Raw genomic sequence first — 72089 nt, 5'->3', positions numbered from 1 at the left:
AAACTATTTTAAATCCTGAGACTTCCAGAACCCTGAGGCCCCTTCTGGGAAGTGATTTATTTGGGAGGCAATGCGGGGGCGGGGAGGAAGAGGGCTGTCCACGGCTAATGACAAACCTTTGGAGTAGAGGTAAATTCCCATTTGCATGGGTTACAAATCAAGGATAAGTTAAGATCAGGACAGAACCACCCAGGGGTTAATTGTGTAGAGGGATGTGTTTAGTCCTGGGTGGGCTTCTACATTCTTTGGAGCAATGCAGTCCACAGTGGTTAAGACAGGAGGCAGGACCCTCCCACTCCTCCAATAAGGTCACATTTAGAGGTGCCAGGTGTTAGGACTTCAACATGTTTGGGGGGAACCCAATTCAACTTACAACACCCCCATGGGACTCCTATACAGGAAAAGCCTTTCTTCCATAGTTACTGAGGACAGGGATCCCTGAGTGAGAGACTTGGGGCCCCATCTAGGACTGGATCCTGAAGTCCTTGATATCCTGGGGGGAAAAGTGACCCCCAAATTCCAAAGCTTCAGTGGTTCTCCATTGTGCTGACTCCCTGCTAGAGGTTAGAAGCCATCTTTGGAGGCAGATGATTCTTTTGCTTTGGGAAAAATACACTGATTGTTTGTGGAAAGTAGAGCAAATATCCTGTTCTGAAATAGGGTAGCTCAAGATAAAAGGACCTCTAGGTAATATAAAAATCTGTCCTCACTAATCTGCAGCTTGTTTCTGGGGGAAGCAGTTGAGCCTGGATTCTGGGTAGGGCCAAGATGGTTTCAAGCGCATTCCTTTGCCTGGGGTGGAGGTGGGAGACGTGGAAGGGGTGGGTGGTGGGAATTCTAGGCCATGCAAAATGGAGCCAGGCTGAAGGCTAAGGAGGACGTCACCTTGAAGAAGCAGTAGTGTGTGTGCCGGAGCCGGCTGTGTGGACTTGCAGTAGATGATTGTAAGCTTCCCAGGAATTCTGCAAGCTAAGTGATACACGTGACCTTCATTAAAAATTAAATTATGTAACTGTGTAACTAAATAAATTATATTAAAAACAAAGTTAAATACTCGAGCTCATCACTTCATACTTATTTTACTACTTTTTCTATTATCTATATTCTCGAAGTCTAATGTGTCAGTTGGTGGAAATAATGTATCAGGTTATATAGGGTGTGCTACCATACGTCTCCTCCCAACTTCCATCCAATGACATCACAGTTGGCAGCTTGACATTGGCCATGGTGGGATGTACACCATGGGAAGTGCAAAGATGAGAAATCAGCCCCCTCCATCCAGTTGTTAAATATCTACCAGCGCTCCACTGATGAGGAGCACCGTGCAGGCGATTGAACTGCCGGCTCTGGGAGTTGCTTGGTTTCCAAGGCTGACTGTCTTTTCTGTGCTGGGAAAGGGGAAGAAAGGAGCAGGCTATTGTCTACACACAGGACAAATCAATATGGCAGAGCCCAGCTGCCTGAGCAAGCAGGTGACAAGGTGGAAAGAGGTGACATGGAGGTGGAGACGGCCCAGCCCAGAGAGCCGACACCTCTAAGGACTTATAGACCGTGTAAGCTCGGTGTTAGCAACTGAGTACTGCTGACTCACCTCCATGCTGAGGCCCCCAAAATAAAAAGGTATATGTACACATATTCCTTGCAGATTCTCAGAAACACTCTCAGAGGGGAACCTGAGGAAGGACTGGGTTTCCAGTCATCCCACAGGCAGGGGCTCCAACTGTTGTCTTCGGAGAGACTGAGAAGCTCTCAGCTTCAGCAAGTTAACAGCAGTCTTTCCTATCGGATTTCTCAGGACCTTCAATGATCTAATGTGCCCCAGGACTCTCCCAGGGGGTCCCGTAGGTGGCATTTCCCAAAGTTATTTTTCCACAAAATCACTCATGGGCTAGGACTCCACAAAAACGAACTTTGCAAAGCTCTAAACTAGGCACGTGGGGATCATGGAAATCCAGCCCAGCGTTTTCCAGCCCGATCACAGTTCTGTGATCCTTAAAGAGGGAAACGCTTGTTATTTTCACACATGTGATGGAGCTCTCCTTTACAGCCCAGCCTTCTCACTCCACCACCCAAAAGACACAACGGGAAAAAACGTGTTTGCAGTGAAGAGTGACCTGCAGACTACTGGCATCTCCATTATGGCCCGAAAGCATCAGTGAGGGTCAGGGTAGCTCTATTTAGCAAATAGAAATGGAGGATGCCTAGTTACATTTGCATTTCGGATAAACACGGAATTATTTTTAGAATCTTCATGGTTCATGCAATATTTGGGACATCCAAATACTGAAAATGTATTTGTTGTTTATCTGAAAAGTTAACTGGGCATCCTGCGTATTCCTGGGACACCAAGGGAAGGCAGGTTTTTGAAGGGATGCTGTCCGGTCTTCGAGGAGGCAGTTGTGGGGTGGCGGGAAACGAACAAGTTCTAGAGTCGGATTTGGTGGGACTGAGTTTTGTCACTTAATTAGCAACATGAGCAAGTTAACTCACCTCGCTGAGACTCGATTTCTCCAGCTATTTGTAGTTATGGGAGATAACACTTCCCTCGTGAGTGGTTGATAGAATTAAAATTGAAAATTCATGAAACAGACTCTAGCACAAATTAGCACATAGTAGTTGCTTAATCAACGTTAGTTCCAACCTCTCCTCGCATCTCCCTCTCTTATTTGGGATCCATCACTGAGGAAACAATTTTGCTGGAATTCTGAGGGATACGGTGAGCGCTCTAGCCACTTGTGAAACTTCCATCTTCTCCCTTTCAGCTTCTGTGGGGCTTCAGTAGTTCAGAGGCAGAACCTGACTGACAATTCGCAGGTCAGCCCTTCAGGCCTGAAGATAACGGGCCCATCTGGAGGCCTTTCTAGCGAGACTAAACCAGGAGCCCCTTGCCTACCTAGTAATTCAAACACTCAACAATTCTACCAGTGACAATTAGTTAAAATCATCACAGAAGCTTCCATGTTTTATTTGTAAAGTGCTGATTTTACAAATAATGTTCGCTTGGCTTGTGAATTGCTGCCAAGGGGGAAGGGAGAGTCCTACCCAGGTGGCTCTCCACGTGCTGCCCTGTCACCCTGTGGCCGACACAATGTCACATTACTCTCTTTCCCTGGGTAACCAAGAACTGCCCAATCCATGCTCCAAAGATGGTGACTACTTCAAGCTGTGAGTCTCTGTCTTAATATTGGTTTACATAATTATTTTGATTACAAAGTGTTGATTCTCTAATTATGTTCCCTTTGCACTAATGCTGATTATTTAAAATTTGTAGCATGCCTGGATTGACTAGGAAAAGATCAGTTGGGCAATGAGGGGAATTAGAGGCAAATTGGGGACAACTCAGGATGTATCCTAAATTGGTTGTACAGAATTCTGGAAGCAGACAATCCACATGTATCATATAGACAGCTAGCTTAAAAAAAAAAAGCCATTTCCTACAAGAGACATGAGAACAGTCCCAGGTTACCATTGCTCTTATTATGGTTTCAGTTTTCCCCAGAGCACAGGAATCTTCACATGCGTCTCAAAACAGCATTAAGGAAGTTGAAAGCTTCCTTTTAATGAAAGTATAACCTCATTTGAATGTTTAAAAATACCCCTTGGACACAGGATCAATTGCTAGACTACTGACTGCATGGCTATCAGGGATGTTGGTTGTAAAAGTTTTAATTACATCATAAGAGGGAAAAAGCCATAATTTAAGAGTGCAATGACCCAGAATAATGTACCTCATTATTAACTTCTTCAGATAGATCTAAAGTCCTCAGAAGCCTTGCTTTTAGGAAACAAAACAATACAAAGTCCGCTCATCATTAGTAAATATTTGAAACTGTGTTTAGAGCCAGGTTGTGGACAATACCAAGTGCTGGCGAGGAGGGAGGGTGGGTAATTGACCCTCATACATTGCCATATTGCAAACACACTCTTACCAGAGAGTCCAACAATCCCACTCCTAGGTATTTACTCACGAGAAATGAAAACTATATCCACACAAAATCCTGGATGTGAAGATTTAGAGCAGCTTTATTCACAATTACCCCAAACTGAAAATAACCCAAATGTCACTCAACTGGTGAATGGATAAACAAACCATATCCAGGCAAAAGAATACTACTCAGCAACAAAAAGGAACAAACTATGGATACATGCAAAAACGAACACTGTGCTAAGTGAAAGAGGCCAGACTCAAATAGCTGCACACTGTATGGTTCCATCCATGGTGGAAAAGGCAAAGCTCTAGGGACACAGAATGGATCTGCAGGTGGCAGGGGCTGGTGGGAGGTGGGCAGTTTTCTACAAAGGAGCAAGGGGGGACTTTTGCAAAGATGGAAATGCTGTCTTGATTATGGTGGTGGTTACATGACAACATGCATCTGTTAGAATTCATAGAACTGCAGTCCTAGAAAAGGTGAATTTTACTGCAGGTACTAAATTATACTGACTCAATAAAACTGATTTAAAAACCAGGCATTTTGTGACTTCCTAAGTATCATGCTGATGTTGAATAAGCTTTCATTAACACTCTTGATGCAAACAAGTGTGGGGAAGGTGGGCAGGTCCTTTGTTCTTCAAATAACTAGCCCAGATGTTCCGCTATAGCTGCTTTGCTCCGTCTGAGCAGGAGACAGATGCACAGGTTGACAGGGCCCTGACTGACTAAAGTGCCCTTGGAGAACAGAGGCCACCATCCGCCCCTCCTGGAAGATGTCCTCTATCCCGTGGACATCTGCTCACCATCCACACCGTCCATGGATACTCAGATATGAAGTGTCAGATAACTGCTGAGTTTGAAATGACGTTGCATGTGAGTCTACACTTGCTCTAGGTGCACAAAAAGGAAAACCAACATCATCTTATTCACAGAAAGGAATCCCTTTGGGGACATAGGGCCAACAGACTGTGTGCCTAGGCTATAAAGTGTCTAATGCAAAGTTTTAGGGCTCACTAATGAATTTGGGAAACTAAGTCTGATTATAATAAGAGGGTTTGGGGTTTTAAAAAAATATTCACATCACTGATATATTCCATCCACATCAGTTCTACTCTAGTGTACATAACTTTGCTATAGCCAAAAACAGAACACTTTAGAGGAAGCAAAACAGAGTGGATATAAACATGACCACAATCCACAAAGTCATTATAAAAGTGGGCAGGGGGCTTCCCTGGTGGCGCAGTGGTTGAGAGTCCGCCTGCCGATGCAGGGGACACGGGTTCGTGCCCCGGTCTGGGAAGATCCCACGTGCTGCGGAGCTGCTGGGCCCGTGAGCCATGGCCGCTGAGCCTGCGCGTCCGGAGCCTGTGCTCCGCAACGGGAGAGGCCACAGCAGTGAGAGGCCCGCGTACCACAAAAAAAAAAAAAAAAAAAGTGGGCAGGAACGCAAACCTTGGGGCTTGGGTGCAAAACCCACACACCAGTTTTGTGAGCTTGTGGAAGTTCATTAATTTCACTGACCCTATTCTCTCTACTGTAAAGATAACAAGAGTCACTTTGGATTTGCTGTGATGATTAAATGGGATTATATATATATAATATATATAATTATATATATATATATTCATATCATATATATATATGACATGATTATATATATATGTATGTATGTATATAACTTTGCAGGTGGCTTCAACAAATGGTAGTTATTTGCGCAGATGTTACCTATAACGTTATCCACGTGAGGTGAGGCTCTCTCTTTACCTTGAGTCAAACCCACATTCTTGTCTTCCTGTACGAGGACTGTCAGTGATCACTGCTGTTGCTCTCCCCGGGAGGCCGCCACAAGTGGGTTTATTTACAGCAGGAATTGAAGGTCAAGAGCAGAGTCCGCTGTCAGTGTGAGAGGCCGGGGCTTAGTGACAAATGACAGTTCAGCATTGGGCAAGGATTCTGCTCAGATCTTAGGGCCCCTGGCTCTGCTGTCATACTGCGCCTCAGTCCTGACACGTGAACTCTCGTGGCGCCTAAGGTTTGTTTCTCTTATCACTGGGAATTACTTTTTCCCCAGATGTATCGACTGACATATAACATTGCGTTAAGTTTAACGTATACAACGTGATGATTTGATACACATGTATATTGTGAAATGATTACCACAGTAAACTTAGTTAACACCTCCATCACCTCACATAATTTTCTGTGATGAGAACATTTAAGATCTACTCTCCCAGCAACCTTCAAGTATTTAATACAGTATTGCTAACTAGAGTCACCATGCTGCACATTAGATCTCCAGAAGTTATTCCTCTTATAACTGGGATTTTGTAACTTTCACCAGCATCTCCCCATTGCCCCACCTCCAGCCCCCTGGCAACTACTCTGGTCTCTGTGAGTTTGGCTTTTTTAGATTCCACATGCAAGTGACATCACACAGTATTTGTCTTTCTCTGTCTGACTTATTTCACTTAGCATACTGCCCTCGAGGTCCATCCATGTTGTTGCAAATGGCAGAATTACCTTCTTCTTTTATGGCTGAGTAATATATTGTCAGGAATGACTGCTCTATCCTTACTTTACCTTCAGAAGCATAGCCAGCTCTGGCTTAATAAAAATGCTTATTTTAAAAAGGAAGGCACACAAAGAACTCTTTTCTAAATAGTCCCACTTTCCCACCAACGTCTTCAGAGCAGAACCTTAAATTGTGTCTTCCAACTAGAAAGATGTATCTTTTCTTGAGTCATTATTGATAGAACAGAAACTGGAAGAGAATGAAAGTCTTGTAATGATCTTGTCCTCGCTGTGTTTGCTCATGTTATCAGACCTCAGCAGTCAGGGCTACACATGGCTCAGGGGTCCAGCATCCTCCATCTTCCTCTGGACACACTTCTTCCCACAGGCCTGACTGTCCCATAAAACAAGTGCCTTGTTTTATGTTAGTGGCCCTCCTTGGCCACTGATTGGACTGATCCATGTGATCTATGAATGGTGTTCTGGTTGGAAAGTTGTGTTGAGATACCTAGAGTGTTATCTCATGGAATTTGGAACTGTCTTATGTATAAACTGGGTGTAGTTTATATCTATAAGGTTTATCTATACACATATACACATACACACAAATACATCTGGCCAGTGGGTAGTGGACACTGGAAATGAAAGGATTTGGGTGCTGAAGACTTGGGAAGAGAGCAGCTATTACCTGCACCACGCATAGCAAAGCTACAAGGGAGACAGAGAGAAACTGAGTCTGAGGGGGAACGTGAGGGGGCAAGAACCGAGGGGCTGCCTCTGGAGCTGCCTCCTTCCTGCCCTTCCAACATCTAAGGTTCGTCTTTGAAATCCCTCCCTGAACTGACCTGATTTCACCACAGTGGGTTCCTTTGTGCAAGCTTGACTTTGAGGCAGTCAGAAATAGTTGTTGGTTTCACCTACCATTGAGCAGGCTTTAAGGGTTTAAACAACCATTTAAAACACAATGCTGAGCTTCCCTGGTGGCGCAGCGGTTAAGAATCCGCCTGCCAATACAGGGGACACGGGTTCGAGCCCTGGTCCGGGAAGATCCCACATGCCGCGGAGCAACTAAACCCATGCACCACAACTACCGAGCCTGCGCTCTAGAGCCCGTGAGCCACCACTACTGAGCCCACGTGCCACAACTACTGAAGCCCGTGCACCTAGAGCCCGTGCTCCGCAACAAGAGAAGCCACCGTAATAAGAAGCCTGTGCACCACAACGAAGATTAGCCCCCGCGCGCCCCAACTGGAGAAAGCCCGCACGCAGCAACGAAGACCCAACACAGCCAAAAATAAACTAATTAATTAAAAATAATAATAGAACACAATGCTATGGATCCATACATGCAGCCAGAGGTTGAAATGGTGAGATTCGAGTCCAAACTTTGTGCCTGAGGGGTCCTTTCCTAAGGAAGGTGGGATCTGGACTTTGGCTTGACATGAAAGCAATATGCTCACTGGTGCAAGAGGAATAAACAGGGTAATTTCCAAGAAAAAGTCACATTCTTAGAGAGTGATGGGTAGAAGGTTTAGCTTCAGCAAGAAGACCTCAGCACAGCGCCCTCTGCAGCCCGAGGTCGCGGGGTGGAGGAGGGAAATGGAGGACCTGGCAGAGGGGACCAGAGCAGGGATTGGACACAGGACATGAGGAATCTGGGCAGGGGAGGCTCTGAGGGCCCAGGAGGCAGGGAGGAACAGAAGAGGCGTTGAGGGAACAATAAGGAATGTGGGAGCCACATGGAAGGATGGAAAAGGGGAAGCGGACCAAGTGCCTGGGGGAAGAGTCAGAGAGTCAGAGAATGGCTTGAGCAACAGGAAAAGAGGGAGAAAGCGACACAGAATTAGGGGACAGAGAGGCGGTCAGGGAAGTTGGAAAGGAAGAGTGCAGGAGGATGGGGGGGGCACAGACACACAGAGAGACAAGACTCCCTGGTTCTGACACATTCTCATCAGTGACCCCTGCTCCATGGCATGGCCTCTCCCCATCTAGATTGTCCTTGTTTTCTGATTGGTTAGAAAAAGAGCTACTAATACGATCCCAGTCTATCTCAGAGGGAAGAAGTCAGGACCAGGGGAACACACATCCTATCCCTTCACACATGCTATTTCCTCTGACTGCACCATCCTGCAGCATGTGCACTGGGAGACAAGTGCAGCTGGAATGGAGGAGGGTGGTGTGGGATGAACCTGCAGGGCTGGGGGCCGTGGAGTCCATGTGAAAGGTTTGGATCTCTTTGGGGTAGTTGTGGTCAAATTCATAAAGTCCTGATTCCTCTTTTCCATTATCTGTCCATCTCTGGCATGCCTGCTTCACCAGCTGCAAGTATAAACACAGCTGCACCTCTTTTCTTTTTCCTATTAATTGCTGGAGCCCCCATATGTCAAACAGATCACATGTAAAGCCTCTCCCTCCAGGCATCCAAGAACCCCAAGGTCTTACTTGGTCCAAAGGGGAACTGGTCTCCTTCCAAATACCCCAGAGAAGATGAGAAAAGCTAGTGAGCTCAGTTGTGGTCTGTCACGGCCTCTGGTCACTGTCGAGCACTGTCCCACACATATAGGTACCTGTGTGCTGTTGAGGGGAGGAGAGCCTCCAGGGATAATGTTGGACTTACCTCGCTCATGCTCAGCCACTGTCCCCAGAGCTGAGTGGACGTGGCTGGGCCTGCAGGAGTGTCCACCTGTCAGCCCCAACTGTTCAGCACCAGCCCAGTGCTCCTCAGAACCCTTGGTGTCCTTTCTCCCAGGGGACCCCCCATGGATGCTCCTAACCCTTCACAAAGCTCCTGAGTGTGGTACGTCTCCATGCAGCCCGGCCTTACTGCCTTCCCCTCCACTAGTTCTGCAGACCAAGGGCAACTGTGGAGCATTTTTGTCAGGGCACAACGGATCCCATGACACTCCAGCCGACAGATACCAACTGGCCTTAACTTCGTAAGACCAAACAACCTTTCCCATGATAACAAAGTCTATCCCATGGCTACCAGCTCCCTCTATTTCCAGAATAGGTGACGGTGGCATTTGGAGTTTGTTTTCATGGTTTCCCTCTCCCAGCACCTCATTATTATAATATTATTATTAATATATAAAATAATGAAATCAGAAAATATCAATAGAAAAACATTCCACGTTTCCAACCAAATAGAGACATTTATACCAGCATGTAAAACACAAAACTCACAGTTTCCATGGATGAATGCGCTCCCTAGAAGCGTGACTGATGCATTCCATAAAGCCTTATAGGACAGAGCAGCCCACAGAGCAAGCGACGGCTCTGGGCCCTGACACTGCGAGTCCCACTGTGAAGAGAGGTTTTATTGTAGAAACATTTACTCTGAAAAAAATGTTACTGCTATACATATCCTGAACCTTAATTTTTTAATAAAATGAAAAATTGCGACATCTTCACTTTTTTACTAATGGTATTAAGTATACTTTCAGAATGCTCTAAAAGCTTTAAATGTGTATTTTTCCATGGTTTCTTTGTCATTGAAATAAAAGGCCCTAAAAACCTATATATTCTCATATCCAGAATATATAAAGAACTTTCAAAACACAATAAGAAAATAACCAAACCAATTAAAAAATAGGCAAAAGATTCAAACACACACTTCACCAAATAAGAGATAAAGATGGCCAAATAAACATATGAAAAGATGCTCAGTCATGGGCTGAAAATGTAAATTAAATTAAAGTCACAATGACATCTATCAGAATGGCTAAAATTAAAATAAACCAACAACTGATGCTACCGAGTGCTGGTGAGGATATGGAGCAACTGGAACTCTCCTTCATTGCTGATGAAATGAACGGAATGTAAAATGGTACAGCCACTTTGGAAAATAATTTCACAGTTTCTTATAGAGTTAAATATATATTTACCATATGATCCCACAATTCTACACCTGGGTATTTACCCAAGAGAAATGAAAACACATGTCCACACAAATTATTATAGCAGCTTTATTTGTAATTGCCCCAAGCCGGAAAGAATCCAAGTGTGGGTGAATAAGCGGTGGTACATCCATACAACAGAATACTACTCAGCAATAAAAATGAACTAACTGCTGATGTACCCAATAACTTGGATGGATCTCAAGGGTATTATGCTATAATATTTAAAGAGTCTAAATTATAAATATAGCTATTTCTATACAAAAAGGTTTTTAGAGAAATTTTCACTATAAACAGTGATATCAAGCCATAATGTAGGCTGAAAGGGTTAAGGAATTCTTTTAAATTAAATAAAGTTATGAAGGAAGAAATAACCCATTTCATTATATTAAATCAGCTCCATAGCAGAAGCTGCCATGGGAGCATTGGTCCAGGGTTTCCAGAATCTGTGGCTCCCCTGCACTTCTGAGCTTGGCTTCAGTGATACCACCTTACACGCTTGTGCTCACTGCTGACCCCACCCCTGCCCAACTTCAGGTACCCACCTATTCTTTTTTTAAATAAATTTATTTATTTATTTATTTATGGCTGCATTGGGTCTTTGTTGCTGCACGTGGGCTTTGTCTAGTTGTGGCGAGTGGGGGTACTCTTCGTTGTGGGGCGCGGGCTTCTCACTGCAGTGGCTTCTCTTGTTGCGGAGCACGGGCTCTAGGTGCACGGGCTTCAGTAGTTGTGGCACGCGGGCTCAGTAGTTGTGGCACGCGGGCTCAGTAGTTGTGGCTCGCGAGCTGTAGAGCGCAGCCTCCGTAGTTGTGGCGCAGGGGCTTAGTTGCACCGTGGCATGTGGGATCTTCCCAGACCAGGGCTCAGACCTGTGTCCCCTGCATTGGCAGGCAGATTCTTAACCGCTGTGCTAGGAGGCAAGTCCTACCCACCTATTTTTGGAAAGGTTTTAGTAGTTGCAAAGTAGTCTGTTCACCAGCATAGCCCTGGGGAGTCAGGAATTCCACCGATAACCCCTCCTTGTGCCCTGGAGCACAGCAATGTCCACAGTCTTCCCCAGAAATCTAGGACGTCCCAGACTCCCTGGGACTCTGCAGCTATCTTCATCTCCTTTCTCAGGGATGCTCGGGGCCCAAGCATCAAAAGTGCATTAAATAAAAATGATGACTCACCAACCGAATGTTTAGGCCTTTGAATGATTTATCCTTTCTCACAAAAGGAGGTTATGCAACTCACGCCCAGAGCACCCCAGAGCTCCCCAGGCCAAGGAGAGTCATGTGCCATCAGAGACTGTCAAAGAGCAAACATTTCAAAATGATGCCTCTTCCACCAAAGACAGTACTTCTGCTCAAGCTCACCCTTTTTCCCAGTACCCAACCATAAAGAGTTTGTTTGTTGAATCAGCCTAAAGGGTGAACACGACATCGTTTATCTGTTTATGTAGCAGGTTCTTCTACCCAAAGGATCTCACCAGTTTTCTTGACTTTACAAATCGTCACTTTTCCACGATCTGTGCCAATGGAATGCAGTAGTACCATAGACCCAGTTCCCTCATCATGGATATTTGGCTTTGGAAGGAATCTCAATACTCATTTGTAGGGATTGACTGTACTCTGCATCGAAGGAATCTGGTCACCAGAGAAGGAAGCACTTATTGGGGGCTAGGAAACGTTCCTCTCCTGCTCCCAGCTGCACTCTCCCCAGCACCATTTGATTATGAACAATGTTCCTGTGGTGGAGATGGCAAAAGGGCTCCATTCTCCCCTCCTTGTATCTACCACTCTCTCAGTGTCACCCTGCAACTCTGTGTCCTCACCCCTTCAATCTGGCTACCCTGTGTCTTACTTTGGCCAACAGAATGTGGCAGAAATGACAGCACATCAGTTCAAGCCTAGGTCTCAAAAAGCCTGATATGGTTTTGTTTGCTCTCAGAACCCAGGCACCACCATGAGAAGAAGGCCAGGGCAGCCTGCTGGGAGGATGAGGGACCGCGTGGACAGGGTTCAGTCCAGCCAGCCTTCCCCCAGCCAGTCAGCCTGCAGACTGCACGCAGGTCAGCAAGCCCAGCTGGGCTCCTCCAGGCCTAATGAACCAACCAAGCTGAGCCAACCCACAGGGCTGGGAGCTAAATCAATGGTGGTTGTTTTAAACCACTAAGTTTTGGGGTAGCTTGTTACACAGCAAGAGTCCTCTTTTCCTTTGCCATAGGAAGGTTCCAATACCTCACATTCAAACTACTCTTTGTGCTTGCAGGTAGAGAGAAGAAATTAATTCTTCCTACTTCTGATAGCTGAATTAGGTGTGGGTAGAAGACACTAGACTCCATTTCCATTTCAACTCTTTCACTGCCTAACCAACCTACATTTTAAAGAATTGTACTTATGAGATCAATGGTAGATATATTATTAAAACAAGGCACTTTCTGTCCCAACTCTTGTTGAGGTTTCCACCAATGACACCACATAACCAACATTTGATACCACAGTACATCATAGAGATCAGAAAGAAGTCAGATCATTATTTCACAAAAAGCTTTGTTTAAACAAGCCACTAAAAAAGTTTTTTATCATCAAATATAAGTTTAATAATCTCTTTATCACATTCCCCAGTTTTTCATTATTGTCTTCATTTCATTGTTTACATTTGTCATATACATCTGTATAATACACAGACACAGACCTATATTTGCTATATACCTCCTATCATTTAATTGTCTTTGGATCAATATACAATTAATAGGGATCAGCATGGGAAAGAACACTACCTTTTCTGAAAGTAGATTCTTATGTATTTATTTAGCACCTTTTATTTAAGGAGCTCAAGATACTTTAACATTCACTGTAGCATCCTTATGTTATCTCTAGTTTGGGAAAATGTCAAAAATTAGTGCCTTTTTATAGAAAAAAAAAAGGAAAGTATCAGTGAGATGATGACAGTCACAGTAGAAACTTGGATCTTTAGCTCAGCCTTCTCCTTTGTGAACTATACTTTGTTTAATATGTCAAAAGGTTTAATGGCTTCATCCATTTTTATAACATCTCTCTTTGGATGGATGTGAACTAAAAGGGCAGCACAGACAGTAAATTCCCACCAACGGATCATCCTGGCAACACAGTTATTTCCTGCAGTTTTTCATGTCCGCTAAGAAGCCCCATAAATTATAGAACCACCTCTGCTTCTCCATTAGAAGTCATAATTGATGGGTACTATTCTAGCATTTCCAAGAGACCTGCAACCAACAGGGAGAAACCAGTGATCAACGATTATTCCCTTCAGCTGGGCATTTGTGGCCATTAACGTCTGGACAGTGACTACTATCAGCACTCTTAAAACCAACCAGATCTGCAAAATTAATTTTAATGTGCTTAGATATTTTAACTTTAGTATTTGAGGAGAACAAATGCTCACTGGCCACAACAGATGAAACATTCTAGGTAATTCCTTTCACTCTGACTCACATTGTATGTTTCCTCACAAGAGCACTGATGCTAAGAGAAAAGCAACTCTATGATAAGTTTTCTTAAGTTCACAATATAAGGATTTGGTTTTTAATGTAAACAAACGCATGGAAAATAATAAGAGTGTTTTCCACTTCTACAAGGCTAAATTACAGATACACGATTTTTTAGGAAGAAAATGGTGCCTACTGCCTAAACACATTTATGCTATTCTTGTTTAGAAGGAAAACAAATGCACAACTTTATTCTTCCTTTCTTGAACTTTCCTGGCACCTTCCTTTCACCGTGTGTGCAGGCCATCCCATGTCCTACTCATTTTCCACATCTTTTCCAGGGACACATCAAGAATAAGAATGCCACGTGCAGCAACTTGGATTTTTGAGATTTAGTTTCCCAAGTACCTGACTGCCTCTGCTGGGAAGGGTACTACATTCACCCGGGGGGAATGAACCATTTTGAGATGGAGTAAAGGAGGCAGACACGAATTGCAACTTAGTGCTGCCTAGAAATTGACACAAACTTAAAAAACATTCAGGGTGAAAATGGGGTTTCCCCTTTTCCTTCCTTTAGAAAACTGAGAACTCAGAAAAGTTTTCGAAAGCTAAAAGTCCCTCCTCTTGTTCTCTGAGCCTCCCCCAAGGCTTCACATTTCTAGCCTTCTTCCAAAAGTGCTTAGTAGACTCCTCACCTCTCCCCACCCCCACCATCACCAAAACACAGGCATCTACTTGTGAGAAGGGACCAAAAGAAAACATATAAAGAAGACCATCACCCTTAGGAGACTTTTCAAGAAAATCGTTAAACAGTAAAAAGAAAAAAGGGCGGACAGTATCAAGAGAAACGTTATGAGAGACAGTGACGTACAAATATCAAACATGGAGGACGGGGTGGGGGAAGGGATACAGACCCAAATAGAACAGGACAGCCATAAAAACAGATGTCACAAAGAGACAAACTACTGATGAACTAATAATGGGAAGTGGAAGTGGAAGAAGAAACTATAGAAGGAGGTAAAAAGTGGAGTAACAGAAGAGAGCAACGTGTACCTGTGCAATTAGTAGACACGTGACTGTGGATGGAAGTGAGTAGTAATAACAAATGTCCTTTTGTTTGCTTGTTTGTTTTTAAAGTCCCTGACTCTATTTAGAACAAGATGGATAAAGAACGTCCGGTCATTTGACGCAGGCGTACCGAACGGATGGGCTCAAAGGCACACCTCGGGGGCTACGACCCCGCCCCATCCCAGGACCCGCCCTCAGCCCCGCCCAGGCGCGGGTGCGCGGCGTCGTCAGCTGGGGACGCGGCTGCCGACGTGCGCGGCGCGGAGGGCGGGCTGGAAGGCCCGCAGCTCCGCGCCCGCCCGGCTGCAACCGCAGCGGGTTCTCGGCTGCTCAGCGCCGCGTCTCGGGCGCGCCGGCTTCGGCCTCCCCCTGCTCCTGCACCGGCCGCGAGGCCTTGTCGGGCCCGGGGGCGCCTCGCTCCTGCAGCCCCGGGCCCACCTCGAGGCCGGCGCACGTGTCCGGGAAGCGCGGCCCGAGGCCGGCGAACGAGTCGCAGCACTGCGGGCTCTCCTCCTGCACCGGGCGGCCCACCGGCTCCCCCGCGCCGCCGCCCGGCCCCGCCGGACCCTCCTGCGAGTTCTGACTGACGTAGACCACGATGATGTCACCCTTGAAATTCATCACCTGCCCGCTGGAAATAAACGTGGAGTTACTGTTTCCAGTCACATTTCCTACAAGGGGAGAGGAAGAGAGAACACGCAGAGGGTGAGTCATCAGTTCTGGGCGAGAACTTGGTCTTGTGAGAGGAAAGTTTCCCAATAAATGGAGGGGCGCTGGCGCCCCGGCCCTCTCACGGGCGGCCCTTCCTCACCCACCCGTCCCCTAAAATGCATGGGGCACTCCCCGTGGTTCCTTCCTTTGCCGTCTCACCGGGCCTGACTGAGGTGGAGGAAGAAAAAAGGGAGGGAGAGAGAAAGAAGACGAGGGAAGAGAAGCAAGACAGTGGGCCATCCTCAAGTTTTGTCGTTGGCCACATTGACCTCGGGGACACTGGCAGGAGAGCCCGCCCGCATCGCAGAATCACAGACAGGATTCAGATGTTGCAAAAGGGTGTGCGCACGTGATGGTTACGCAGCAAACACAGCCAATGGTTCAGCAATGGTCAAATGCATCAGGAAGGGAAGCAAAGGCTGGAGCGAAGGTTGCTGCCTGTTAGGACCCTGGAGCCCACCGCAGCCCGGCCTCCTCTCTGACCAGACTCTTCCACATCTTTTCACCCTCCCTGGAGAGGTCCCTAAGCTCGGCCCTGGAGGGCCATGGGGCCACCCGGGCTCAGTATTTAGCAGAAATTAACTTCCTTAACATTTTTTCAAACTCCTAGAAAAAAAAGAGATTCACAAGACTAAAATGGAGAAAAGCCAACCAACCAAACAAAAACAATCTTACAAATCACTCTTTCCTTCTGATCCCTGGGAGGTGTTTTGTCCTCAGGGGGTACTGTCATCACTTTTTGTGGGTGACTGGATTTAGCCAGTCTTTAATTAGTGGGCCTTTTGAAAAACAAATAGAAAGTTCAACAAATGTTAGGAAACCTACTACCTCTTATTCTCCTATGTCAAAGACTGATGCTCTACAAATGACCCAGGTGAAAATAAATGCCACAAACCAAGCAGATGCAGAAATGCCCCAACACTCAGCATCACAAGCAGAATCTTTCAGTCTGACCAGGGAAGGTGAACATAAAAACAGTGCCTATTAACCTCATCTTTTTTTTTTTTTCCTTCTCTGTTGTGACAAAGCTTAATAATAACTACACAAATAAAATCGTTTCTGTCATTACTTTCCATGAAGAGATTTCTCCCAAATGTGGAAGGCATATTTTGGATGGTCTGACTGAAATAACAGCATACAGGAAATACCAGGAGCCTTCCCTCCACCCACAGGGTACCTTCAGAGATCTTGAGACAGGCACAGTGGCCCATTACAGGGATTTCAATGAAAACAGATTTCAAATATGAGCAACAAATTGAAAGTCACAAGGGAGGATTTGTGACTCACGCTCTTTCTCCCGTTGGCAATTGTATCAGGGATGTTCCTAGATGGGTGGTGGCAGGGATTTATTTGCCTATTAATTCCCCCAAGCGACTTGGGCAAGTACAGCTAGTATTCCATTCACTAACTAGTCAGGTTGACCCATGTTCTCCATTCCCTCTAAAATACACAGACATGATCCAGCAATCCCACTCCTGGGCATATATCCAGAGAAAACTATGGTTGGAAAGGATACATGCACCCCAGTGTTCATTGCAGTGCTGTTTACAAGAGCCAAGACATGGAAACAACCTGAATGTCCATCAACAGATGAATGGATAAAGAAAATCCGTTGTGGTACATATATACAATGAAATATTACTCAGCCATTAAAAAGAATGAAATAATGCCATTTGCAGCAACATGGATGGACCTAGAGATTATCATACTAAGTGAAGTTAAGTCAGACAGAGAAAGACAAATATCATATGATATCACTTAAATGTGGAATCTAAAAAAAATGATACAAATGAACTTGTTTACAAAATAGAAACAGACTCACAGACTTAGAAAACAAACTTATGGTTACCAAAGGGGAAAGTGGAGGGGGGATAAATTGGGGGTTTGGGATTGACATATACACACTACTATATTTAAAATAGATAACCAACAGAGACCTACTGTATAGCATACATAACTCTACTCAATGTTCGCAATAACCTAAATTGGGAGGGAATTTGAAAAAGAATAGATATATGTATATGTATAACTGAATCACTTAGCTGTACACCTGAAACTAACACAACATTGTGAATCAACTATCCTCCAATATAAAATAAAAATTTTAAAAAAACATAGGTGTTCATAACATCCAGCGTACTCTATGCTACAGGTCTACTCTCTATTATGTCTATGTCTTTCTGCTCTCACCAGTTACCAAGTTAGTTCTTAAGTCTGTTTTTAACTAGTTGAACCTATTGGGAAATCTAATGAAATACAAATGTACCTCGTCTTCTTGCTCTTGGGTTTACTGTGCTTTGAAAATACTGCGTTTTTTACAAGTTGAAGGTCTGTGGCAACCCTGCATTGTCAGATGATGGTTAGCATTTTTGGCAATAAAGTTTTTTTGTTTGTTTGTCTGGTTTTTTTTTGTGGTACGCGGGCCTCTGACTGTTGTGGCCTCTCCCGTTGCGGAGCACAGGCTCCGGACGTGCAGGCTCAGTGGCCATGGCTCACGGGCCCAGCCGCTCCGTGGCATGTGGGATCCTCCCGGACTGGGGCACGAACCCGTGTCCCCTGCATCGGCAGGTGGACTCTCAACCACTGCGCCACCAGGGAAGCCCGGCAATAAAGTATTTTTAAACTGAGTATGTACATTATTTTTTTAGACATGCCATTGCACACTTAATAGACTACAGTATAGTGTAAACATAATTTTATATGCACTGGGAAACCAAAAAAATTCGTGTGACTCACTTTATTGTGGTGTTTGCTTTATTGCGGTGGTCTGGAACTGAACCTGCAGTATCTCCAAGGTCTGTCTTTATGTAAAGTTGTGAAATGTAAGTAAGTGTGAAAAAAAGGCAAATGTTTCTAAGAAAACTAAAGTGAATGCTTTGCAAGGACCCAAATAAATGTGAGCCACTAAACGCAAAACAAAAGACATCAGCAAGCTGCTGAACTGGTGTGTGGTGGCATGGACAAGGCAGCTGTTAAAAGAAAAAATGAAAAAGAGTCTTTAAAAATGCAGAAGGAGTTTGCATTCAGACTTGTATGCCTGGAAATTAAGATGGTGTGGTTAACGTGAAAAAGGCTCAGGAAACTATATTCAGCCAACACATATGTCCCTATGCTAAAAAATCAATGTGTGAATGCAAGTTATATGTTTTAAGTTTAAAAAGATGTTGAAGAGGTGAACTTGTAAATGACTTTTTCAAGTAACTCGACAACTGCTAACTGAGAGCTGATATAAGGTCTCTACTGTAGCAGCAGCAGCATGAATGAGCATAATAATTAACACAGGAGAAGTCTTCCTAGTTGAGGGATCACTAGTTAACAGAAAAAGTCAAAGTGAGAAATCAAAAATATGTGTATACCATAAACCATATTCCAATTTAAAATGTACTGTTTAAAAATAAAAAAATAGGGCTTCCCTGGTGGCGCAGTGGTTGAGAGTCCGCCTGCCGATGCACAGAACACGGGTTCGTGCCCCGGTCCGGGAGGATCCCACATGCCGCGGAGCAGCTGGGCCCGTGAGCCATGGCCGCTGAGCCTGCGCGTCCGGAGACTGTGCTCCGCAACGGGAGAGGCCACAACAGTGAGAGGCCCGCGTATCGCAGAAAAGATAAAAAATTAAAAAATTAAAAAATAAAAAACCATGATTATTTAATAAGAGCAAATTTAAGTTGCTTTAACGTATGATTTTTTTCTTGGTACAATTCCTTTAGCTTTTTATTATTACAACATTGAAGAACAGCATGGTTCTGTTGTTCTTCAGTATCTTGTAAACCTACACACAGGGCAGTGCTAGCCACTGCGTGATTGATTTATGGTCCTGAATTTAATATCTTTTTTGTCCTCTTCATATGGATTTATCTGTTTATGTCATGGTATATATAATTTCTCCATCATTTAAAATTTTATTTTCCAACAAATCATCATCATGACTCCATTGTTGTTTACCTTCCTCGTCAGAATCTTCAGTTTGTCTAAACTCAGATAAAACCCCTTTTTTTTTTAACCATTATCTTACACATCAAGATTTTGTGTTAAACTTTTCTTCTTAAGAATTTCATTCCAGGGGACTTCCCTGGCGGTCCAGTGGTTAAGACTCCACGCTTCCAACATAAGGGGCATGGGTTTGATCCCTGGTCAGGGAACTAAGATCCCACATGCCGTGCAGCCAAAAAAACAAACAAACAAAAAAATTTCATTCCATGCCTTTACCTCATGGTCATGGTCAACAATATATTTTTGATATATTCTATAGGATCGATATCCTTATTTTCTATTTTTTTTCCAAAATGGAACTCAAACCCTTTTTCCTAAGAAATATATTTAAACATTTCATAATTCTTCGATCCACAGACTGGATCAAGAATATTATTCTTGCGGGGGGCACAGTAGGGAGGGCAGGACCAAAAAAAGGCCTTTAAATTCCTGACGATTAGGATGTAAAGAAAAGCTACCTAGAAAGAGTATGAGATTCTCAATTTTATTCTTCATGTATTTCTTCATCGAAAGCACAATTAATGACAAAAACTACCTTCGATCAAGTCCAAGTCTGTTCCATTCACACTGACTTTTATGAGAGTAGTGAACTGGTACAGACTAAACTTTAAAAAGCTCTACTTATTTGCCAGTAACAGTAAGTGACAGGAGAGCCATCTTCAGGGGCATGTGACTTGTGCAGTCGCTCAGGGCCCTGTGCTCAGAAGGGCCCCGTGCTTGTTTAATGTTCTGTTGTCATCATCTTGAAATCCTTACTAATTTTTGCACAGGGGGCTTTATATATCCACTTTTCACTGGGCTCTGGAAACTCTGTAGCAGATGGCAGACAGCTATAAGGAGTGCTGCTCTGTTTCCCCCTCCCCCCCTCACTGATGCTCTAATGCTACTCTTTTTGGAGGTAACATCTTATAAGTTGGATAAGTTTCAATATTGCAGACACATTTGCCGATCCAATTTTCTCTATTGATAAAGAACTCGGGGCTTCCCTGGTGGCGCAGTGGTTGAGAGTCCGCCTGCCGATGCAGGGGACGCGGGTTCGTGCCCTGGTCCGGGAAGATCCCACATGCCGCGGAGCGGCTGGGCCCGTGAGCCATGGCCGCTGAGCCTGCGCGTCCGGAGCCTGTGCTCCGCAACGGGAGAGGCCACAATGGTGAGAGGCCCGCGTACCAAAAAAAAAAAAAATTCAACGTTCGGTAAAACTCTGAGTTGCAGAGGCGACCCACTGGTGCTCCTAAAATGTGGACTCTGTGATATGTTTCCCTGGTGTTCAAGCCACTTGCCACCTGCTATAAAACTATCAACACCCACTTTCTGATAGAGAACTGAGGCTTGTCCCTTTGAGAAAAGGTCTGCTGACTGTATCCATTCTACCTGTCAGGCTTTGCCTCCGATCTCGTTTTGGTTTATTTAAAGTGAAATGAGAACCAAGCCAGCTGCCAAGCAGTCTAAGTGCAGAATCCGTCTAGAGTTTTATTGCCTCAGGCTTTCATCACCTCACACTCTCAACTTCAACAGCAGAAAGATTTTAGCAGCTCATTCTCTGAATCTTCCTGAAGCACTTAATAGTTTCATAGAAATAATTCTCATGCTTATCAACTTCATTTTTTTTCTTTTTTATCCAGTTAATGCAACAGTTAAAGTTTTAAATTACAACAGGATCAGCTCACACTCTTAAGACTGGGCAGACCTGTGGATTTTAGGAAGCGCGGCCATTCTCTGGGCGGGCGCAGAAGGTCCGGGGTGTCCTAGAGTGACCCATTAGCTGTGAGTAATCAGTGTGCTGTCGGCTTCCGTCAGGTCACTCTACAGAGGTTAGGAGAATGTGGGCTAATCTATGGTTAAGTGAAGCTAGATTAAGATTAAGCTAGATCACTATTATAATACTCATAGTGATGGAACACCTCAAATCCAGAATGTACTGCATGCTCCCTCTGTGCCAGGCTGGCTGCATTACAAACACCAGCTCGCGGTTCCTCCGCATGGGAGCATTCCAGGCTTGCTTCTTTTTCCCCCTCGACTGACTGACATGGCTTCAGGGATGAAAACGGTCTAAGAGCCTTCTTTCTCCAGCCTCATCACAATACAGACTCACCTGCAAGTAATCTACTAACATCCATGGCATCCTAGTCTCACCTGTCTCAACTTCAATAGCAAAGAGGTTTTAGCAGCTTAGAGTGGGGTTTCACTCTCTGAAGAGCATGACAGGTGACTAAAAGGGTGGTGGTTTCAGTGGCTGCCCGAGTACAGGAGGGACAGAAAGGGGGTTGGGACAGAGGAGAGCGCAGGACCCTGACAGCTCTGGTCCTGCCCTGGCTCGGCCTCCACCAGCTGTGGAATTGGGACAAACTGCCTAACAACTCGGTCTGCTCTTTAAGAAATGAGCATCCATTTTCAAGCCCAGCTAGCCTGGCAGCGTGCAGCCGCCCAGAGCAGGCATATGATAAATGAATGAATAAATGAATGTGTGAACAGCCAGCAGGATGGCATAGGGCCAAACGAGACAGTGGATTTGAAAATGCTTGGGAAATAGCACAGAGTTTCTCACAGGTGCAATGCTGGCATTATTACTCCCAGAATGTAATGTTTGTGCTCACGGAACTCCCCAGGAAATGAGATTCGGGAAATGTACTGAGTGGTCATGTTACCTTTCCATCCCTGTCTTGTTGAAGGACTTCAAAATACCCTGAAGACTGAAAGGGCACTTACCTCTAGCAATCTAACCAACTTTTATTTTCTTTGCTGAAATAATCCATCATTCTGACTGTCTCTGGTTTGAACACTCGTCTGTGTAATTCTACACAAATCCCCCACCATCTCACTTCTCATCATGCAAGTCAGCAGCTAGTTGAATGCAGCACTAGAGTAGGTCAAGGTTTTGAATGAGTTGGTGATATCCTTACCCTGTATTACGCCTCGGTCCTGAACTGTCCTTGTTTACAATCGTTCCTTGAAATCAGCTTTCTGCCTCTCAGAGGGTTTTACACGGTTGTGTGAACGGACTTGAGAGGGCAAGGCCCTGGGATGGCGAGTCAAAAGGACCCCATGTCAGCAAGGTGGGTGCTGCGGGCCCCCTCATCAGCATGGTTGCCGGGGTTTCCACAGTTGGTACATGCCCGGAAGGGGTAGCCCTCTCCACTGAGAACCAAGGAAACCCCAGGACGTTCTGATGTCAGGGGAGACCTTCTCCCTTGCTGGTGGCTGGTTAAGGGGGGAATGTGGAAAGGGAGGGATGAGGTGCATGAGGCTTGTCCAAGATGCCTTAAGAAGGCTTAAGGTTTTCATAGGTCCCATTAGTCCACAGACCTCTGGGAATACGAGCAAAGCCAGGCCCGTCACTTCCCTCTTCCCTACTCTCCGAAGCTGTCTTTCCGCCAGCTTTCCCCAGCAAGCTGCCTCTGGCATTTATTTTAATTTTATTTTACTTTCAAAAAAAGATGGGGTTGGAGGCACATGGAAGAAAGAGCTTTCCTTCCAAAAGAACCGTTGACAGTGAAAACAGTAACTTCCTGAGACAACTGGCAGAAGAAATGGGACTCAGAGGTCAAAGTAGCCATCACCTCCTGCACAGACACTAGCGCCCCCTCCCATGGAACCTTCTGGGCCTGGCCTGGCCACTGCCCTGCGCTCAGCCTGAGTAGCCAATGATCCCAGCCCGAGTTTGCCCTTATTCTACAGCACACTGAGGATTCTCCAGCGCACGGTAAACAAATGAAATCAGTAACATTGGCACTGATTTATAGGGAGACAGTGCCATGGTTGAAGGCATAGACTTCAGAATCAGATAGTTGAGTCATGGTTTCATCGCTGACTCGCTGTGTGGTCCTGGGCAAGGAACTTGCCCATAGGATTCCTGTGAGGAAGTGGGAAGGTAATACCTACACGAATCACTTAGCCAGCACCTGGTAACTAATACCTATAATGTCACTGATCAAAATGCAACCTTCGGGATGTTAGAACAGGCTTAATGTGTCTCTGAACACAAGGAGATTGATAGACTTCTATGTGAAGGCTACCCAAAAGGATGATTTGAGAATTAGCATGACATGAGGGTTTTTATTAAATTAGAAAAACTGAAGAGTTTCTAACATTTAAAATGGGTTGGTTGGCTTAACATTAATATTTAATGTGACTTAGCTAGAAGAATTTTCAGGTCACTTGAGAGAGTTAAAAATAGCATTTTAAGTCAACAGAAACAATGAATAAATGAAGTGTCTCATCATGACCAGAAAGATGTTTATAGTTTGCTAAGTCCCTGCTTTGCATAGCAGGCCCCGTGGAATCCCTATTTCTCCGGCAGAGAGATTTAAGCAAGGTAATGCATACTTATCTTCTCAAAGGCTTATTATGTTGTTTAAAATGCATAACGTATGAATATTAAATCACAAGAACTATAGCAAATAATATCACCCAATTGTCATGTAGATTTTCTTCCAAGGAAAAGAACTAAAAATATACACAAATCCACTCAAATTACCCAGGCTATATTGGGTTCTTTTGGAATTTTTTAAAAACTTATTTTATATTTAACCCATATGCTTCTCATGTGATTTTCCTTTTTATGGAAATGCAAGATCTGTTTCAGGCATTTGGAAGAAACTGGGTCTATGATGATATGGGAAGGGAAACAGTATTTAATAGTTCCATTCTGAATCATGCTTGAAAATTACTTAGAATGGCTGACAAATGAAACCCTTCCAAAATTAGAAGAGAAGGAAGGGAAGTAGGGCTAAACTAAAAGATACAGTGAACGAATTGTTCTTATATTTTGAAATAATGCATTGACCTTTAGCATCAATGAATGCTGAATTTTATTACCAAATAACTGAATTAAAAAATATTTTTAATTGGTAGAATCAGCTAGCTAATACCTGCCCTTACGATACTTAGCTAAAAGTCAAACACAAGTTAGTGGATGGCATTGCAACAGGAGAGAGAAGAAAGTTAGAAACAGAGGACTGTCCTTTGCTCAGGGGGAGGGGAGGAAGGGGAAGAAAACTGGGGTAAGAGAACGTTTATCTGTCTTTCAGGATGGAAGTGGATGGTCAAGAATAGTCATTTCAGGACGGGGTGGGGCCCAGGGATGGGAGACCAAGGGTGGGGGATGTGGGAGTCAGGCGTGAACCCTCATCCTCCAGTGCCCTTGGCTCCCAGGCATTAGCCTAGGTATGTCTATGCCACTTGGAGGGACCAGCGCATCCTTTTTTCTGCCATCTCTGCCTCCTCTGCCCAGGACACCTAAGTCTGCCCAGGACAGCTAGCGGCCATCCTTCCATCCCCTGCCTGGCCCCCTGCTCCCCTGAACAGACCGAAGAGTGAGTTAGGGAACAAACAGGAAGCTATGGGCTCTTATTCCTTTAGTTATTCATGACTGGATGGATGGAGGAATGAACAAATGAATGAATGAGCTTATGAACATTTATTCATTTATACTGTGAGCAGGCTGCCATGGGAGAGACTAGAAAGATCGGGAGTGGTGAAGGTCACGGCAATCCCTACCAACTAACTGTTCATGGCTGCCTAGAGATGGCTGTTGATAAAGGTATGAGTGTGCTGGGCTCAGTGAGAAAGAGGCCAAGACGAATTACGAGGGGCTGCCGAGGGCACGGAAGGGGAGAGTGGCCACCCAGGCAGCCAACGTGCATCCCTGGTTTAGGAAGCAGCATTTGAGCTGGGACTTGAAGGTCAGGAGGAGCTGGGTGCTCTGGAAAAGGGGACCGTGCAGGGACAGGGTGGCCACACTAGGGGAGGCCTGTTACAGTGCAGAAGCAGGAAAGTGAGAGATTCCCACTAAAAATGGCTGAGGCTGGCATTGGCCAAACTCAGGTGGGTGAGCAGGTGAAGAGGACCAACAGGCTGCAGGTTAGGGGGGCTGTCCATGGAGGGCCTTGCTTTCTCAAATTATTGATTCTTTTTGTGTTGTCCATTCCCTAGCACCAATCCCTACTTGTTTTCCAAGCTTTTCCAAGTCTCCGTGTCTCGGTGGACCCTCAATAAAGATTTGATAGAGAATCATGTAACTGGTGCTTAATAAGAATCGTTGTGGGCCCTGGGAACAAACACCTCTCTCCAGTTCAGAAGTGTCTGAACCAATTAAGTGATCTCAGGAGCCAGAAGCAAGTCACAGGCCAACTAATGACACATTAATCACAAGTGGTTCTTTCACATGACATCATTTTCTAGACACAGAATTCTCCAAACTCCAGGTGAAAGGGCTTATACCAAGGTAACCACCGTCATGTCATCAGGAAAATTTAAGACGTAAATCAAGACATGGTTACGCGAAACAAAACCACAAGTATGTTTTCCCCTTTCGTTGGTTTTTGCTGATAACCCTCCTCGTGCTTTAAGAGCTGTGACACTGCTAACACAGACTTACCGACGGGTATCAGTTTTGAAAGATAGGCTTGTGAGCTGTTTGAAGAACAATCATCCTCTTCAAAAGGAAGCTGGGTGCAAAGGAGATACTTTTCCCTACTTAGGTGGCACCCAACCCTGTCATTTCTGCAGAAACCACTTGATTTGGTTGTAAGTTTTTTTCTTCTTAAACACTCACATATAAAAATCCAAAAGCCAATAAAAAGGTCACCTCCCTCAAGTCCTGAGAGCACAGTGGCTTTCAGGAGATCATGTAAGATTAACCCCACCCAAGCTCCATCCTCTTTCACACATTTTATAGAAGATAAACTATGACAATTAAAAAAAAAAGCAATAATGAGAAAGTGCTATTTTGAGCAGGAATCAGAAGGCCTGTTTATGTAGAAGTAATTATGGAGAGACCTGCACAGCCTCAAAAATCAGTCTGGCTGCTACTTCTCCTCAGGCGAACATGAATTTGGCCCACTTGCTGGCAACTCTCTACGGATGTTTTACATGGCTGAGCACCAGATTAAGACAGAAAAAGCAGTGTAAGCTTTTTGCAAATTAATACCACTTAGTTGATGACACACTTTTTTTTTTCTTCTTTCCGTTCCTAGATGTTTAGTGCTGGAGAAAAAAAAGATTAAAAAAAGCAGAGATGGGCACTGCTTTAACTCCTTATAGGAGAGCTCGGATCCACCTTTTTGGTCTCACGACACTACGAAAAAATTGACCTCTTTCACTTTGGCCAGTGCTGTTCTTCCAAGAACTGCTGCTGCTTTTTACACAGCAGCAAACATCACCTTCCTGATGTTAGCAACTGAAAAACAGGTCTGTCCCCTGGCAGTGTCACAAGACGTGGCAGCTGCCAAATTGAGGTTCCGCCTCCCTCCTCCCCACACCCCCAAATACTCGTGTTCTCTCTGTGTGTGCAACCAGTGGGAAGAAAATTAACCTGTAGAAAAGAAAGAGAACAATACAAACGAACCATAGAGCCAAACTTTTAGACACGGAAATCACTTAAAATCTTTGAAAAAAACAGTTGAGGTCTTCTGGAGGAAAAACACATCAGTTCTTTGGAAAATATCCCCAAGCCCACCTCCTCCTTTCAGTTCGACTGAGAACTGATAAAGAATTTACACATCAGTGAATCTGTGTAGTTGCAGCAAAACCACAAACCTTGGAGAACAGATTCAAATTCATTGTTCTACCCAATAAGCCAGGAGCCATCATCAGCATGGGGCAAAAGAGTCTCCATTTAGGGCCCGATTGAGCTACCTCATGGTTATAAAATAATTCAAAGACCAGCTGCTAGACCCGGTGGCAGTCTAAATAAAGAGGCAGGAAAGAAAAAGAAAAAGCATCCCAGGATAAAGGTGGTCCATGAACGGGCTTTGTGGTTTTGGAGTTTGGGAGGATTCTGTGAAGCCCCTTAAAAAGTACATATGCATATATTCCTTTTTCTGGAGAGAGGGTCTATAGCTTTCAGAAAATTCTCAGAGATCCCTGACCACCCCCTTCCCATAATACAGCAAATAATCCCCGGAACCAGAGGAAGCCCTCACCATCAGCAGAAAAGTTCCCTGTAACTACATAATAAAACAGAGGATGTTTTACCTTCGCAGAAAAAAGTTATAATATTACAACTGGTGGGCTATTCACGCTCAAGCAGTGGTGCAGCAATAAATCTCTATAATGATTTTAAACTGTAAAACCACCCTCCTGGTTCCATAGATATATCCTATGCAGTGTTTATAAAAGGTGCTTCTCATAAAAAGCATCAAAGGACAGCCACTGCCTCATTAATTTGGCCCAGAATCAACAAGCTACACTCAATAAATATTAATTAATCAACGATTAACTAAACAATTTTGTTTGTCATCCTGAAACTTATAAGAGCTTTTTTAGGGGGCAATTTGAGGCCTAGGTCGCTTTAAAGAAAAAACCCAAACCCAGAAATCTGAGGGAATGCCTTGACTTCAGCCAGTCTTGTGGTCAATGTTGGCATTGTCTTCAGGGGTCAATGCTGGGATTTGAGGTCTAATCCCATTGTGAGAAGCCTGAATGCAAAAGGGCAAGGGGCACGTATAAACCAAGAGAGAGAGCCCCAGGGGTACAATCCACAAAGCCAACATGTGGACTGACTCAAAACCCAGCCTGTAAAGAGGCTTATCAGGAGAAAATGCTCGAGCTGAACTTTTCCCATGTTAGCGTCCCTCTTTCCAGAACGGCATGTGACACTTGTCCCCAGATACTGCACAGAGACCAGGCCTTTTTGCTCAGAAGGGAGAAACCAGCAGAGTCACTTACCTGACGCAGGTGGCTGGTCACTGGAAGGGCCTCCAGAGCCAGGACCTCCCCTCGTGGAGCTGGGAAGCCGTGCGTCAGCCCCATCCATGGGCTGGCCTCCCGCCTCTGCCCCATGAGCTGCTTCGGGAGGAAGGCCCATGCCATAGGCGCTCTGGGGCAAGGGTCCACTTTGGGGGCAACCCATCAGGGGTTCCCGGTCCTCCCCAGCAGGGTTCCTGCAGCCTGCACAGCCATCTGCAGAGCTGGAGCTGGCTGCCCAGTGGGGGCAATTGCCACCTTCCACTTCTCTTTGCAAGTACTTTTCGGAGGACATGGGAATCCAGTCAGTCCTGCACAGAGGCTCAGCGAAGGGGCAGCTTTCGGAATCCACCAAGCTCTCTGTTCCAGTGAAGCACTGGCTTAGACTGTCATTCTCTCCCACCTCCAGGGGTTCAGGGAAAGGCGGTGTGGATGTGCTTCCAGGCTGAGTGAGGAACAATATAGAGTCTGGGGTCCGGGGGGGCCTGTCCACGTATTCGTCTTCCGTGGGAATCTGCCTAAAGGGGTCCCCCTCAGTCTCGCTGACCAGGGTGAGCATCCCGGCATCTTCTCCCGGCACACAGGGACCGCCACCTGCACACGCACCTCCACTGTCAGGACAGCACATATCTTCAGAAAACATCTTCTGTTCCAGAGTCAGCAGTAAGACACCCTCACAGATTTCACGCTGACTAGGGGCTTCCACACGAGTGCAGCTAAGATTGCTGCCTGAGGACTCCTGCTGATTTAAATTCAGAAGGCAGAGCATTAATCCAGCGATGTTAGAACATGGGTCTGCTAAACGCGGCTGAAAATGGTGTTTATAGTAATTATTTCCACCATAACAAGCACAGATGGAATACTCACTGTGTCGCTTTATTTGGGTTATTTAAGATTAGGGGGTGGGGAGAACCCTCAGATAGAGTACAACGAGCATCAGATGAATCTAACTGCATTTCCAGTGGGATAGCATGTTTACACTGAAGCAAGGGGGAGAGCTGGCCCAAATAACTTTAGAACACAGGATTTTGTCTATACCCTCAATCTAAATTTTTTAAAAACCCTGTAAACAAATATTGAACTCTGGTTAGTAGCTTTGCTTTTTGCTGTGGTATGGCTTAGTGACTCTGAAACTACTTTCTGTGTATTCTGGAATTGAGTAAATATACTGAGAATAATAGGAGCTGGGTTTCTTACTGTTGGAGAAGGGAAGATTCAAATACAGCTAAAGAAAGACTACAATAAATCCTGTAGTGTTGGTACCAGAATTGGAGAAATCAGTATGAGCTCAAGGTTTAAAATGTATATGTCTTTAGGGACTTCCCTGGTGGCACAGTGGTTAAGAATCCGCCTGCCAATGCAGTGGACACAGGTTTGAGCCCTGGTCCAGGAAGATCCCACGTGCCACGGAGCAACTAAGCCCATGCGCCACAACTACTGAGGTCGCAAACCACAACTACTGAAGCCCGCGTGCCTAGAGCCCGTGCTCCGCAACAAGAGAAGCCCCCACTCGCCGCAACTAGAGAAAGCTTGCGTGCAGCAACGAAGACCCAACACAGCCAAAAATAAATAAATAAATTTTTAAAAAGTATATATCTTTATACCTAAGAACCTAGACCTAAAGGATATAATGGAATAATTAATGAAATTTTAAGATCAAATGTAAATTATTGATATATAATAGTATTGTACCACTACTAAATTTTTTGATTTTGATAAAGGTACTATGGTTATATAAGAGAATGTCCTTGTTCTTAAGAAATTCACATGAGTATTTAAGGGTAGAGGAACATGATGTCTGCCACACACTCTAAAATGGTTCAAGAGGGCTTCCCTGGTAGCACATTGGTTAAGAATCCACCTGCCAATGCAGGGGACACAGGTTCGAGCCCTGGTCCGGGAAGATCCCACATGCTGGGGAGCAAGTAAGTCCATGCGCCACAGCTTCTGAGACTGTGCTCTAGAGCCCGTGAGCCACAGCTACTGAAGCCCGCACACCTAGAGCCCATGCTCCACAACAAGAGAATCCACCGCAATGAGAAGGCCGCGCACCTCAACGAAGAGTAGCCGCAACTAGAGAAAGCCGCACACAGCAACAAAGACCCAACGCAGCCAAAAAATAAATTAATTAAAAAAAATGGTTCAAGAGAAAAAATATACATATGCATATACAAACGTACAGATAGCAAATAATAAAGCAATGTGAAAATATAAACAATCGGTGGATCTGAGTATAGGGCAGGTGGAAGTTTTTTGTACTATCTCACTGCTTTCCTACAATTTTGAAGTTGTACCAAAATTAAAAGCCACCAAAACAACTACAGAGACCAGGAATGTGACTGCTCTTCCCTCCTAGGAGTCTGTCCTGGGCAATAGAGGTAGGCACTAAAATAATAATATAAATAATACATGGGCAGAGAGATGACAGAAATGGAATGAAATACAAAGAAAACAGCATTTAGGATGAGCACTGACTTGGGCTTTGGGTTACTCTGTGGGGATCAATCCTGGGATTTGAGGTTCCATCTCTCTCAAGGAAGTACCCATTCACAATGTGACTCAATATTTGACTAATAATAGTTATATCAGCCAATTTTTTTTTTTTTTGGCCTCGTGCACTCGGCTTTGTGGGATCTTAGTTCCCCGACCAGGGATGGAACCCAGGCCCTGACAGTGAAAGCGCCGAGTCCTAACCACTGGACCATCAGGGAATTCCCCCAAACTGTTAACAGTACTTAAAGGAGGCACTTAAGGGCTTCCCTGGTGGTTCAGTGGTTGAGAGTCTGCCTGCCGATGCAGGGGACACGGGTTCATGCCCCAGTCCGGGAGGATCCCACATGCTGCGGAGCGGCTGGGCCCGTGAGCCACGGCCACTGAGCCTGTGCGTCCGGAGCCTGTGCTCCGCAACGGGAGAAGCCACAACAGTGAAAGGTCCGCGTACTGCAAAAAAAAAAAAAAAAAAAAAAAAAAAAGGAGGCACTTAAGACTTTTAAATTTACCTTATTTCCACTTAGGCGGCCGCAAGCTTCATTGACCCAGTGCCACAAATTAGCTAGAAAAACAAAGTAAGGATAAGCGCTTCATATTATTATTTCCTATTTCTAATTCAGTATTATTGACCACTATGTCAGATCAATATTGTCTTTAAACAAAATCGTCTGCAAATCTGAGAGTGAAACATTTAAAAGAAAATCAACCAATTCAAAGACTATGAAGGCATCTTCCTCCTCCTATCAAAAACAGAACTTTTTGATCTATGTAAAGCCAAATATGATGCCCTAATGTTCCACTGAATACCTTCAGGCACATTTGAGGGCTGTCAGAGCTGCTGTTTTGACTATAGACATTCTCATGCCCTTAGCAATTTTTCTTTGACTATTAGGGACCCTGTTAGGTATTGGAGGGGAACAAAGGTGACGTGGGTCTAGGGGACTTAGCACATATATATGTATGATAAAAGTAAAGTGCATGCCAGAAGGCTGTGTCAGGCCCCACTGAATTCCAGCGGGCCCCGAATCCTTCTCCCCTACACCCTGCTGCTTCTCAGAAGGAAGAAGAGTATGTTCTGTGGCATGTACAAAGTATATGTTCCTTAACTTTTAAAAATAGAACTGATAAAACTTAAAAGGTCAAATCTATGAATTAAAAAAATCTATGAATGTATGTAATACAAATATAAAATTTTATCCCACCTCCACTGAATATTTGATGTTGAATTCACTATAAAGACTAAAGCTAAGAGGTTGTCCATTTTCCACTGGAAGATAATGACATCATCATAATAGGTAATGATACCTCTTACGTGACCTTGCCTGGTCGATTTAACCTCTCTGAGCCTCAGTTTCCACATCATAAAACGGGGGAAATAATAATGCCTCCCTCTCAGTGCCGTCATGGAGACTTAGGACACGTAAAATATGTAGAGCAGTGTTGGCACATGATAAATATTTAATATGTCAGTTACGACTATCCTCATCATTATTATTTGTGCTTATTTTCTATCACTTTAAAATTAAATAAAAATAAAGATACTCCAAATAAAAGGAAAGTTGCAGCCCTTTCCTTTTAGGGATCAGGAATAGACAATTACAGATGATACTAAAAATAACATTTGTACACAGAGGTGGTAATTACTCAAAACTACTATGACAATCTCTCTCCTGGTTGATTGCAAAAGCCCTCCTTACTGGTGGGTCTGCATCCACGCTTTCTGCACCCCCAAATTTGTTTTAATTACTAAAATAGCCAAATACAAAAACTACAGGGTTGTTCTGCCTCTCTCTGCTCAGGATGGGAGCACACTTCTTAGCAGTTTCATGTCACACTGGTTCTGACTTTCTGCTCCAGCTGCGCTAACCTTCCAATCCCCCCAACTTGCTCCGCTCCCCCCAGTCATGCAATTCTCTTTGCATGGAATGCTTTTGATCCTCCTTAGCTCCCCTTGGGCTAGTTCATTCCAACTTGTCTTTCAGATCTCAGGTCCCCTGCCTCCGCCCTGGGAGGCCCTGGCCGACCCTGAGGCTGGACAGACAACTCTGTCACCCCTGGAGCTCTTGCACCTCCCTTTCCACACTCAGCCTCATTCTATGGGCCAATTCCTGCCTTGCTCACAGAGAAGCTTCTTCCATGAGGGCACTGGCTCTGTGTGTGTTGCTCAGTATTGAGACCCCAGTGTCTGTCCAGTCCCTGGTGGCCAAAAAACATGTGTTGAATGAAGGGATGAAGAGAAAGCTGACAGTCACACATCCCGACTCAGTGATGGGCAGGCCCATTGCCTTTGGCATTGGTAAGATACGGCCAAAAGAGATTATCACAGAGACAAAAACTAAAGAATAAAACACTGGGAGTCTGTTTATCTCATGCAAACATGGCTATATGAGTGAGCAATCCATCAGCATCTCTGAACATGCATTATTCAAATCCCCAGTTCCAATGTTGGGGAGGTGAAGTTGCATTAAATAACAATATTCAATAATGATAGACTTTTTAAACAGTTAATTCCAACTTTTCCTCTTCAAATACTCTCTGCTTAACACTGGCATCGTCAGTCACCATCTTCCCTCTTTAAGCTTTTGATTGCCCAGTGTTACATTAGGCGATGGAACGTTAATGGAAATAGTAAGATATGCAGGATTTCATCAAGTCTATGGGTGTGACTGTGAGAGAACTGATGGAATCACAGCAAAGCAAAGGTGGACAAAACAAGTGAGCAACTGAAAATGCGAAAGGATGGTGAGACCACAGGTGCTTCAAAAGACAATGATGTGGGGCTTCCCTGGAGGCGCAGTGGTTGAGAGTCCGCCTGCCGACACAGGGGACATGGGTTCGTGCCCCGGTCCGGGAAGATCCCACATGCCGCAGAGCGGCTGGGCCCATGAGCCATGGCCGCTGAGCCTGCGTGTCCGGAGCCTGTGCTCCACAACGGGAGAGGCCACAACAGTGAGAGGCCCGCGTACCACAAAAAATAATAATAAAATAAAATAAAATAATAATAAATAAATAAAAGACAATGATGTGCGCTAAGCTTAGGAAATGTAGTGAAGCCTTGAACAGTTTCTTTAAAATTATACTTTGTAGCTTTGTAGTATAAAAGTCAAACAGGATGTGATGTTAAAAGACACTATCAAACAATTTTTTTTGTGTGGAAAAACTATTCCCAATAAACAAGACGACACTTGATTATTCATTCTAAGAATGAGCACCTGCATTTTACTGAATATAAGACCACTTATTTTCAGAATTTTAAATGCACCTATCAGGGGAACACCCCAGTCAAAACTTTCCATCTGTCATATACCTGAACATTTTGTCTCTGTTTTAATTAAGTAATTAATTAAATTTAAGTCATTAAAAATGTTTGTATTCTAGGATAAATGCAACCTCTGTATATCTGACACTATATAATCTATACAACAGTCATTGGTTTCCTGCACCTAGAATATTTTTGTTTGCATATACATAAACAGGCACAATGGATTTTCGTTCGTTTGTTCGTTTGTGTTTGTTTTGCCAGAGAACAATGAATTAGGTATAAAGCGTGTGTCACCTTAGTTTAAACAGATCACCAGAGGCAGTCAGAGGGCAATATACGCCTCTTCAAAGCATACACCTAGAAATGTATCTACTGGCTTTAAGATTCATTTTCAAAACCCCCCATAGACACAGTACCTGTTAGTGCTTTCCCTTTTTTCCTATAGTAAACACCAAAGATGAGAGCAGCAACTAATGCCACAGATATGAAGAGAAGCAGAATAATTAAACTGGGCAAGTATATCTGGGGTTCTGTGTTGGAAGAAAATGAGAAAAACGGCATTAAAGATTGTTTATTTTTACTTTCTCCATTTAAAAACATAACCCTTTCAATCAAACCCCAGAATCAAGGGTGTTGGTGTGGAATAAAAGCAATAGGAAGGTCCCCGGCCCTGACCGTAGGTTTGTCAGGGAGACCTCCCATTCAGAAGGGTGAAATCGACAATGCAGCCCCGTCCTGCCGGCTGCCATAGCTCTGAGGGGCCAGCCCAGGACCATATTTCAATGCTTCTACTTTAGAACAACTCTAATAGGGATGCCCACACCATCCATCATCTTTGTTTACCAACAGAACACTTCATTCTCTCTAGGTGGATGGGCTCTGGAGGCAAAAGGAAGTCCCTTATCAAATCTCTTTCCAAATAACAACATGGCACCAGGGCTTTGCTGGTCATGAGAATGGAACCACAGCCATCCTGCAAAGTGTTTCAGGTACTTCATCTACAACACAATGAGGACTCAACCATTTTTTTCATCCCCCCTTGATCACTTAAATGCTAGTACCTTTATATTATAAGCTCTTGGTTTACATGACCTGGTTTCCAGACTCTTGCTTTTCCTCGCCTTGTCTTTTTTTTTTTTTGGCTGCATTGCTGCTGCACGCGGGCTTTCTCTAGTTGTGGCGAGCAGGGGCTACTCTTCGTTGCGGTGTGTGGGTTTCTCATTGCCGTGGCTTCTCTTGTTGCAGAGCTTGGGCTCTAGGCGCACAGGCTTCAGTAGTTGTGGCACATGGGCTCAGTAGCTGTGGCTCACAGGCTCTAGAGTGCAGGCTCAGTAGTTGTGGCACATGGGCTTAGCTGCTCCGTGGCATGTGGGATCTTCCCGGACCAGGGCTTGAACCCGTGTCCCCTGCACTGGCAGGAGGATTCTCAACCACTGCGCCACCAGGGAAGCCCTCTCCTTCTGTCTTTTTTTAAGACAATGTTTTATTCCCTCAGTTATTTTGAATGTTCTCTTAATGATCTTTTTAAAATGCTGCTCTGACTGTGCAATTCCCTATCCAGAATGCTTTGGTGTTCTCCTGTTTGCCAAAATGTCAAAGCTGAGGCCTTGATTTTCTTAGTCCATGTTCATCAACCCCATCGCTCTGTGGCCTAGGTTCTCTTGCCTCATTAGAAAGGTTTTCTTGCCACGTATGCCTCCTCCTGTGCTGTGATACCTGGACCCACCTTCACAGCATCTCGCTAACCTGGGTAAGCAGCTTCCGCCATTAACTGTCAACTTTCTGTCAATCATTGAAACTGTACTTGAGATTGATTTGATCTACAGGATGTTCCAGAAATAATAACTATCTTCTAACAAGTTGCTAACTCTGGCTGGTGACCAAAATCTCCCATAGGTACCCTACTGTGACCACTGTGACCACCACCATCCTATCACATTTGGGCATTTTAATTTATGTTTGCACCTCAGTTTTCTTTCTTTTTTTGGCACATACGAATAAATTACTAGTTATCCATTCCACAGTAGAAAATTATCAAATAAACAACATATCTGGAATTAAAATACTAATAAAAATGAAATACTGAGCTGACCATGGATAGGACGAGATGAAAAGGGAGAAATGGACGCCTCTGGATATAGCATGTAATTCAGGAGAAATCTAGAAGAGCTGACTAGACTGGGGCACATCTACTCAACCAACCTGCTCTATTCAACATACCATTTGGTGGTTTTGTAGGTGGAAGAGAACTACAAACCACATCTGATTTATCGGTCCCGTGAAGTGCTTCTGTCTCTCCAAGAATGGTACAGCTGTGAGGGGAAAGGTAGGTAAGTGCTTTGGTTTTATATTCTTATTTTTAAAAAAAAAGCTACAAAAGGTTCTATCCCTTTAGATTGCAAGCTCATTCAGGAGAGGAACGAGGTCTTTGTGGATGTTTGAATCGCCTGTGTCTATCCACGCATCATTAAGGTGGAAAGGCAATAGTAGCTACTGCCAGTGTTCTCTAAGAACTACTCTGAGAGCTGGTCCAAAAGAGGAAAGATTGGTGTCTTCAGTGAAGAAGATTCCAAATTCAATTACCATGGCGAAGTGATCAACTTTGGATGAATACCCTTTCGAAGTTGAAAACACAGAAAATCTTTTCAAAATAAAACTTGGATAAGTGGATGAGAAAATAATATTTAACGAGAATTAATTTATTGGGAACTAAAAGAATCATGACATTGATTATGAGTATTCAACAACAAGCATGCCATGAAAGGACTCAGGAATTTCACTCTAGATATACTCACATAAGTGTGAGATAGTATATAGAAAAGATGATTCATTGCAAACTTATTTACTACTCCAAAAGCCTGCAAACCACTTAAATGACTATCAATAGAGAGCTTATTAAATAAATTATGGTACATCTCTAGGATGACATACTATGTAGCTATAAAAAGCCGCAAAGATCTAAGTGAACTAATATGGAATGAGCTTCCTTCAGGATATATTATGCGGAAAAAAAGACCCCAAGTGTGTAAACATTTATTTAAACAGGAGGCTTCTATTTACACATATACCACACACACACACATCTTTGTACAAGTAAACCAGTGATGCCGGGAAGCTGGGAAAAGTGGGACTGGTGAGTGACAATAAGCATCCTAAGTAATTTGCAACTAAATAAGGTTAGAAAAAAGGGAAAAAGCAGCTGCAACTATAAGTCAAAGCTTCAGTCAAACTGAATCTGACAAGCAATACACAACTCCTGTCACACATCCGGGTGAAGACCGGCTGCACTGGTTTATGTCCCTCACGCCCAATTGACAGACTTTTTCTGCTGTGAACCTGGCTTCCAGAGGAAGCCTCACCAAACGGAATCAGTCTGTTTTCAAAACAGATGAGACAGCGGAGGCTGAGTTGGGTTTACAATCAACAAACCCTCTGGGTTCCTTCGTGGTCACTTACTTGGTCCAGGGTTTGCATTTTTCTGTGGAGGAAGAGGCGTCGGAGAAGTAGCCTGCGAGGCAAGGCTCGCACACTGTGTCCTTGTTGAGCTGCACTGTCAAAAAGACCAACGGACAGAAGGACACAAGACAAACGAGGACACTTAGAGATCGGCCAGGAGGATGGTCCCGAGGGACCAGAGATCAGAAGCGCCCCGCCTGCCTCTTGCCTCCCCATTCCTGCCCTCACCACCTGCGGCCGGTGGCTGAAGTCCTCACAGACTTCAGCGGGCCCGAGACCCCACAGCAGGTGACAGCACTGTGTCCAGAGGGGAACTGGCTCACTGTCAGGGCGCCAACGCCAGATCTGAATTAGATCCAGCTCTCTGGTCCGGACCCTCTGCCGGTCAGCGCCACCGTCCTGGTCACCGATCCTTTGTTTCCTGGCCAGGGAGCCTGCTATCTGTTTTGTTTTAATCAAGCACCTGTCTGTTCTCCCCTGTCTCCCCTTTGGGGCTTACACCAGGCTTTGGGTACAGAGAATGGCAGCCCATTTACCGCTTTTAAAGGAAACTTCTTGTCTTGACCCTTTCTGATCAATACTCTCACCAGTCTAAGTATCGGCGTGTTGACAAAGTTTTCAAAACAAAGAAAAAAGAAAAAAAGGAACCAACCTACACTATAGGTCTCCTTCCCTTAAACCAAGGGTTGGTAGTAACAGTTTTCTATAAAGAGCCATGCAATAAATATCTTAGGCTTTGCAGGCCTTCTGGTCTCTGCAAATTACTTGTAGTGTGAAAGAAGTCACAGATAATGTGTTAAAAAAAAAATGGATGGGGCTGTGTTCCAATAACATCCTATTTACACACACACAAGTGGTGGAATGGATTGAAAGCAGGAACTGATCCTGGTTAGTGAGCTGTCTTCACCTCTCTCATATTCCACATGAACTACATTATCAAAATAGGAAATGTCTCAGATTTCCTATGTCTATTACCTTTACTGCAATTGACACATGATGACCCTTTGGTAATTCCAGTAAAGAAGGGCATTGGCTACCATGTGATACCATAATAAGCAACTGGTTTGTGCCAAAACCACAAATTACTCTTGAAATTAGTAGCACTTCTGTGGTTTATTTTCATGAATAAAACCCTAAAATAAGGAATTACATTTTCTTTGTCCAAAGTCAAGTGGGAAGTACATTCTTGATTTCTGCAATTGCCTCAGTAAGTAGGGTACCCACCCCTTACTCTAGCAATTTGATTTGCCTTGAAATGATATCAACAAAGGTGCATTTAACATCTAATCACTCGTATTAATTCAAACAGCTTTTAAAAAGATAAACACCCTCTGGAAGAGTAACCCTTAAAAACAAAGCGACTTCCTAAAGGGGCTGCAAGGCACGAAGAGCTCAAAGGGACACGACTTTCATGTCTGCTCTTTGTAACACTGACCTGCTGGGGGCATCCTGCACATTCTCCTTTCTCTTTTTTTCTTTCACAATCACACTCCCACTTTATAAAAGAAGGCACACTTCATACCTTCTCCAAATCCTACCACAATGCCAAGCTTCTGAGATGCCAAACAAAGCAACAAGTCAAAATAGTGGTGATGGAAAAAAGCTCCTGCATTCAGAGCACCTCATTACAGCTTCTGTCTTTCCCTATCTATTAAGGGCAAGGGTGTGACAACAGATATGGGGTACTTGGGATCAGGTTCAGTTGTTCTGAGTTCAAATATACTGCAAGGCAGGGGTAAGATTTTCAGTCATCCACGTCACCCCCTCTACCCTCCACCTCTTGCTGAAGGATGCACCATTTCCAAAGGAGCAACGCAGAGAGGACACTGACCAGAAAAAAAAAAAAAAAAAAAAAAAGCAGAAAGGGACCAGCACCTTTTTTCATGCAGCTAACAAACTTTTGCAAAGGCTCTGGGTCTTGCCTATATCTCAGAACCAGAATTCAGAAGGGAGCAGGCTGTCATAGGGAGATTTATTTTAGTAATTAAAAAATCATCAGACTTCTTCCCACGAGAAAGCCTGTCTGGTTTAATTGAAGGACTGACTGTGTCAGACTCTGTGATGGACATTTTCCTCCATACGAAATGAAACGAATAATATTTTTAATTCTCCCAACCCTGTGTTTTACTTTGATAATTATAATATAGCAAAATATAATATATTCATCTTTTGGACCAACTGTGTATAATAATAACTGTAGTAACAACTCAGTCCAGAAGAAATGTTTTTATGCTTAGAACCCTGAGTCACAAGAAACTTTTAAAAATTAAAATTTCAGATAGGTGCATTTTTTTTCATGTGAAAGAGTATGAAAAGGTGATTAGCATAACTCCCCCGAGCCTAAAACTACATTAGGATAAAACTCTGTGGGGAAGGTGAAATGGATACAAATCAAAGGAGAGAAAAGAACTATATAAAATTTCCAACAGTTAAAGACGATCAGTGCATTTTTAAATGGATGATGATGGCTATTCAGTTGCTATCCCATGTTTTGATTCCGCTGAATATTTTAGAAAGTGTAACTTACTGCTGTTCCAATTCCGTGGAAACTAAGTCCTTAAGCGACTCTTTCAATTTGTAATAAAAATGTTTAGCTGTCTATTTAAAATTTTGGCAGAAGGTGCACGATTTTCAAAATTCTCCTAAGAGGGTGCACATGTTTTTAAAGGAAGTTTGGGGACCCCTGCATGATCCGGTTCCCCCCTTAGTGGGCATGGGAAGGTTCAAAAGGAGGAGCCTTGAGAAGAGCGCGTGGGCCGAGCTCTCACACTCCCCCGGAGGCGCACAACCTGGGGTCCGATCCCAGGGAACCCTCAGCCTCCTCCAGCGCCCCCTGGTCCCGAAGAGTGGATTGACTAAGGGAAGCCGTCTGAGAGGCCGCTTTGGCCTGGGGGTACTTGCACGGATTTGGGAGCGCTGCCAGACGCGGGACCCCGGCTCGTACCCGGGAGCCGGGCGCCGAAGCCGGGCGCGCACTCGGCGTTGCGGCGGCAGCAGCGGCAGTCCTCGCTCCAGTGGTACCCGGCGGTGCAGGCGCAGCGCCGCGGAGCCGTCCGGTTGCCGGGCTCCACGGCCACCAGGGCCTTGCCTGCGGGAGAGAAAGACAGGGCGGCGAGGCAGCGGGAGCAAGGGCGGATACACACCTTCCACCTCGTGCCACTCGCTCTCCAGCACCACCAGCCCCGAACCACCCAGACCCCCCCGGACGCAGCGCACGGATGAATCACTCAGGACGCCGGGATTCAGGAACTCCCAAGTTCCCCCTCACACTTCCTGTGCTGGCACTAAAACATCCCAGAAGGTTTAGTTTTTTGTTTTTTTTTTCTCTCTCTCTCTCTCAATAATTAAGAGTCTTGTGGTTTTTGAAAAGTCAGTTTTCATGTTGGTAGGAAGATTACGGCCTGGGGAGTTTCTGATCATTGACTATTTTGACGAATGCAAAATAGTCGACTTCACAGCTTCTTGAGTTTTAGTAAATTCAAATGTGATCAACATTCTTAACACCAATGCTAGATCAGACCTAGGAGAATTGGGTTTCTGGAGACTGGGGATTCATCTTGGGATCCTGCAGGGCTGCAGGATTATTCAGAGTCCTGAAAACAGGCGTCACTGTGGGATTCGATACGGGCAAAGTAAGGCGGTTGGGCCTGGCGACATACTTGGAAATTAATCTCTCCCCCAAAACTTAGGATAACACGTTCGTTTCTCTTTTCTCACAACACATAGCAAAGCGCTGTCTCCTTATCTCAAACCTCCTGGCCCTTTCCAGTTTTTGTGGAACAGAGGTAAAAGTGAACACAGTCGACCCTCATTATTCACTGGTTCATACTGGCAATTTCGCCTACTGGTTAAAATTTAATCGTAACCCCCAAATCAATAACTCCTGGCGCTTTTGCAGTTATTCTCCAACACATGCAGAACAGCGAAAATTTTGAGTCACCGGCTGGACATGGATGTCCCCAGCCAAGGGCAAATGGGGTGACACTGCCTTCTAGTTTTAGCTCTTACACTGGAAATCAGAGTCCTTTTTGTGGTCTATTTAGTGTCCTATTTTTGGCATTTTTGTGTTTTTTATTGGTGAGTTCACTGTTTAAAATGGCCCCCAAGCATAGGGCTGAAGTGCTGTCGAGTGTTTCTAAGTCTAAGAAGGCCATGATGTGTCTTCTGGAGAAAGTCCATGCATTAGATAAACTTTGCTCAAGGCTGTGTATTGTGAGTTCATTGTTAATGAATCAAAATATTTCTTAAATAAGGTGTCTTTAAACAGAAACACATACAAAATGAGGTTATGTTCACCCACCCAGGAGTGGTGGTTCAGTATTTGCTAGCTCAGTGTTTGTGGTGACTTTATAGAACATAACTACCGTGAATAACAAGAATTACCTGCACGCACACATGCATACATGCAACAACACAATAACATTTATTTAAAACAGACTTCCTACTCCTCCTATACATCCCCATCTCACCTGGATTGTCCAAACAGCCCTTGTACTTTATATTTCTGAATACTTATCAGAGTTTGTTATGGACTGATGTTTGTGTCCTCTCAAAATTCATATGTTGAAATCCTACCCCCCCACACCCGCAGTGTGATGATATTAGGAGGTGGGGCTTTGGGAGGTGATTAGGTCGTGAGGGTGGAGCCCCCATGAATGGGATTAGCGTCCTTAAAATAAGAGACGGCACAAAGCTTGCTTCCGCGCTCTCTCTCTGTTCGCCACCACGTGAGGACACAAGAAAGTGGCTGTCTTGAAACAAGGAATAGGGAATACACCAAGAGCCCTGCCATGCTGGCACCCTTATCCCAGACTTCCAGCCTACAGAACTGTTCTGTATATATATTTGTCGTTTAAGCCACTGAGTCTGTGGTATTCTGTTATAGCAGCCTGAACTGCCTAGGACAGAGTTCCAAGAGAAAACAAAGAAACTAGAAACCTGTTCCCTCCTTCACTGTCTCAAGTTATAACCAGCAGGGAGGGAATGCTTCCTGTTCCCATTCTTTTCAGACCAGAGCTGGGTGAACCTGAGAAGTCTCCACTCCCTCTGTGTTCACTCTCCGAGGCCCAGGTCAGCTCTGAAGCACCAAGACCAATTTGCATAACATGGACATACTGTCTGGAACATACAGACAAGTGTCATTTTCCTTGGAAAATTCGAATTCCAGTATCCCACTCAAAAGTAAGTGCATGTGGACTTCCCTGGTGGCACAGTGGTTAAGAATCCGCCTGCCAATGCAGGGGACATGGGTTCGAGCCCTGGTCCAGGAAGATCCCACGTGCTGGGGAACAACTAAGTTCGTGCGCCACAACTACTGAACCTGTCCTCTAGAGCCCACGAGCCACAACTACTGAAGCCCGCGCACCTAGAGCCCATGCTCCGCAACAAGAGAAGCCACCACAATGAGAAGCCCGCGAACCCCAACGAAGAGTAGCCCCCGCTCACCGCAACTAGAGAAAGCCCGCGTGCAGCAACAAAGACCCAACACAGCCCCCCCCCGCAAAATATATATATATAAGTAAGTGCATGTAAGCCTGTGTGGTTATGAACAATTTTGACATATTTTTAAATATCTTAATGCACTAGGTTTGGGGCTTTAATCAATTTTGGCAGTAGACAGAGTGAATCTTTCTTTCCAAGAGACAGCAATGAGTCAAGCTCATTACTAAGCAGTGGGAAAGAAAAAAGACTTGATCAGATGCTTCTGCTCAATGGAGTTTCCATGTTACCTTCTCTGGACAAAGTCTGCCAGCTATCTCTAACACTTTAGAAAAATTACAATGTTTAGAAAAATGCTTATTTCCTAGTTCTGTCTACTGAAAAAAAAAAAAAAACCTATATACAAGGATCAATCCAGTAGCAATGAGCCTTCCCAGCACCCAGACTGAAGTTGCTAAATAAGATGTTCTGCTGAAAGCAATGAGAAATCCTTGGAGAAATGGCTGATTCCAGCTTTAGGGCAGGAAACGTCCAAGATGAGGCTGGGAGCAAGAGAGCTCAGAAGGACACCGGGGGCCACATTGAAAGACTTGGGGGCCACCTGGGAGAGGTGAGATAATCCAAGCACCAGTAAAACTAGTAACCGCAATAGATTAAAACACCTCAAATACATAAATGCATGAGTTCATAATTTTCATACAAATCCTTTGGAGACAACTTGGTGATCGAGTCATTATTTTGAAAAGTGGTAAATAAAGTTACAAGCATTCATTCTGCCTTTCCTGTATATACTGTACTTCAGGGTAACAACCCGTTGATGAGGGAAGTTTCTCTTTAGAAAGCATTCCAGCCAATAAAGGAAGATGGCGTGATGGAATTAGAACATCACCTTTCTGCAGCCCCTAATGAAAGTGGATCTAGGCCATGATCATCAACAGCTGCTAATATCACCCAAAAGAGAGAGAGGCAGCTACTCTGAGTACTGACATCACCACATTATGCTCACCTTTGAAGGAGTTTTGTCAAAAACAAAGAAGAAAAACCCAGATTCTGATCAGGCTTCTAGATCTAATAAGCCCTTTACAGGAAATATCGGAGATATAAATATTCATATATATATATATATATATATATATATATATGAATCACTTTGCTGTATAGCTGTATAGCTGAAACTAACACAATACTGTAAATCAGCTATACTTCAATAAAAACAAAACAAAACAAAACTATTCCAGAACAGAAGTTCTACATGAAGAATTTTAACACAATCCTTCTGGGATGCGAAGCACATCTTTCTGGGGGTCTGTGGTCAAAACTTCTTCCCATGGCCCCTAAAAGAGACAGTATTGCTGTATCTAAAAATATCATTTATCCACACAGCCCCCGACATGACTGACTCACCTGTATCACAAACTTTATGCAGCAAGCATTTATCTTCTTCATTCCAGGTGTCCAGGTATTCATCCGGGCCACAGGGCAGACAGATGCTTTCAGAGGTAGCAGAGCATTTGGAAGACAAGTACTTTCCTTAAATTAGAAGGGGAAACATGCACCAATCAAAAATACTTCCTCCCACAAAAGCCAACAAATCAACAAAAATGCACCAATCTGGGAATTCCCTGGTGGTCCAGTGGTAAGGACTCCATGCTTTCACTGCTGTGGGCCCAGGCTCAATCCCTGGTCAGGGAACTAAGATCCTGCAAGCCATGGGGTGTGGCCAAAAAAACCAACCAAACAAAAAACAAGCACCAATCTACTGGACCCCTTACATGACCATTATCCCAGGACATCCCCCAAAGGTAGACTGATACATGAGATACGACCACATCTCACAGCGACGGCTCCTCAGGCCTCCCGGCTGGCTCAGATAACCTCTCCTGGGTTTGCTGTGCCTGTGTTCACGGCAGTCTTTTAGATCTTCTAAGTAAAAGATCACCCTTTCCACCCCAAACCTCTGCTGACTAAGGAAAAGAACTATGGTTTTCAAGCTGGTGCCTGCAGGACTTGAGGGGTTCCCTGGGGGCTAAGCAAGAGGAACTTCCTCTCCCCTCTCCCCTCCCGTCTTCAAAACCCCTCTACTGTCAACCTGGATAGTTAACTTCTTTTGTCCCAAGTACACTGTGGGCTCACCGTTAACTGAGTTTGATCAGAGAGTAATACACACACACACGCATGCATGAAAATCACTGGATCTTCATTCTACGAACCCCCAAAATATCTGTGGCTGAAATATCTAAAGGATCTTGTTATAAGGTAAGCACCTTTTCCTCAAAGCTCTCCTCCTCTCCCCAGAAGAGTGAGTGAGTGAGGACCCTCTGGACTTGGGGCTTCACTGAGGCCATAGAAACACCTGGTCACCTTCTGGCAGAACAACTTTGGGGAAGTGGTGACCAGTCCACCTTCTACCCTCAGCAGGTATTGTGAGGAGGAGTTATAACAGGGTTTTGGCAATTTTTAGCAGTGATTCTAGGATAGATTACCACCCTCATCCTCCGCTAATTTCTGTGAAAATAATACCTTTTTTTTTTTTTTGGCCACACCGCATGGCTTGCAGGATCTTAGTTCTCCCACCAGGAATCAAACCTGGGCCCTTGGCAGTGAAAGTGCCGAGTCCTAACCACTGGACCGCCAGGGAATTTCGCAAAATAATACTTTTAAATAAGAGTTGTATCTCATATTTTGAGAGTTTGAATCACAAACTTCTAAAACAGAGTTTCAGAAACCATCTTGCCTTCTCAAGAAACAGCGTTTGGGAAAGCTGGTACTTAATTCATGTTCCAGCACATACTTAATTCAAATACCAGTTTCTGAAATTGCTCTTGATTTTTAAGTGATTTCATCTACTGAGAGAAAAGTGTTTGTCTTCAGAGTGACAAACACCACTACCTGCCACTGCCTTAAAAAGCCTACCCAATTTCTTTTTTTTTTGGTCTGGCAGGATAGAAATGGTTCCTTAGATTAAAAAAAGAACCCCACCCACTTTTGGAGGACAATGACAGGAGGTTTAGAAGTACAGACCTGGTTCACATTTGTTACAGCATCGTCCAAGATGCTCGTAATGCCTCTCGCTAGTACACGGAGAGGTGATCTGCAAAGTCACCTAAAGAGAAAATGCGCATCAGGTAGCGATTAGGCACAAATTCTTTCTAGAGAAAACAGAAAGTGAATTACTGACTCACATTTCTGAAAAGTATAAGAAATCACCATAAACAGTCCTGAAACTGCTCTGCATAATACCACCCCCCTCCCAAAGATGTCGCTTTCCTATTCTAGCCCATTTCTCCCTAACAATGTACAAAACCAATGATTCTGGCACCCAAATCCATTTAAGCATTTAAAACAATTTTGGTCATGCTCATGGTAATAGGCCGGCTGAAAGGGAAATTTACAAATGGTACACAGAAGGTTGAAAACCGCTTTACACAACCCACGTATGAAATTGGTCCCACTTCTGTGTCATCACATGGTGGACAGTTTGCTCAGGCCACTTTGGTCATAAAACTGTAGAAGGAGAGAATGGGGCCCCCTAACCTGTGTCTTATACCAGGGGAGGCCAGGTGTGGTCTTACAAAATAGCTCTGATCTTAAAAAGATGCTTAATACCGCTTACCTTTTAAAATTTTAAACATGCAGAGAATCTGAAAAAGTGGGACAGCAAGGGGTTACAGCCTGGAGCTTACAGCCAGGAGCCCTGACCGACCAACCGCGTGCTGGCTGAGGGATCCCCGACACGCTGCTTCAGCTCTTTGAACCTTGTCTCCTTTCTGTATGATTCTAATACCAATATTAATTTCCAAGTCTGCTCATCTAAGCAGATCAAAACAAAAAGCCAAGGCCCCTACAATCACTCAGATTCTTATCAGTTTGCCACAGAAAAACTCTTTTCTTTATCAGCTTTCTCCGTGTCAGAAAAAACCCCACACATTCCTGTTGACAGGCAGGCAGTGGAGTTACAGACTGAACGATGAAGTGGAAGCGTTGGGCTCAGCTGCACAGACTTCACACTATGAATACCAAGGGTCCGGCTCCTGCTGGGTCCCAGGGATCCAAAGTTACAACCTTGCCCTCAAGGGACTTCCGCATACCAGGGTGTGTGCTATGATGGAGCCAGATGGGTCCCTCCCTCAGCTGAAGGCCAGGGGAGGTGTCCCAAGGAGTGTGACAAGTGAGCACAGGCTTGCAGGATGAAAAAGAACTCAGCCAGATGAGAAAAAAGGAACTGGTCCGTGGAAGCAGAGGGCAGGGCAAGGAAGCCGTCTTTGGCAGAGCATGAGATGTTCAAACAGGGATACTGAGGCCTGAAGTGGCATGTCGGGTGGGGCTGGCAGTGGACACCATCAGCAGAGTCCTGGGAGATGAGACCAAGGACGGTCAGAGCAATCAGAGGGCTTCACCTGCCTATTAAAGAGCTTGGATGGGAGGTGTAGAAATAGTGTAGCTTGGAAGAAGCCATGCATCCTCACAATACCTCAGTTATGAAGGAAGTTTTCTAGAGAGAGCACCACACCCAGAAAAACCCAGGCTAGCTGAGTAGGGTGTGCAGGATGCCCCCAGTATGGACCTCTCTGACCTCCCCCAGGCCAGGTAAAGGGCTTCCAGGAGGGTTGGGGCCAGGGACAGTTACTCTGAGGCTGATGAGAATGTCAAATGTGCTTCTGGAGCCAGGTATGCCAGGAAGGTTGTATTCAGACTTGCTTCCGAGACCTGTCTAACACTCTCTGTGGACCCCTGATAACATGGATTGATGTTCCCCGAGCATTCACCACATGACAGGGTCTGGTGGACAGTGCACTGAACATTAGGAAGAATGGTGTAACAGAAATCACCCCACCTCTCCTTTCGGGTCTCTTTTTCTCTTTGTTTTTATAGGAATCTGTTTCTCTGCGCCTGGTACAGTAACGTGTGCACACAAAAGAAAGATGCAGAGGCAAAACGGTGAAGCTGAATTCGGTCAATTCAACTTTCTTTTTTTTTTTTTTGCGGTACGCAGGCCTCTCACTGTTGTGGCCTCTCCTGATGTGGAGCACAGGCTCCGGACGCGCAGGCTCAGCGGCCATGGCTCACGGGCCCAGCCGCTCCGCGGCATGTGGGATCTTCCCGGACCGCGGCACGAACCCGCGTCCCCTGCATCGGCAGGCGGACTCTCAACCACTGCACCACCAGGGAAGCCCCTCAATGCAACTTTTTTCTCACAAACAGGATTCGTCTGAGCCTGATGATATGTGAGCGCTCCTGCGATGCTGATGACAAAGGCAAACGAGAAATGTGTGGTTGGAGATAAAGGTCGATTGCTTCTGACCCATAGGAAAGCTGCAAGAGTCTCTGTAAGATAAGCACAGACTTTGTCTGTATCACACACACAGCTTCTTTTTAGGGGAAATTGGTAAAAGGACTCCCCCCCAAGCAGCAGCTTAGAAGCTCTGTCAGGTGCTACGGCTGTGCCCTGGGCTCCAAATCCTGGTACCTGGTGATCATCATTGACCTGAATATGTGGACAATTTGTTTACACGTTTAGGAGAGTGGCAGTGATTCATTCAACCCATCCACCATCTAACCCAGGAGCGTAATACCTCCTAGCAAAAATGGGGAAGCTACTGATTCCAGAGGTAACCAGATGTCTTAGCTCTTAAACCGATTTTCACAGATTATTCCTTAGAATCCATATCTGTCTCCTAAGCTTACTGTGACTTTACACCTGGACATGTCTTCTTTTTTAAAAATGGAGATATAATTCACATACCATGAAACTTACCCTTTCAAAGGGTGCGATTCAGTGTTGGTTTTTTTGTTTTTTTTTTTGTATATTCACAAAGTTGTACAACCACCGCTGCTGTCTAACTCCAGAACACCTTCATCACTCCAAAACGGATATGTCTGCTTGACACAGCTCTAGGATTACAGATCTTTTAAGCTGCATAAGCAATTCTGCTACTGGGAGAATTGGCTATGGTGAGGCAGAAAAGTATGGAATTAATCTAAGTTAAGGTATAGCTTAAACTGAACCCTACTTTATTCTTGAGTTACATCAGATACTTTGCAGTACACCTTCAAACCTTCAAAATGGCAATACATATACAACTCAAAAGGCAACGTACGTACATAGATATGGTTAAGGAGATGTGGTTTGCGGGTAAATAAAAAGAATCTGGAAGACTCTCTGTAGGAGGCCTACACCTTCAGAAGGCAAGACATGCCTTTGTTGTTTTTTCCCTTCTCTTGTCCTGCCTCTCTGCTTCTAAGAAGCTCTCTGCTTCTTTTCCCCCACTGGCAGAGCTGCAGCTCCAGGATGACCCTCTTATGAGAGGATCTGCAGCTCCCCGGACCTCACACAGCATGTAAAGCTTGCCCTGTGCTGGTCTCACTCTGATCCCGAGCTCCACGTCCGGGAACCCTGTGGTTTGCTCTCTGCACTGCAGTCCCCGCAGTTGTAACTATTAGGAAATCCAGATCTTGGACACCCTGGCCTGTCACCTTTTGCTGATCCCCTGCGGACTTGTCCCTCCAAGCTACAGGCCAGACGGGCTCTGCCTGCCTGCCTCCTGGATCCCAAGTCCCTGCGTCCAACCTTCTTGGGCTCGGTTTCCGGTTAGCCTGAGCTGGATCTCCTTGACACCAGCCTCCCTCTGTCTGGAGAGCCTGCCAAATACATCCCCAGGCTGGCGTTTTTCTGATGTGAATGAACGGATGCCCTTCAGCCCCTCCCAGTCTGACCCCTTCTTTGTCTTTTTTAACATGTTTATTGGAGTATAATTGCTTTACAATGGTGTGTTAGTTTCTGCTTTATAAGGACTTCCCTGGTGGTGCAGTGGTTGGGAATCTGCCTGCCAATGCATGGGACACGGGTTCGAGCCCTGGTCCGGGAAGATCCCACATGCCGCGGAGCAACTAAGCCCATGTGCCACAACTACTGAGCCTGAGCTCCAGAGCCTGAGAGCCACAACTACTGAGCCCACGTGCCACAACTACTGAAGCCTGTGTGCCTAGAGCCTGTGCTCTGCAACAAGAGAAGCCACCGCAATCAGAAGCCCTCACATCACAATGAAGAGTAGCCCCCGCTCTCCACAACTAGAGAAAGCCCGCACACAGCAACGAAGACCCAATGCAGCCAAAAATAAATAAATTAATTAATAAAACAAAACAAAACAAAGTGAATCAGCTATACATATACACATATCTCCATCTCCCCTCCCTCTTGTGTCTCCCTCTCACCCTCCCTATCCCACCCCTCTAGGTGGTCACAAAGCACCGAGATGATCTCCCTGTGCTATGCGGCTGCTTCCCACTAGCTATCTGTTTTACATTTGGTAGTGTATATATGTCCATGCCACTCTCTCACTTTGTCCCAGCTTACCCTTCCCCCTCCCCATGTCCTCAAGTCCATTCTCTACGTCTGCGTCTTTATTCCTGTCCTGCCCCTAGGTTCTTCAGAACCATTTTTTTTTTAGATTCCATATATATGTGTTAGCATACGGTGTGACCCCTTCTTTTTCCTACAGATTCTAGCTCTGACATCTCCCATCTCAACAGCAGCTGGAAGAGCCTCCAGGCTGCTCAAGCCCCTCCTGGTCCTCTGGCCTTTCCCTCCCAACAGCTCAGAATCTGGGCCTGACTCTATAGCCCCCAAGACCAAGCTCCCAAAGGTTATGAGGTGGTAGCTCTTATTATTGGTAGCAATCCTAGTAAGGCAGTTATTTGATAAAAAACATGTTCCTGCTTCAGTGTTTTGGAAGCAACCTCCCAGGGAATGGGGGGATTCAGCAGAAGGCTGCAGATTTTCAGTTCATCGGGTGGTTTTGTCAACCACCTCCAGTCTCCTCTCTTTGCCCAAGATGTAGCAACAGAAGGCCTTTGGTAACCGAGTTGAAACGTACAAACTTTGAGTTACCTACGTTTTTGCTTAGTTTGCCTTCAGGATTGACTTGTTTCCCTCTAAAACAATAGAGCTTCTGAACCATCGTTGTTTTCATTAAGCAAATAAAGCAGAACCACTTCTAAAATGTCTATTTATTGAATAAAGAATACAGTCACATACATTCAAATTCAGGTCTGTTGCAGCGCTTGTGTTTTGGGGAATACGATTTGATTCACGCATGGTACTTAGAAGTCTCAGAAAAACCAGCCACGTCCTACCACAGTTCTTAATCAATAAACTACAAAAGTAATGTTTGGCCCACAGAGTTTACATCGACTAACTTCTGCTTTCTAACAGACTTCCCCTGAATGTATAAGAAACACTAGAGTCTGTTTATAGCAAATATCCTTTACATCCCCTGCCTTTCCTTTCCCCCCATATAAATTCCTTGGAAAGTCTAAATAAAGGAGTTAAAATGGCAAGACAATACATCTGATTTATTGGCCATCTGTTGCCTCACTTTCTTGTGTGTTTTGTGTCATGTGTATATTTGTTTCAGGGCATACGGGCTGGTATTTAATTTTAACGGCTGACAAACTCTTCTGGAATAAGCATGTCTGTGCAAGGCTTTGGGAGGCCGGAGGGAGATAATAAATTGTACATCAAAATTGTCTTTATAAAGCTCCGTGGATTTATTTCCCAATGCAATGCCATGTTGGGTCTAATCCTGAGAAACCCCAAGCTGAAGAAACAAAACATTTCTGAGCTGCAGAGACCGAAGGATCTGTATTCAGAATCCTGAAGGGAAGGTTGACTTAAATATTTATTTTTCGTGCTGTTAATCAACCCAATTGTAGTGAAAGCCATTATGAATACTAAAATTACTTTTCTACTCAACTAAAAATTCATGCTGACATATAACAAAAGAGAAAGAAGCTTGGCTCCTTCTGTCAAGCCAAGGGGAAAAGAACCCAACCCAGAAGAACAAATGAGGGATTTTCCATAGATTTCATTTTATAAAATATCATCCATGACTATACTTGAGAATTTGGCTGTAAATTAAGTAAAGATGGTATCAAATTTCTGAATGTTACAGTTAACGAAAGATGTGGTTTTTCTTAAGAGAGAAACTACTGAATGTGAAAATAACACCTAATAGTTCTGCTTCCCTTGAAAAAAATATCCTTAAAGAAAGTCACGAGTGAAAAGTGCTCTAATCCAGAATAGAATAGACAACAAACAGACAAAAGGTCTCAGTCATAGGCCAGAGGAACCGACAAACAAATGCTGTTCCTTCTTGTCCATTTCTTTGAATGTCTGTTTTTTTAGCTGGCTGAGCAGTCAGGCCAGAGACGAGGTCTAAGTTTCTCCCCTCAAAACATTTCAGTTAGTGAATCCAAACACAGACCCTTTCAACCGAGATGTTCTAGGGGACCTGCTCAGTTTGGTCCCTTTCTTAGCTCCTTTACTCCAGAAGCTCCCAGTGGCCCTGCTCTATTTTATCCGGCTTTCTACTCTTGAACATGGCACAGTTATATGTCTGTTACTGCAAAGAAAGCATCCACTGTCATGCCTCTCAGTTAAAAGTTCAGAATTAGAAGTGGATATCAGAGAGGAATCATTTTGAGCTTGCACATCAGATAAGGCAGGTTTCCAGAGAAAACAGAAAAATGAAACACTAACTGAAGTAAAGTCTGACATGCCAGAATGTACGGATTTAGCAGAGCAGAGGCCAGGGCCAGAAAGACACAGGGAGAAGGGAGCGTGGTACCAGTGCGCTGGTGAAGACGGAAGAAGCTGCCCAGCCAGGTAGCTCCCCTGGTCGTTTAGCACAGGGCAGACTTCAGGACAGGATTCTTCCACCCAGGGCAGCTCTTAGAGTTGAACTTCCAGATTGGCCTGGATAGAAGAATGCCTGACATTTCTTTAATAAAACTGTCTACCTTTCTACAATTTGAGGACAAGGGGGAAAAAAGTCAGTTCTAAGCCTCGGTCTCTTCACCTGTAAAATGGGGCTAATAATTGCACCCATCCCACCTCAGTGAGGATGAGATGGTATAATTCATGGAAAATGATGTATCAATGGCAAGTGGCAATACTCAGGAAAAATGAAGGCTCTGCTTTTTTTCGCTTCACTTTGAAGCGAAGGACCTTTCTAGCAGGTAGCTGGGGGAATGAGGCGGGACGGGAATTGCGTCACTTACTCAGCACAGGGGCGCACACCTGGCTGGTGGTCGTTAGGGGGGATGCTACTGTACGTACCTGGGCAGAATCGGTGAACTCCAATTACTTTCACCAGATCGTTCCCTGGTCATGGGCTGGAGGGAAAGGAGTGTGACAGAAAAAGGAAAGAGGGTGGAAAAGAGACCAGGGACTCGTAGAAAAATTCTGAAGGCCTGGCAATTTTCCTGAGCGTACCATCCCTGTTTAGTTTTAACATGGCTCTGATGACAAAAGCTGGCGGCAGAGTGTTTCAGCTGGGCAATTGGAAAAACATGATTTTGGGGGTTTTTTTTTTTGGCTGCACCTCGAGGCTTGCGGGATCTTAATTCCCTGACTGGGAATAGAACTTGTGCCCCCTGCAGTGGGAGCGTGGAGTCCTAACCACTGCACCGCCAGAGAATTCCCAGAGAAACATGTTTTTAATCCAAAAGGTTTATTTCTTTTAAAGCATGTTTGACTTCACATAAAGAAGTGCTTTCTCATGAGACTGAAATGGTGGCAGGTGGCCTGAGTCATGGTAGTGGCTTTCTGTCTGAAGCTTCAGTCGGTGATGGGGACGGAAGTCGGGCTGGGGAGGGAGCGAGCTTACTCAAAGCTTCTGCTGATAAAGTGTTTGCTAGATTCTGTCAGTGATTTCTGTCAACTGGGATAGAATCGAGCTATGACCAAAGGCCCTTCTAGACATTTTCATTTTAGAAAAACTCAGAATTTCAAGCAGAAAGAATTTCAAGCTTACAGGTTTACAGAGAAAACATCAGGCTTGTTTTTCTTTTGCACAAACAAAGCTTCACATTTCATACTTCAGAACATTACACAGGCACCTATGAAGATAGTATGTTATCAATTAAAGAGACAAAATAAAGGAGCAACTTTTGGGGATCTCCTGTGCACCCCAGCAAATCATCCTGCGCACTCCCTGGAAAACACTGAACTGTGGAACATGTTAAGAGTGTGAAGACCCCACGTTATGGAAGCCAGGTATGTGGTCTAAGTCATGATGGAAGTGGATACAGAGAATCAGAGGGTTTAAATAGAAAACTCCCTGAGTGTCCAAAATACTACAATTCACTTTACAGAAATATATTTTACACACAGCTCTTGAAAAAAAAATTCTGCTGCTAAAAGTGAGGCTCGGGACTTCCCTGGTGGTGCAGTGCTTAAGAATCCGCCTGCCAATGCAGGAGACATGGGTATGAGCCCTGGTCCGCGAAGATCCCACAGGCCGTGGAGCAACTAAGCCCGTGCATCACAACTACTGAGCCTGTGCTCTAGATCCCAAGAGCCACAACTACGGAGCCCTCGTGCCACAACTACTGAAGCCCGCGCACCTAGAGCCCGTGCTCCGCAACAAGAGAAGCCACCGCAAGGAGAAGCCCACGCACTGCAACGAAGAGTAGCCCCTGCTCACCACAACTAGAGAAAGCCCGCGCGCAGCAACGAAGACCCAACGCAGCCAAAAATAAATAATTTACATATAAAAAAAGTGAGGCTCAACTGTTCTCTGATTAGTACAATACGAAAAGATGTGTCTGTTTGAGAAGAATGTGAAGAAAATGATGACCATCACGAATACTATTATAATAATTGACCTGCTACTAAGGGATTTGGGGCATTCTAAAATGCATTTTACGAAGGTGTTTCCAGTGATAAAGAGTATTCAGAACTCCAACTCGAAGGCGTTCATCAAAGCTGGTCAACTCCTGCTGGTCTCGTTGAAAACCCACTAATATGAATCAAACCCCTCCCCACGTACAGACCACTCCCCATGAAGGGGTTGTGAGTTGATTTCCTCACTGTGCAGACACTAGAGGAAGGCCAGTCATTCCTTTGCCTGAGTCATTTGCCTTATCTTGTAAGACGACTTTTCATGATTATGACCAGAAGACAAATTTCGGCCTGGTCTAGGGTTTAATAACACAAAGTACCAGTCTCTTAAAAAGCTCTGCTATCATCACACCTTCAAAGCTGTCTTTACTGAGTTCTCATATATCAATACTTGTGCAAGGTATTGGCTTCTGTAGGACAAGGGGATGAGTCCACCCCTACCCTCTCAAAGTGTGTCGCAGCAGAGGACACAGGCAGCTAGAGAGGAGAGAAAACTAACAGATAGAGACCCACAGGACAACACAAGACCTGGTGCACTGCAGATCAAGTTCCACCAAGTCCCTGGAGGTAACCCTCACTGGTCATGGACTGGGAAGGGGAGGGAGCCTGGCCTGGGATACACGGGAAGGAATCACAGAGGGAGATGCACAAAGCCCAGAGGGCAGGGGCGAGGGCAGGAGTGAAGAATGGGGCTTGGGCAGGTGGAGGGGGAGAGGAGGGGCAGTGGGCGACCTGGGGCAGATGCGGAGGCAGGGGAGTGGGGTCCTGGGAAGAGGCAGCTATAGAAGAAAGGGGGGTCATTTTTAGCAGCGCCATGGAGTGTATTGCAAACAGTGGTGGAATGAGAAGGGCCAATGAGAAGGTGTGAACTCCTTTTGGCAATGAACAGTGTCTGATGGAGGGAATGACAGGTGTCTTATGGAAGGAATAGCCATGTAAACAGCTGGCATGAACAAACAAGGTAGCGAGTCTGGATCTTGCAGGAGGAGCAAAGAAAGTGGCTTATCTCAGGGAGATGAGAAAGGGCTGTCTCCATCGTGAAACACTGAATTTAGGTCTTTTTATGCCAGTCCTTCGAAAACCCATTTTTTGAAAAACTTTGGGGGCACTTTAATTAAAACTGTTTTTATTGGGGTAAAAATTATCTATCTATTTATCTATCTATATAACTAAATTTGTCATTTAAACCATTTTTTTAGTGTACAGTTCGGTGGCATTAATTACATTCATGATGTTGTATAACCGTCACCATGGTCTCTTTCCAGAACATTTTCATCACCCCAAACTCTTTTAACTATTACACAGTAACTCCCCATTTTCCCCTCCACCTGGGAACCCTGGAGTTAAACAATAATGCCCCATTTTCTCCAGCCCCTGGTAACCTCTATTCTGCTTTCTGTCTCTGTGAATCTGACTATTCTAGGTACCCCATATAAGCGGAATCATCCAGTATTTGTCTCTTTGTGTCTGGCTTATTTCACTTAGCATGGTCTTTAAGGTTCATCCATATTGTAGCATATATCGAACTTCCTTCCTTTTTATGGCAGAATGATATTCCATTGTATGAATACATCACAGTTGGTTTATCCATTCATCTGTTGATGGACACGTGGGTTGTTTCCACCTTTTCCCTGTTGTGAGTAGGGCTGCAGTGAACACTGGCACACAAATATGGTCATTCTATGTTCAGCTTTTTGAGGAACTACCAAACTTTTTCCGTAGTTGCTGCACTATTTTAATACATTCCCACCAGAAATGCGGGAGGGTTCCAATTTCTCCATATCCTTATCAACACTTATTATTTTCCTTTTTTTTTGCTAATAGAGATCCTAATGGGTGTGAAGTGGTCTCTCAGTGTGGGTTTTTTTTTTTTTTTTTTTTTTTTGCGGTACGCAGGCCTCTCACAGTTGTGGCCTCTCCCGTTGCGGAGCACAGGCTCCGGCCGCGCAGGCTCAGCGGCCATGGCTCACGGGCCCCGCCGCTCCGCGGCATGTGGGATCGTCCCGGACCGGGGCACGAACCCGCGTCCCTTGCATCGGCAGGCAGACTCTCAACCACTGCGCCACCAGGGAAGCCCCTCTCAGCGTGGTTTTGATTTGCATTTCCCTAGTGACTAACGATGCTGAGCATCTTTTTTATGTGCCTGTTGGCCAGTTTTGGAGAAATGTCCACTCAAGTCCTTTGCCCGTTTTTATGGGGGTAATTTCACTTTGCATGGACCTGTTCACAGGACTCAATTTAGCTGTCAACAGCATTGACTTATTATATAGGACTGGAATGGTTATTAGAGGGCTGTAGGACCCTTGGGTTCATTTTTACCAACTTGAAAGAAATCTTTGATTTTCCTGTTTCAGAAAAACTTTCCCAGTCTAAACGGCATCACTGCATAGCTCTCTAGAAAACAAACAAGGAGGTTTAGCGTTTAAGTAAGATGTGCTCCGTGAGTTTACAACCTAAAAGTGGAACAAATTAAATATGCATTCACTTACTCCTCAAAGGTTAGCTGAACACATCCTATGTGCCAGAGACAATTTTAAGTTTTTTGGATACAGTAGATACGAGACAGAGAGAGTCCTTGCTTACATCGTACTTCTTGGGAGAAGAGTGGCAGTAAACAAACATGTAATGGAATCTGATTGGAATGACTGCGATGAGAAAAATAAAACAGGATAAGTAAGGTGATGGGATTATGAGGGGGAGCCTCACCAGATGAGATGAGATGAGCTTTTGAGTGGAGACCTGCATGAAGTGAGGGAACAAGCCAAATAAATAGCAAGTGTCAGGTAGAGGAGTAGTTCAGGTGGACAAAAAAGCATTTGCAAATGCCCCGGGAGGGTGTGTGCCTGGCTTGACCAGGAACAGCAGGAAGGCCTGTGTGACTAGCACAGCGAGGAGAGGGTGGAGTATAAACTCACACAACGGATGACATAATTTACCCAGATCGTGAGTTAATATGCACCTGCAGCTCCGGGACTGTGTGATACTGACCTTAGGTTAGTAGTGGACATAATGTTTTAAATAATAAGCACTTCATACTATTTTTATCACCAGGCAGGAAATACAATATTTGCCATGAGTTTTTAATTTTTATGTTTATTTGTTATAAAATACTCATAACATAAAATTTACTGTCTTCACCGTTTTGCCACCAGATTTTTAAAAAATAGATATTATACAGAGAAAAAGAAATCTGACTCAGGTCAGGTTTGATTAAAAAAAGAAAAAAAAACCCCTTAAAAATGCAGAGTAATTGTGGCCTATTAGAAATCTTGGTATATTCACCATTTTGATTTAGCAAACGTTACAGTTGACTTCATGAGCTGTCTTGAAAGTTGCTTTTTATGGCCCCATCAGTATTTTTTTTTCTCTGACCACCTTGATTCCAGATAAGCTCCTTTAAGGAAAAAAGTGCTGCACTTATTTAGACAGGAGCATATCAAAGGTCTATTGATTTTTGTTCAGCTCTCCTTCTTACTTTCCTCCCAATGTATTTATTATCTCTGCTCCTAGACAAGAAAACATAGGGCCTAAGGGAAAATGAAGAAATAACTTTGCATGTCAAAACTTTAATTGCAAGTTTCTTTGTCTTCCGGGGAGATAAAGGGTGAGAAAAGTCTGCAGCCTGAGCTACCTGAAATGAAGGTACAAGAAAGGTTAGTTTCCCAAACACAGTAATTAGGATGGGTTTGCCTTGTCCTCACACTCTCACCCCACAGGCTCCAGTGAATGCCCCTTTATTCTCCCAGTGCGAAAGGATTTTTTTTTTTTTTTTTACCATTCTTGAAATTTTTTTTTAACTTTTATTCATTTGAGATGAGAACTGCTTTCTCTCCTCTCCTGTAGTAAGCGCTAATGGCCCCTGTGCTTCCAAGCCTGTGCTGGTCTGCTGGACGCCAAGGACCCTCGCAGCCTCTGCCTCCATACTGGGGGTGGACCAAGCTAATAAGGTGGTTAGCCCCAAAGTGGCCGGGGCAGCGACTAGACTTCCCCCCACCCGCCTCTTAAAAGTGCACAGAATCACCTGGAAATCTCATTAAAATGCGATTCTCATTGGGTAGGTGTGGGGTGGGGCCTCACCCTGCACTTCTAACAAGCTCTCAGGTGATGCTCATACTGCTGGTTGTTGAGTGGCAAGGTCAGAGATCGTTCAAGGCCAAGATGAAGTCCAGCGCCTCGGCAAGGCTCCCCGGGCCGCACGTGTGCTCCGTCTCACCCCAGCCCCTCCTCCTACCGTCTCCTCGGCAGCCCTGCCCTGGATCCTAGGCCTAAACCACACCGCATTCCCCGGCCTCCACCCGCTCCATGTCGTCCAGCCAACCCGTGTCATCCCACTCAACCCTGGAGCCTGAGTCAACCAGTCCGACACATGACCTCGCCCACACTGGCCACTTTGGTTTAACCTCAGACCTGGACTGGTTAGCCCCTTGTGCTAGATGGTCTCACATTCACCAGGACTGTCTCCTGTCCCAATCCCTTTGATGCTCTACGGTTGTTTTGGTTGTTTTTCGTGTGCCTGCTCCTCCTGGTAGACTGAAAGCTCGCAACTAGGCCCTCAGCACACCGCCCCCTCCCCTCCAGTCGCCTGTCCCCAGCATTTTTCAACAGACGGCCCTACACCACTTTCAGGGTCACCCCCCGCTCAGGATCCTCAGTTAACTCGCCGGCATCCCAAGCCCCCTAACCTGGTTTGGCGTCCCCCGTGCCTGCCGACCACCCACACGCCACTCTACTAACCGTGCCTGCTCCTGTGCCAACCCGGCCCCCATGCTTTGCTCGGCTCTCCCCGCCTCCATCACCAATCCAAACGCCAGCCCCCACTCCTGGCTCGGCACGTCCCACCTCTCCTGGGGAGCCCTGCCCGGGGACTCTGACCCTTGAGACCCTCCACCCTTCCTGTATCCCACCATGTATCTCATGTATCCCACATCTCACACGCTCCGATGTCCTCACAGGGCCACATGCAAGGACTTCAACTAGATTCGAAGTTCCCGGAAGGACTAAGCCGGTGCTGGCGACTGAGCAGGTGCCCACAGGATGCTGGACCTGGGGGGAGAGGCAGCGGGGGGACCCTCCCCGTCGAGGTGGCTGGGGCACCAGACACCACTGCCCTGGCCTCCGGAATAATCACTGCCATGCTCGGCACCCTTCATCTATCTTGCTTTTCAAAGCTTTACACCCCACACCTAGTGCTATCCCTGGACTTGTTTGAACTCGTCCCTCTTCTTCCTTTTTTTTTTTTTTTTTTAACACAGTTGAGCTTCATCTTCTCTGGTCTCAGCCACAAGTGACCTACATATTTTTTAAAAACAAACCATAATTCAAAAAGAGTCATGTACCACAATGTTCACTGCAGCTCTATTTACAATAGCCAGGACGTGGAAGCCACCTAAGTGTCCATCGACAGATGAATGGATAAAGAAGATGTGGCACATATATACAATGGAATATTACTCAGCCATAAAAAGAAACGAAATTGAGTTATTTCTAGTGAGGTGGATGGACCTAGAGTCTGTCATACAGAGTGAAGTAAGTTAGAAAGAGAAAAAACAAATACCGTATGCTAACATATATATATGGAATCTAAAAAAAATGGTTCTGAAGAACCTAGGGGCAGGACAGGAATAAAGACGCAGACATACAGAATGAACTTGAGGACATGGGGAGGGGGAAGGGTAAACTGGGATGAAGTGAGAGAGTGGCATGGACATATATACACTATCAAATGTAAAATAGCTAGCTAGTGGGAAGCAGCTGCATAGCACAGGGAGATCAGCTCGGTGCTTTGTGACCACCTAGAGGGGTGGGATAGGGAGGGTGGGAGGGAGACGCAAGAGGGAGGGGATATGGGGATATATGTACACATATAGCTGATGCACTTTGTTATAAAGCAGAAACTAACACAACATTGTAAAGCAATTATACTCCAATAAAGAATTTAAAAAATATAGAAAACGAACTCAACCGCTCAAAATTATTCGGTACCTTTAAGCGCTGCACTGTGCCAGGTATGGGAATCTGACTCTCCTCCACTGCGTGTTCACAGAGCAGTGCCTCTCAATCCTTACCGTGAAAAAGAATCAACGGGAAACCTTTTTAAAATGCAGATTTTCTAACAAGCTCCCAGGCGATGCTGACACTGCTGGTCTTTGAGTAGCAAGGTCAGAGGTTACAATTAAAGACCCAGAGCCAGAACTTTCTCAGATTCCCAAACGCCGTACAGTTGTCTCCATTTACGTAATGAACATTGAGAACAACCTCGCCCACCGCTGGAGACAGACACCATTTATCTCGAGGAGGCCTCATGCAACACCTACTGCGTGCCAGGCACCATGCTTGAGGCTTTGCCTTCCGCATATTTCTGCTTCCTCACAAAGAGACAAGGCAGCCCATTCAGACAGTTAGTGATAAGCCGACTGGCACAGTGCCAGACAGAGCAAATGCTCGAATTCTAGGTAAATTAATGAATCATTTTTCCTGAAGGACTGTTGTGATCTTATAACTTCCCTTTACAGAAAACTATGATGGTTTCCTACTAGCTCTGAATCAAATTCACACTCCCAAGCGTGGACTTGGAAAGGTTGCACCAACTGGGGACAAAATTAGAGACACCCTGGGGGAAAGGGGTTGCAAAATCAAGATCAGAAATCTCTTCCTGGGCTCAAATTGTCTTTTCTAATAGGGATAGAACACAGGTCCGCCTAATCAACACACAACACAGCTGCTCCAGCCTCTTATGCTGTCCCTCGTGCTGGGAACAGAATGCCTCTCACACTGGATGAAGCCCCTTTCACCAGGCCACCTGCCGGTCACACCTGCATTCCCTTGCCCGTGAGGACTACTCCATGCAGTTAAGATGACTGGTTGTGGGCTTCCCTGGTGGCGCGGTGGTTAAGAATCCGCCTGCCAATGCAGGGGACACAGGTTCGAGCCCTGGTCCGGGAAAATCCCACATGCCGCGGAGCAACTAAGCCCGCACGCCACAACTACTGAGACTGCGCTCTAGAGCCTGTGAGCCACAACTACTGAAGCCTGTGCACCTAGAGCCCGTGCTCTGCAACAAGAGAAGCCACCGCAATGAGAAGACCGTGCACCACAACGAAGAGTAGCCCCCGCTCGCTGCAACTAAAGAAAGCCCACGTGGCAACGAAGACCCAATGCAGCGCCCCCCCAAAATGCCCTCCTTCTAGAACTTGCAATCTCTTTAAAAAAAAAAAAAAAGACTGGTTGTGCATTCTAGTGCTTTGGTTATTTGTAATTTTACACCTAAGTAGGACCTCAACGGCCTGGTCACAGGGATCCCAACTGGGACACAGAAAACCTAAGCCCATCAGAAGGGGCACTTTCCCCCCACCCCACCCTGTCCAGGACAGAGCCTGGCAGGTGGCAGAAGTGCGATAAACATGGCCCATGAACTGTCTTGACAAACACAGGAGCAGGGCTATAGTCAGTGGTACAGCACAGTTTATTTCTGGTGGGCGTGTGTGTGGCATAGAGGAGTCAGAGATGCCTTTGCTTCAGGAAGTGGCAGAGATGATTCAAAATGTCACATGTCTTTTCCTCCTGAGTCAGGGACCAACTGGTACATGGACCCTATGCTGAGAATGCTCAGGGTGCCTGTTTAAACTCAGCCTTAAAGTCATAGTGTTCTTCCTTCTGCTCAATGACAGTTAACAACAGAAAGCCCTCAATGAATGTACCTCCTTGAGCCGAGCCCCACGAATGCCAACTGGTTATGCTGTTTCCCAAAACGCTAAAAGAGCTTGCTCCTGCCCAACCCCCCAACCATGTCCTGGATGTTTCTTTCTCTGCTGCTTACCTGTCGTATAGGCGACTGAATAAGCAGTTTCCCTGAGGGGTTAATGCCATGCCACTGGGGCGGACACCTGGGAGGGGTTCCAGCTCTGCCACTTATGAGCTGTGCAAACTGCACCTCTCTGTGCCTCACTTTTCTCATCTTCCTGCCAAAGTGGAGGGAGGATTAGAGAAAATCTATGTAAAGCACCTAGCACATGCCTGGCACACAGGACGGATTCAGCAAGAGGCAGGTGCTTCTAGTACATTAACCATATATATTAACTTACAGCTGAGCTCAAAATCTTTTTATGCAATCCCACGCCTACAGCAACGGTTCTCAAACTCGAGTGTGCGTCAGAATCCCCTGCAGAGGTGGTTAAGCGGTGTCTGATATAGTGGGCCTGGGGTGGGGCCCGAGAACATGCATTTCTAACACGTTCCCAGCTGCGGACGCTGGGTCCACGGCCCCCCCTCCACAGGGCAGAGTCCCAGCACCCTCCTGAGGTTTGTTCGTGACTAACCAGCACCCCTCCCGTCCCCAGCTGGCCTTGGCCTTTCTGGGCTCTGGCCAGCTCTGGGCCCCGGACAACCGGACAGGACTTGAGTTTCTCCCGTTCGGCGCTGCTTGTCCCACCTCTGACCCTTCCCCGGCTCACTCCGCCCTCAGACTCATTTCTGTCCCTCCAGGCCCAGACAAGTGCCACCTGCCCAGCTCTCCATGGCAACCCTGTGCGCTCTGCGCTCCTGCAGCGTCTTGCTCTTGGCAGCTTTAGACCTACTTCACTGCAAGGACTGAAGACGGGGCTGTCTTATTTTCCCTACTAGGTGGGGAACTCTCCAGGGCACAGGCTGGGGGGTAAGTCTGACGTTTTCCAGAGTGTCTTATGGAAGTGCAAAACCAGGGTCCAGAGAATTGAAAGGAAAAAAGGCTGACAGAGAGGTTGAAGGAAGTAGCATGAATAACCCGAGCAAGGGGAAGTCGTGGGCTGACAATCTTCGAGAGAAACACAAAAATAAAGAAGACGTTGGCCAACTGATCTTTACCCCCATGAAAGAACAAATTTGAGGAAACGGAGTCAAATTGTGACACAGTATTAGATTCTGCTATAGGGAAGTTCCTGCCCCTGGGAATTGTTAAATAATGCACTGGAATAGCAAGGGTGGGTGTGAATAATCTCTACTAGGCTTGAAAAATGGAACAGATTCTCAATTACCATGAACGTTTCAGACATGATCCTGTTTTTCTACCTTGGGTACAAAATTGAGAACCCTCGACAGATTTTTTTTCAACTGGATATGAATTTGGCGGCTCTTTGTGCTACTTAAGGATACACTTCTAAGTTAGTTGCTACGTATGTTCCAAGAAGGAACAAATATTTTTAAAAACTCAGAACCTTAGAAAAGTGGCTCATTTCCCACTCTGGGGGTGGGTAAGGAGAACCCAGGATTTGTGCGATAGCACACATCCACTCTCCCTGCTTGCCAGGTTTAACCATCACATTCACAAAAAGTTAAGAGTTTTTCTTCCTCATTTTTAATGGAAAGTCTTCAAATTTCTGGTAGCTGGAGGAAGTGGCTCTTGTACTCTCAACACTGCACAGGAAATGTAATGAGTTATTATTACTCCGATGAACCGAAAGGGTAGTTTTTGCAGTCGGTTCTTCCTACCACTTGGAAACCTGGCAGCTCTCCGACTTTGCTTGTGCCAGACGGGCCTCTGTGTCACCTGCTAGCCTAGGACTTTTTGCAGTGGGGAGCAGAAGCGGGGGTGGGAAGAGAGGAAGGGAAACACTCAGCTGAGGCACTAATAGCCACCAGGAAAAGGTGTCTCATGCAAGCAAAAAGTTTTTGCTGAGCTGTGGGTCCAAGGTAAACACTGCTTCTGCTGGGGGTTAGGTGACCTATCTGAGGCCAGCGTGGGAAGACCATGGCGTAGGCCACACCAGCTCTGATGCTGGACTCTTTGGGGGTCACTGAGTGCTTATCTCTTTAGTCCTGAGTTTTAAAACTCTGCCTACATCCTGAACCTCTGATTCAAAGACACCTTTAGGTCAGGAAATGGCTCTGAATTCCAGAGCACACAAATTTCCTGCAGAGCCAATGCCTTGGGGCTCTTAGCTTGTTTTTTTTACCCCAGTGGGGTCTAAGGACCTTTGCCTCTCAGTAAAATAATCCAAAGCAAATGCGATTCCATATCCTAAACTGCCACCTTCTTTATTGTTTGGGGAAAAAACAATCCTTCTTTACTTGAACCTGAACCTGCTTTGATTCTGATTTGGACTAAGAAGTTTCCTTAATAAACTGTGAAAAAATACAATCAAACGGTCAGCTGTTCTGACATCTACCACATTTTTTTTTTTTTAATAATAGGTCCAACCACATCCTTTGCCCCGTATCTTCGGCGCCCAGCACAGCCTGCTGGCTCTGAAATCGCTCCTTTCTCTTGCCACCCTCCTGACCCGATTCAAGCCTCTACCAGCTCTTCCCCAAAGCAGGGGCTGTGGCCTCCTCACCACGCCCTGGGCCCCCTCCTCCCCGCAGCGCCATGGCACCCTTCCCCATGACCTCCGCATCTGATCAAGTCCCTCCCCAGCTCACAATACACGGAGATAAAATCTAAACTGTTTTCCTTGCACATAAGGCCCTTGAGTGCTGGCTCCGCCTCCGCTCCCCGCCTGCCCTTGGAGCCCAGGAACACTGTCCTCTTCAGAGTCGCCTGAAAACGCTGCACTCGGTCTGGCCTCCCCACCGTTCCCACCACCAGGCAGAGCACAAACCATTCTTGATCCCCTAGACCACATGCTGCCCCCTTGCCCCTCTTTCTGTGCTTTGGACACACACAACCGCACGGTAAGGAAAAGGGGGTATTTTCCGCCGACACTTCCAGGCCGGTTAAAGCGCTCTTGTCCTGGGCGCCCACCACACTCTGAAAGCACTCTTGATGGCACAAGTGTCCCACTGCATTCTGTCTGCACGCATCTAGGCCGGGGCTTCCCGGAGACGAGGGCTATGCCCCTGCTCTCCGTCTCCCTAGCCTGCTGCAGGGCGGCCCACCTGGAGGAGGCGCTCGCTTTGTTGAGCTAAACGAGCACATCTAACCCAAACGCAGTCCTCTTTCTCACTGTTGAGCGCCGTGCCCTGGACGTGGCAGCCCAAAGAAATCTCAGGCTGGAGGGCGCCGGTGGCGCACAGGACAAAGAGAGCAGGTTAGCGCACGTGCACGCAGACGCGCTGAGACTGCTGCCGGGGCTGCCGGGCGATGAGCGGGGCCAGCAGCCGCTGCCCACGGGAGGGAGGGCAGGGCGCCGGGGAGCGCGCCCGCCGGGCTCGCGGGCAGGACGCAGCCTGACGGCGCCTCTCGGAACCAGGGCAGAGGAACCCGCTGGGCTCCGCGTGACCACGCCCGCCGCCCACTCAGTGTTAAACCTCAAAAGCGCACTGAGAACTTCAGACCCACCCGCTCTTCTGTTGTGCTGAAGTCCACTGTCTCACTCGTGGTTTCTTCAGGCTCGGGGCTTGGGTTTGGGGGGTAGAAAGGAGGAGTTGAGTTTAATCTGTGTTCCTAGCAGTGGGTCCTACAGGAAGCTCCCACGTGGCAGCCAGAGGGAAACACGAAGATTAGGTGCCCAACTTCCTACAAACCAGGTGGAGAATTTACAGGCACTTGCAGGGAGAATCACCTGGCACGCGAATCCCACCCACGCCGGCTCTGGGGGCCGGGAGGTGGGGTCAGGTATGCTTCCCTTGGGGGCTGGGGGGCGGCCGCTGCAGGCAGACAGCTGCCAGGCCACAGCTGTCCTGGCGGCCACCTGGCCCGAGGGTAGATGCCCTGGGGCATCACTTGTAGAGAGGGCAGCTGTCAGGGCGGGATGCAGATCCACGTCCACAGCGAGTCCCGCCCAGACAGCATCCTCTGGACACACCATGTGGAAAAAAACACCACTGTCTTTTTCCATGCGCTTCAAAGATAGGAAAATAGCATGGGGGGAATTTTAATACTGATCTGGCAGAGAAAGTTCACGTGGCACCTTCTTCAAACAACACTCTGCAAAGGAGGCCCTGGTTTGGAACTCCCCTTTTCATGGCCTCATAAAACACTGATTTATTGACGTTCAAAGACATACCTTTATTGTTTCAGTTTTCCTGGCATATGAATTTCTGGTAGATAACTGAAAAAGCAAGCTCATATTTCCTTATCAACACGGAGAATATGTTCATAATACAGATGTGCCATTTTGGGGGGAAGTGGTGGGAAGGAAATAACAGGGAAGGCATTTGAAATATTTATCAACAACGTGAACGAAAAGGACACTGATCCCCAAGTCTGTGATTCTCCAAACAAAGTAGTGACTTATGGCCAAGTCTTCCCACTAGGATGGGCTGGCAGGGCAGGAAGACAGCCAGGGCCGGGGCGGGCACCTACCTACCCTACAGTCCCAGTCCCACCCAGGGGATTTCCTCTGCAGGGTCTCCCCACAGGCCTTCCAGGGCTCTGTGGCTTATCTGTTTCTGATTAGTCTACATTACCACCTCAACAAGGGCCATACAAGTGTTATCTCAAAAACTATAAATGTTTAATGTCCTGTCTGTCGTGGGGTCTCTTGAATTAAGCTAGCTTTACAGATAGCTTTGTGCTATCTATAAAGTCATAAAAATATGTGGGTTTTCTCTTTTTGGCAAGATTCCTTCAGGCCTAAACCACTGACGCCACCCACTCAGATAGAAAGCTTTCTTCCCCACAACAGCCTCTTGGGAACATTCCCTCTCTGACCCTTGATTTCCTACCCATCCTCCGAAGACCGCTTCAGAAGCCCCCTCCTCCAAAAGTCCGCCCTGATCCCTCCAACTATACTCCCTCCTTCCCTCCACCACCCTCTGCGCTTCTCGTAACATAGGCTGCGTTATTATTATCACAGCTTCACCTGTCTCGTCCTCTCGACTGGACTGTGGCCTGTGAAGACCCAGCTATGTCTTCGCCTTGTTTCTCACCAGCACAAGGTTTTACATCCCAAATATGTTTGCTGGCCTGGGTACGAGTGAATCTGCCCTTAGGTCTTGGATACCTAGGGATAAACATGGCTGTGTGATCAATGACCTCATTGAAAACAGCCTGCTCCTAGAGTTCCTTGGAATAAACAGCAGAACTATCAACATAAAAATTTTAAATGTTTTTTTCTGTAGGCAAATACTCTTACGTCTGAAGTCAGATTCCCTCACACAGGCGCAGAGAGATATAAGCACAGAGATGTTTTAAAAGGCAAAACTTACAGCCCCCCAGGTAAGTTTAAATCGATTTAATATAATGTAAATGAAACTAAATACAATACTTGCAGATAAAGCACTTTCCAGAAGCTGTTTTTGCCAAAACCAATACCTCCTCCATCCTCCACACTCAGCAGTTCTTTAAGCCTTGCCCTTTGTGTGATAACTAATCGCCAGTGTAATTCCTTTCTTTGACCTAATAGATCAGGTTGGCCAAAGAAGCAGTAATTGAACAGAGTGCTTGTAACCACAGTATCTTTGGAGGATAATACTACAACATTACATCTAGCTCCACCTTTCAGAATTAATGGATTTCCACTGGGGAGACTGGGCACAAACTTATATCATTTGATTAGAGCCATCGCAATATCATTTGATTGTTTCCTGTTTAGGTATGATTTAAAAATGCACATAATATAAGTAGCCAAAAGGGAAAGGGGGGAAGATAGCCCTTGCTGAAAGATAGCTCTGAGAAATAAATGTTTTGATAGCAAATGAGTTCATGTTAGAACGTACTGCATTTTACACATATATGTACATATGTAGTTTTTGCAATAACACCGTGAGATGCTTTTTTTTTTTTTTTTTGCGCGGTACACGGGCCTCTCACTGTTGTGGCCTCTCCCATTGCGGAGCACAGGCTCCGGACGTGCAGGCTCAGCGGCCATGGCTCACGGGCCCAGCCTCTCTGCAGCATGTGGGATCTGCCCGGACCGGGGCACGAACCCGTGTCCCCTGCATCGGCAGGCGGACTCTCAACCCCTGCGCCACCAGGGAAGCCCCGAGATGCTTTTTTTTAAAACTGTGTAGTGAGCAGGTTTTTCTCAGGTGGCTAGCTGTTCACTGGAGCCCTAGTCCTGTGGTTCAAATAAGGCAGCACCCTGTCCAACCTGTTGAACACTTAATTATGCAACACCTGAAGTGTTTAAAATGAAAAATTCCAGCAGGCTTTTCCGCCTTCTTTGCCCTCAACCATTCCTAGAGACTCATACAAGTAGAAACGAAATAGACTGAATCTTCCTGAGAACTGTCTGCTCCAGCCTTATAGCACGTTCCTGTTATTTCTGTCAAGGCTCTAATCACAGGCTGGCTTCCCCCTCTCTCCTCACTCCAAACACAGTTCTCCAAGTGCCGTTCCCCTTGTCTTCTTGGGGTTTCGAGCTGTTCCCCCGAAAGCTGTTAACAACAGCCTAAACCAATCTTTACAGAGAAGGGAAATCTGAAACTGCTGAAACCCAGAAAACCACCAACATTTACCCTTTCCTCTGAGGGACTTCCAAGTATACAAGGCTTTCAATGGTATTTGTGGTGCTGGGCTTCCTACACTACAGCTCTCCTCCGGGGAGGGCAGAAAACCAGTAACTGGTTTTATTTATTTGGCAACTGTACCGAGTGATCTTGTAAAGAAATCTCTTCTGAGAGGACTTGGGGTGCGGAGAACAACACGACGTAGGAAGATGCTCTTGTTCTGGCACCCCCAGACCTCTTCACGCCTTTTATCAGCCCCGTGGGCCGCCAGGGGAGCCCCGGGTGCCTCCTGGGTTGGGAGCCCCAGCAGGGCCTGGCCCCAGTGAGAGTAACCACTGCCCGCTGTGCCCGCCGGCCCGTCCCAGTCCCATCCCTGCTGAGCGCATGGAGGACAGGGCTGTTTCTGGCTCCCCTACTGGCTTGAAGCACCCCAGGTACCTTGGTTTCTCCGACTGTGAACACTATTTTGTCCTAACATCATCAGAGGGGTTCTGAGAACAAGTGACTCTATGTCATTCTGGGCCAGAACCTGAGCCGGTGGACCTTAAACTGTAGGGAGGAGTCGGAGGGGAGAAGGGAGACATAAAAAAGAGGGGAGCATAAGAAAGAAATCTGATGTCAGCCTTTCTGAAGAAACTACCAAATCCTGTTTCACCACACGCCCGGGAGGCGAGCATCGCTCTAGTCTTCAGACTACCAGCGAAGCTGAGGTGGGGAGAGCGTGTGAAGCCCAGTTAGAGGGCAGGACCGAGGGCTCCGGCGGGTTCAAAATGGCCCGAAAGGAGAAATCATATGTGGGATGGTTACTTAACGTGGGCACTGTCCGCGGCTCCGAATTTTTCCCTCGCTGCTTCTTCTGCTCGCGGGGGAAGGGTCTGTGTCCACGCCGCTGCCTCCGCAGCAGCTACACTGCAGGAGCACCTCGCAGACGCTCCAGAAATGTTTAGAGAATAAACGGCACCACTAAAGCCTGCCACTAAATGGGACTTTTGGAAGTGCCCGTGTCCGGGTGCTGGGGTCCCGCAACTCCCCGTTCTGCACCCCAGTTCCCCTCCACTCGCCCATTCCCTCCTTCCACCGTCCAACCCGCAGCCCCCCAGCTCTCCGCCCTCTCCGCCCCCAAATCCTCAGCTCCTGCGGCTCCGTCCAGGTCTCGGGACGTCTGGTAGCCGCCGCGCCGCGTCCTTCCCCAGCTCCCGCGAAGGCGTCGGGCGCGGGACCCGGCGCGCGGGGAGCGGGAGCCGGGGCAGCCCCCCTTACCTGCAGCCGGCCGAGCAGCGCGCAGAGCGCAAGCAGCGCGGGCAGCGGGCGGCGCCGCCGGGCGCGAGGGGCCATGGCGCGGAGGGGCGGGCTGGGCGGCCCGTTCTGCGGCCTCTGCTGCCCAGGCGGCGCGGCAACCCAGGGCCTCGGGTTCGGTCCTCTCCGCCGTCTCCGGGCCCCGCCCCGCCCCGCCCCCCGCCCCGCCCCCTCCCCGCCCCGCCGCCGCCCGGCCCCGCCCCGCGCCGGGCACCTGTTCCCGCCCGCCCGCCCGCCAGGTGGTGCCCGAACGAGGCGGGCGGTGTCCGCTTCCCGCGCCTTGGTGGCGGGGGGTGGGGGAGGGTGCCTGGAGGTGGGGGTCGCGGGGGCGACCTCGGGTGCTCTCCGCGCCCGCCGCCCGCGTCCTCTGCCGCACTGTGCGCCCCTGTACGCAGGTTTGCCTGCGACCTGCCTTCGGGTGTCTTTCACGGTCACAGACGCGGCCGGCCTGCATCCCCGGACTGTCGGAGCCGGACTCCCGGGGAAGGAAGACAGCCCGACGGCCTGGCCCCCGCCTCGCGCCCGCGCTCAGGCTTCCCCGCGGGGCCTCCCAAAGCAGGTGCACCTCGACCAAGAGTCAACGAGGAGAGGGTCTCCATCGGCGATTCCTTAGGGCTCAGTGAAAGGATCAACCCAATATAGCATCGAGCACGCTTCATCATATCCCTCGTTCAGTCTTACGGCCAGAAGCCACTTCCTCTTGCCTCCTCCAAGCTGTCAGCCGCCACGCTGTCTCCGCACCCCCGCCTCCTGTGCTTAGGAATACGTCTGCTCTCACCTGCCCTGTGGATGCTGGATGCACACGTACACCCAAGCCTTTGCACAGATAACTTTTTTGAGTGAAAACACTGGTCCTCAGGTCAATAGAATGTATTGTTTTTTGTTCCAGAACCATCAACTTGTCTTAACTTTTAGCCCAGCAAGTGGTGTGAATATTCCATGTGCACTTGGAAAAACTGTATTTCACTGTGGCTGGTGAAATGTTTTATAAATGTCAATTAGGTTAAATTGGTTGAAATACCCATATTGATTTTCTGTCTACGTGTGAGAAAACTGGAAATTTCCAACAAAAACTGTGGATTTGTCTATTTTTCTTGATCTGTCAGTTTTCTTATTTCATGTTTTTGAAGCTCTGATTAGAGGCATAAACATTTGGGATTACTATGTCTTTTTGATGAATTGATCCTCTTATCATTATTACATGTCCTCCTTGATCGGTGGTTAAATTTTGGCTTCTGAAACCTTTGATACTGTATAGCCCTTCACCTTTCTTATGAATAGCATTTACATGGTATATTTAATTCTGTCATTTTACTTATCTATGTCTATTTAAAGTGACAGCATGTAATTGGGTCTTGCTTTTTCAATTTATCCAGTTTGACAATCTCTGTGTCTTGATTGGAGTGTTTAGGCCATTCACATTTAATGTGATTATAGATATGGTGAAGTTTAAGTCTTCCTATTTGTCTTCTGTTTGTTCCATCTTTGCTCCTTTTTTTCCTCTTTTCTTACCTTCTTTTGGATGATTTGAGTATTTTTAGGATTCTGTTTTTTCTCCATTGTTAGCTTATTTTATATACCTCTTGTTTTGTTCTTTTTAGTTCTGGGTTTACAATCTGTATCTATGACATCACAGTCTACCTTCAGATAAAATTCTGCCACTTCAGGTATATTGTAAGAACCTTGGAGTGACATACTTCCATTTCCCCCTCCCACCTTTGTGCTATTGTAATCGTGCTAGTTGCTTTACTTTGTAACTCCCTACTGTGCAGCTTGATTGGTACACTGCCCAGTTACTTTTGTGCTTTTTGGAAACCAGTCTGGTAGTGTTGATTTAAAAAAAAATAAAAGTGCAAATATCCTTTGACAAAGCAATTCCATATCGTAGTAAAGGAAACAAGTTACAGAGTAAT

The 72089-nt window shown here is 45.9% G+C and overlaps 1 protein-coding gene and 1 long non-coding RNA gene across 4 annotated transcripts; one reads left to right on the top strand and one right to left on the bottom strand.

The window, feature by feature from the left end:
- Window positions 1–12935: 12935 nt before the first annotated feature.
- Window positions 12936–70225, bottom strand: TNFRSF11A (TNF receptor superfamily member 11a). 3 transcript variants are annotated; one of them, XM_082641544.1, is made up of 10 exons: window positions 70141–70225; window positions 45915–45996; window positions 44298–44423; window positions 40399–40542; window positions 37455–37548; window positions 36219–36310; window positions 34415–34528; window positions 31246–31298; window positions 28229–28988; window positions 12936–15531 (listed from the first exon to the last, which is right to left on the bottom strand). In XM_082641544.1, the coding sequence occupies exons 1-10, from the start codon at window positions 70213–70215 to the stop codon at window positions 15191–15193; spliced, it is 1881 nt and encodes a 626-aa protein (XP_082497670.1). In that variant the 5' UTR covers window positions 70216–70225; the 3' UTR covers window positions 12936–15190. The 3 variants fall into 3 exon arrangements, with proteins under 3 accessions (XP_082497670.1, XP_082497671.1, XP_082497672.1); XM_082641545.1 differs by having other exon boundaries at window positions 28229–28985; XM_082641546.1 differs by lacking the exon at window positions 34415–34528.
- Window positions 65509–71015, top strand: LOC309815074. The gene is made up of 3 exons (XR_014295796.1): window positions 65509–65576; window positions 67552–67648; window positions 70614–71015. It is a non-coding gene; the product is annotated as an uncharacterized lncRNA (long non-coding RNA).
- The last annotated feature ends 1074 nt before the right edge of the window (window positions 71016–72089 follow it).

This window comes from Mesoplodon mirus (assembly GCF_964341445.2).
Source record: "Mesoplodon mirus genome assembly, chromosome: 13".
NCBI lineage: Eukaryota > Metazoa > Chordata > Mammalia > Artiodactyla > Ziphiidae > Mesoplodon > Mesoplodon mirus.
Note: the sequence above shows the minus strand (reverse complement) of the source record. Positions and strands in the feature narration are given on the sequence as shown.

What these genes read in the sequence shown, in the direction of transcription:
- TNFRSF11A (XM_082641544.1), bottom strand. Translation starts at nt 70,215, where the DNA reads ATGGCCCCTCGCGCCCGGCGGCGCCGCCCGCTGCCCGCGCTGCTTGCG. An exon ending in CGCTGCTCGGCCGGCTGCAG is followed by an intron (nt 45,997 to 70,140) that starts GTAAGGGGGGCT and finishes TTTTCTCTTTAG; the next exon opens with GTGACTTTGCAGATCACCTC. An exon ending in AAATGCAAACCCTGGACCAA is followed by an intron (nt 36,311 to 37,454) that starts GTAAGTGACCAC and finishes TTCCCCTCACAG; the next exon opens with CTGTACCATTCTTGGAGAGA.